At 41.5% G+C, this 72,089-nt stretch overlaps 1 protein-coding gene across 1 annotated transcript; it reads right to left on the reverse strand.

Annotated features, from left to right (window-relative positions):
• Positions 1-2,976: 2,976 nt before the first annotated feature.
• On the reverse strand, positions 2,977-43,334 carry LOC120888391 (spermatogenesis-associated protein 31A6-like). The gene is made up of 9 exons (XM_078015895.1): positions 43,221-43,334; positions 42,184-42,229; positions 41,062-41,122; positions 37,183-40,793; positions 8,808-8,856; positions 5,774-5,970; positions 5,603-5,654; positions 3,883-4,049; positions 2,977-3,116 (listed from the first exon to the last, which is right to left on the reverse strand). The coding sequence occupies exons 1-9, from the start codon at positions 43,332-43,334 to the stop codon at positions 2,977-2,979; spliced, it is 4,437 nt and encodes a 1,478-aa protein (XP_077872021.1).
• Positions 43,335-72,089: the final 28,755 nt, after the last annotated feature.

A 72,089-nucleotide genomic window follows, 5' to 3' on the forward strand; every position in this document is an offset into this window, starting at 1 on the left:
AGGATTTTGAAGAAGGAATGGATCACTTGAGTTTCTCTGCTTGGATTTTGGTGGCTCTGTAAACAATAAAGGGAGAAAAAAAGGGGGAGGGCAGGGAAGGATGTGGGCCTATTGATGAGGAGGGTATTGCAGAGCGTCCATGTGGTCTGTCTCTCCAACTTGTGTTTCTGACATTATAATCTGTTTCCAGATGTAGGAAACTGAGCCATTCCCTCTATCTCCCCAGATGACTGTGATGTGTTCCAGGCCTGCACCTGTGGAACACGATTCTGAGGGATGAGGGCAGAAGGCAAAGTCTCATCACAGAGAAGTCTGTCAGTTCCCTTGCTAAAGCCAGTGGTTATGGTCCCTCATTGTAGTTGCAGCTGGATGGTTGAGGGATTTGGGGTAATTTTGTGTTTTCTGTGCTGCACTATATAATTCATAATAGCAGAATAATATTTCTCTTTTAATTCACAATTTAATCCACTTTAACTATAGTGCTTAGTGTGTAGCAATTCCTCAACATGTGGTATATTTGTATGTGTGGGGGGGGGGCAGGGAGGAGGTGGAAGGGAGAGAATGCTCACTTCTTTTAGTGGAAACTTCTTTCCTTTTGTTTTCTACTTTCTCACTTTACATTTGTAACTCCATGATTCCACTCCATCTTTTCTGGACACCTTGTGTTTATGTGGATGCCTAGGATAATGTGTGGTTGCTCAGCTTCTGGGAAGTAGATGTGAGTCCAGATGCTTCTTTGCTGGTTCATATCATTCCTATTGTCCATTTGCTATAGGTGTTTATCATGTTTCTAAACTAGTCAACAATCCAGAATTCAGTTCTTGTCTCCAATGAGATAAAGTGACATTTATACATTTGAGAAGATAATAACTAATACTGGACAAATAAGATGATTTCTCTAACTGGATGTTGGCTGCATTTTATTCATGTTTAAAATTTGTGATTCTCTAAATTATGGGTCAAAGTTGAGACTAGTGAAAACCTGTACAGGAAGGAATTTTTCAAGTCTGCACTTGGAATCTGCAGTTCTTCTGTTCAGAGGCAATGACATTACAAAGGAACAGAAGATCCTGAGGATTTTCCCAAGCAGAGAATGTCATTTGGGAGGCCATGTTGACAGTGTCTCAGGGGTCTGGTTGGTGTCCTCCTTGTGCTTCCAGTTGGCTAAGGGGTTTCACATGAAAGAAGAATGATGCGGGGTTTTCTGTAGAAAATTCCTGTGAAAGGTCTCTGTTCAGTCTCTTTGGGAGTTCTGAGTCCCAGAGGGAATTTAAATTGTGAATTAAAAGAGAAATAATTCTGTAGAGATCTCTGTATGGCAATCCTCCATGAGGTCAACGTGTATGTGTGAGATGTCTCTGTACTATCTCTTGGTCCTAGCTAAGGAAATTTATAGGACATCTCTGTGGAGATGTTTCCCCAAGGTCTAGAACTCTGGGAGGTCTCTGTGAGAGATCACTGCATGAGGACCATGTGGCAGTGAAAGTTTGTTGTGGGAGACTCTGTGTTAGGTCTCTGAGGTCTCTCTTGGTACAAATCTCTGCCAGAGGTTCCTCTGGGAGGTCTGTGTGAGGGGTTCTGTGAGATCTCTGTGTGAGGACCCTGAAGTTCATGCTATTATCTGAGGGAGGTCCTTGTGTTTCTGTGACTGCTATGTTGGAGGTTCTGTGGTGGTCTCTGTGGCCATCTTTAAGTTGGGTCTGTGAAGGTCTATGTGTATATAGGATTCTGTGACATGTCTGTGTGGGGGCTCTGGGATGTCTCCTGATTGTTGGAATTACTGCCCCTCATAGATGACAAAGCTGGCAGAAGCAGAGAGCAACAGGACTTCCTCTCTCAGGCTTCTGGCTGTCCATCAGTATCACTGTCTGTGGCATTATCCCCTCAGGATCCCTGGAATCCACATCCAGCTCCTCTGCACTGAGAACCTGTCTCTGTGCTTTGAGAGAGCCTAGCAGAGCCAGATTCAAGGACTTGACTCTGTTCTAGCTCATTCTGTGCCTAAGTCTTTTCTTGATTCTAGGCCCACTCTGGGGTCTTCTCTGATCATAAAAGGCACAGGACCTGGCTCAGGGTTGGCTTGTAGGGCCTGTTCTCACACTGAGAGGGACTACCTGGCTTTACATGTGGGGTACTTTCAGGCATTAGAGCAGGACTATGCCTGTGTCATATGTCTTGGTGGCACTTTGTGGTATAGACCTCTCCACCAGGGAACAAAAATGGCAGAGGGCCTGGAGCAGTGCTGCTTCCCCAGATGGGCCACAGCATCAAACACTCAGTAGATATGGCTTTTTCTCTCCTCCTGTGGGGCTTGCCTGCTTTCCCATTTGGACAGGTCCTGGGAAGAAGCAGCTTATATTGGAAGACAAGTGCAGTCAGGGAAGTCTGCTGGTTGCCCCCTACCCAGCTTACCCCTCCCTTTTGGACAAGTCACTGCCCTCACATGGTAAGTTCTAACTGAACCACCTCCTCTTCTCTAGTCTGGGGACAGTAAGTTCTCGAAGCCCAGGGAATCTTGCTTTGTGACCCCAGGCTACTTCTTTGACCTTTTTAGGTCTCTGCCTTTCCACTGCAGAAGTGGTGGTAGGGCCATGTGTATGTGTAAAGTCACCAAACTGGAAATCACAGCTACAGTTCCCTAGTCCTAGCTACTCCAATTGCTAACTCATCCCTTCTATAATTAAAGAGGCAAAGCCATGAGGCCCTATTCAATATAATGTCAGAAAATGAATCTGCCCTATAAGAGGGTTTGCTTCCTCTCTAGGCTGTGTCATTGCTCAAGAGGCTTCTCTAGGTTTTTAGTCTGGGTGTGGCCAGGGTGAGTCCATAATGTCTCCTCCCTCAGGTTGGTGGTTGGTAATATCTTCCCATCCACCACACCATCTTGATATCCCCATGTTACTCTGCCTCTTTCTTTGTCTCCATTTTAATTCTCCATATCCCATTTTCTGCCCGCTCTGCCCCACTGTCAGATGGTTAGTGGATGCGTATTTGTGTCAGCTGTAAGGAATTTTGAGGGATGGCGAGCTGCAAGTGGCAGCCCTTAGTAGCCAACTCACAGTTCCCATCCAGACACTCACACACCAATCTACAATCTTCATTCTGGACACGACACTCTGGAAAGTGAGGAAGGCAGAAGCAGAAGCAGGTGACATGGCCATGGCATGCACCCTGAGCTAAAAGGAGCTGGCAAGGCTCATCTCCATGTTAGGCTCCATAAGGCAGGGATTCTCAGAGCAAGTGTCCTCTGATTCCCACCAAGGTATCCACCAGCCAGAACTCTCCAGCCACCTCTGAACTCAGGGTCTGGATACTACCCCTCTCTCCCCAACTTTCCTGAACGTAGGAAGCTACTAAGTTCCAGGTAACCCTGTACCCCAATCCCTACAGCCTCACAAAGTTTAGGATGGAGGAAAGGCTCTTTTATTTAGACTTTAGGGCGGGGTCCTTGTGGGATTGCCCCATATTGAGGAGTCCCAAAGGCATTGTATTATTTCTGTAACGATCAAGTCATGAATTCTTAAGACATAACAGGGGGATCTGACCTAAGGGTGGGTACTCAATGCCACTGTCACCTCCCTGCGTGTCCAGTCTCTTCTACAAACCAGAATAATGAAGAACAGACATGACCACCTTCCCTATGACCCAGAAAAACACTGATTTAAAAAAATGTTGTTAAGCAATTGTCACCTCATTAGGAAGAAGCCTTTATCAAACAAATGTTGGGCTCACATGAGGACAGTTGTTCTCAGTATGGTTTTTATTATGGGAAAAACTTCTTCCCAGCAGTACAAGAGTGAAAAGCATGCTGATGTTGATGAGACAACAAACATTTCTTTAGAGCATAGTGCACTGGACAGTGGACATTGTGGTCCAACATACCTGCCACCCTGGTCCTCTGCTGGCAGGGGCTGGGAAGAGATGTAACCTCCTTGAGCAGCAAGGCCTTCTTGTTGTCCTTGTTTCTGATCCACCTGTTCAGAGGATGGCTGTGTCCCTTGGACTGGCCTGGTGACCAGGAATGATAGCACCCATCACTCTCTTTTGTTCTGGGGAGGAGGAACCCCTAGAATAACGGGATTGTCTACTCATAGGGGCCTGGAGTACCTCTTTAATTATGTTTTTCTTTGAGGCAGAATGTCTATGATGAAACTTCATTATGATCCATCCAGTGGTGGTCATGAGTGTCTGGGCTTCTGACACCCCATTGTCTGTAAGCAGTTGGCTTGTGAGTAACCCTTAGATTTGGGTATTAGTTGATGGGGTCATGATTTGCATAAGGAGTTTGCCTGCCCTTTGGCTTTACTGTAGAAAATATTCTGTAGAAAGTTTCTTATTCTGTCCCCAAATTTTCTCTTTAAAAGAGCCTGGGAGGACTTGTCCCCCACAGTGTCTTCTTCCTTCATGACAGAGGGACAGAGGAACCCATTTCCTCTGCACAGGATTGCTTCCCTCCTGAGCCACACACTGTCCTCCCTCTTGGCAGTTGCTCTAATTATATTTCTCCTACTCTTCTATGAATCCTAGAGTTCAGGGATCTTGCATTTTTGCTGTCTTCACTGGTCAAGAGTCCATACAGTCCCTGAGAAGTTGATGAAATGCTACTGGTCATGCTTATGGAGCTGGACAATCTCTCCTGGGAAGCTAGGATGTCTGCAGCCAGAAGCACCTCAGGGGCACAGTTCTGATGAAACATGTCAGTGGCACAGTCTTGCAGGATGATGTCAGTAGCCTGTTCTTGAGGCTGGTTCTCTGGCTCAGTGTGTGCTTTGAGGCATGAGTATTCTTGGCGCTGTAAATTAGAACTTCTAAGAAGGGGAAGGTCTTTTACTGGCCCTCTGAGATTCTAAATTTCCCAGATGAATATCAACATTTAGGAAATTTGACATCTTTCTGATTCTCATGTTGATTCTCCAGTCAGAAGACGACTCCTCCTCATCCTCTAGCTCTCTGATTTCTTCAGCTTTTAAAAATTTAAAAATACCTGAAGTGATAACATGCTGTGGCATGAGACTTGTGAGCTCAAACCTCCACTCCCCAGAGACTCATGTATCCATTTCTAGGCTTGGACTTGGTTCCAGCTATCTCTTGCAGATCCCAAGACAGTATCATTGTGCCAGGTTCTGCCCACAAGAATGTAAGTGTGGGGCTGAGAGGGAAGGCTGCCCTTGTGTACAGTTGGAGAATCTGAAATCCCACAGTTGTCACCAGATGTAGTTCTGCTCAGGGACTCAAAAGAGGGTCCAGAAAGAGGACTTTTCTGGGTGGGAACTGGAGTTTTTGCTCTCTCCTTCAACCCTGGACCTCTCTGAATGGATTTTCCCAGGACCCTGGCATTATGGGTAATGGAGTCAACCTTGGAGTTACAGGTGGCTGTAGAGGGAAGGGAAGGCTGTGGAGATGATGAAGCCACAGAGTTTCTCATCTTCAAGATATTTATGTGCTTAAGGACCTTGAGGGGTGGGCCCTACCTGTGCCTTACTCTTAGACTTTTAACACATGCCTTCGGCATCTGCACAGTGCCAACATCAAGGAGGGAGATCTCCTCGGAGGTGTTCCTGAAGGCTCCCCCACCTTTTAAGTTTGGTTCATCCCAAGTTACCTTCTGAATCTTTGAACTTTCAGGTGGGACACCGACATGGTGTGTGCCAAGCCTGGAATTACAAACATTCACGGGAATCATGCCCTCTTGGATTATCACTGACCTCTCTGAACCAGTCTCGTACAGCAGAGCTGTTCTTGTCTGGAATCACTGAGTTTCAGGAAGACTCACAATTGTCCTTTGCCTGACCTGTCCTTGGAATGTTGTCCCAGGATTCTGTCAGATTCAGAAATGGGTAGATATTGGGTGGTAGTCCATACTGATGTAGCATGAACCTCTTCTGAAGGTGTTGCTCTAGTTTCTCCTGAAGCTCAAGGCTGAGGAAATCCCCTGGGGGCATGTTGATGGGCTTGTGGTCACAGGAGGCCCTATTCTCAGAAGTGAGATGGCTAAAGATGTTCAGAAACTTTTGGACCAAACAAGGTAAAGCCTTTCTACTTTCTATTTGTTTCCTCAAATGTTGACATTCAAGGTGTTGAAGAGAAGAAGGGGAAAGCAACTGGGTCTCCTTTTGGCTGTGGGGCATGGAAATCCACAGGCAGCATTAAGAGGAAGATGACATGGTAGGCTTGGGAGAGATGATGTGAGATGTTTCTGATGGAGGATATGAGCCAAAGATGGGGACTGCCACCAGGGTAAGGATGGAATCACAGGCTGGAGTTGGACAAGAGGGTGGAGCATCTGAGAGGAAGAGTGTAGCCTGCACCTGCCCTGGAATGTAATTAGGTACTTCATTGAATGCAATCAAGGAAAATTCTGCTGAGGGCCCAGACATTCTGACAGTAGCCAGATTCGCTGTGCAGAATAGGGAGGCCCCAAAAGAGCTGGCTGCATTTCTGCTGTAAACATCTCCCAGGACCTTGGTGTAAAAGAGATGCTGAGAAACAGAAAGCTTCTCTGGTTTGCCTTTTGTGTTCCAGAAGTGTTGTGGGATGGTAATGTCCTTCTCCCTACCCAGTGACTTAACTTTGCTTCCCTGAGAATACAGGGAGTAGACTGTTTCATCTTTTATCTTCACATTACAAATTTTCCTTTCTGCTCTCTTGCTGATCAGTATCTCCAATAGTTTCTGGACATCAGGGTTAATGAAAGAGTCCCTTCAACCTCTACTTGTGAGAGTGGGTGGTTCCCCAGTATGAGTCCTCTGGTGATTGAAAGCATGATCTCTCTTGGATTTACTGTGTGGGGAGTGGGAGAGGCCCCAGACTCTGGCAGCCATCTGCCACCAGGAGAGAGATGTGGGAACAGGTGGGGAGAATATGGCCTGAGAATCCTGGGACAGGAGATAACAATGGGACAGGAGTTGAAAATGGGCCAGGAGAAGGCAGTGTGCCAGGAGATGACAATGAGCCAGGAGATGGCCTTGGCACAGGAGAAGGCACTCAATAGTGGGTGGAGAAGAGCTGTGTGGGTTCATGCCTAGTGAGAGTGTCATTGAGTCACACTGACGAGGAGTCAGGCTGAGGCCTGCAGAGATGGAAGGTGGTCTCTAGGATCAGGAGCATGAGATGGGAGAAAGAAAAGTTCATAAGGCTGAGATGAATGTCATTCTAGAGAAATCACAGACTCTGGTGATTGAGAGGCACTCAGGATTTAGTGTGACTCAACAGTTACACTGAACTGAGGAAGTCATTAGGTTTGGTAACAAATTAAAGGCCAGGAGCAATGGTGCTTGCTCAAAGAAGTCAAGGAAGCCAAAAGGAAGAAGGCAGTGGCCAAAGCATCCTCCATAGGCAGTGTATGTGATTGGTGCACTCTAGCTGACTCTGGTTTACACATCTCATCTGGGTCATCTCCTTTTAAGAGCTGGTGAAAGCTGTTGTCATCATGGCAATTCCCTAGGTGGCTCCAGAAATAGGAGGCTCAGGCTGCAGCCAGGATCAGATGGGGCCATGAGGTAGGGCTAGTGGGGAGGGGGTGGGCACCTGTGGCCCATGGCTCCTCGCTACCTACACCCTGAATTTCTAAAGCCCTTGATCTCCAAAACCCCAGAGCTTTAGTCAGATCCTACTCCAACTGAGGGCTTCTGCACTCCCCCATGAGAGCTTTGTGTTGTCAGATCTTATCACAGGCAGTGGGAAGGACACAGGAAGAAATAGAAAGTTACTCACATTTTTAGAAGTGAAAGCAGATCCTCATTGTCTTCCACTTTCTACCAGCAATCACTATAACCTGAAAATGGAGACTGGGTTATTTTGGACAAGGGAAGGGTGAGTGGTATGTCCATGTGGGGCAGACTGGGTGAGTAGATTCTGGAGGGCCAACACCAGTGTTTGAGCCATATGACAGATGACAGGTATAGCAAAGCACATGCAGGGGTAGCACTTTGTCATTTATTTATACTTCCACTAGCCCCCATTGTACTCCCTATGGGGAGAAATATTGGACCATATCAAAGAGGAATCAGTCTTAGGGGCACGAGAACTTGTTCACACTTTTGACTAGAAGACCTACTTCCATATCCAGATGAAGTATGTGTGTTGAAGGGTAGACAAATGGCAGTCAGTGTAGATAATATATCTGTCTGATCAGGAAGATGGGGCTGGTTCAAAAGGAAAGGAAATCAAATGGTCTTTCTCCCTTCTCCTCTCATGTGCCCTCCCACTACTTCTACAACTTGTTGCTAAGGTAGCCTGCTCTAGAATTGTTCCTCCCTGCAGGGAGTTGTAGGAGTTAATTAATGCCTCCTGGGCTGATACCTTCCTGCCTGAATCACTTGGCCCACCTTTGGGTCATGTATGCAGAATGGGAGAGGAGAGGCAAGAAAAAGGGAGAAGGAGGACATGAGAAAGAGGAATTTTAAAATACAAAAGGGACTAGACATCCCCACTTATTTGGATACATGTGTCAGGGATCCTTTTTCTGCAGAGAAATCTAAATAAAACTTGCTTTCTATGCTTGCCTCAGAATTTCTTGGGTGTTCAGACTTAACCCCTAGGGGAACAGAACTTGGCCCTGATTGATTCTCATCATTGGCAGGATCACAGACAACATGGCTCCAATAGTGCCCACACCAACCTAAAGGACATCACCCACCCCGACCCACCACAGCTTCATTCTGGGCACCTGAGAAGTATCTCTAGTATGGTTTCTTTCCCAGGATCCTCCTTCTTAGGTTTCTGCAAGTTACATCTGGGACATGGCTCTGGTCTCTTGGGGACACAGGACAGCAAGTCACCTCTGGAATGGAAGGGCAGAGCCTTACCTTTCAGAATGCCACTCTTCTTCCTCTGTCCCTTTTTCACCTTCAGATGCTGACCAACAAGAAAAGGGAGGTGTCTAGAGCCTAGTTTCTCTGCTTTCTTAGGCCAGCTACAAACATTCTATGTTTCTGAACAGCATCACTTTCTATAGCTAGTGGAGAACCTTTTATTCAGAGAACATTTTTAAAGTGGCAAAACTTCATTTTTTCCCTTTGGAAAGCACAAAAGGGGATTTTCTGTATAAACTAAACCATGGATGTTCTTAGTTACTGATCCTTGGCTCAGGAACAGACTCATTTCCACAAGCTCTTCTCAGCTGTCAGGCAGGGTTGTGCTTCCCGAGGCCAGAGGTTTCTCCAGCAGGTGATGGAGGCCCTCAAGGCTCAGCCCTGACCAGAGCCCAACACAGAGGAAATGCTTGTTCTAGAGACACCTTCCAGGAGAAGGACTGATAGAGTAGTGCTTAAGGCCTGTCCTTCTCCAGAGGTTCCCAGATCTCTCAGGAGCCCAGACCTCAGCCACTGAGTCACAATGTGTGCTTCACTCTAGGATCTGCAGCTCACCACATGGATGGTCTGAGATCTTCAGATAGAAGTCCTAGTGCACACTCTCTCTCTGCCATGCCCCACCTATCTCAGAGTGATTCTCTGTTCTGTCCTGAGATTTTTTTTAATGGTCTCTACTTATTTTGGAAAAATGAAAAGAAGAGAAGACAAAAGAGAATCTGTTTTTTGTTTGGTCTGGCCTTAGGGTTTCTTACCTTCCTGAAATTTACCTTCCTCCTTGGTGGTGAGAAGGATGGATTGCCCTGGAGGCAGGGCAATAAGAGGAGAAAGAGCCCCAGTCCACACACAAAGGCAAAGATCATAACTATTACCTAGGAGGTGAAGCTGGGGTTCAGCCATGAGGCACTAACACTATTCAGAGGAAAGAGGATTTTCCATCATCTGAATTGCACTGTTCTGTTTGGACAAATGAATCTCAAGAGTTCACTTCAGCAATGAGGAGTAATACCCAGGCCTGTGTCACACAGGGCTGTGCCCTCTCATCACAAAGGGATACTGAGAGCCGGGGAGGTGCAAGAATAAGAGGCACACCACACCCCTGCCCTACTCTCCAGCCCAGCATGTCCTCCACCCTCCTGGGCCTTTTAGATCCTTTCTTCCAACTCCACCTGCTCATCCTGCCAGAGGAAACCTTCATCAATTTCCTGTTGTTTCTGCCTGGTACCGAGACATGACCTGTTTCCTTGTAGATCTGTTTAGCTCCATTGATATCACACCTTTGGAAAATTGGATCATTTCTCTGTTATTTCACAGGGATTGTTACTCTCAGATTATCTCCTGTCTGCAGTTACATCTTTCTCACATAATATTTTCTTGCATTGCACCAACTCAGACATAGAACTGAAATCTCTTCTTTACATATTTATTTTTGTGAATTTTGAATAAAACTTTTTCATAATTTTTTCTAGTTATTATCTTCAGTTAGAGGGTCTTGAACATCAACAAAAAATAACTAAATTAAATATACCATTATTAAGAATTCAGAAGAACAGGTACAGAAAATGAAAAAAAAACTTCAAAGAAATTTTTGGATGTTTCTAGTATATTTGCTTCTAAAATCAATGAATGTTCAATGGCAAAAGATATTTTGGGGAATTTCTGTACAAACACAAATATGGACAAACACACACAAACAGATGCAAACCCAAGTATTCATGTGTGATATGAATACCAAATATCCATCTGTGATTTGTGTAGAAATGGATTTTTTTTTACTTTACAAAGAGGAAATATTGAATCCAGAGGTATGTGTTTTACAACAAATTTGGTAAGTTTCTAGCCCTTATTTTTTTTCCATTTTTTTTATTGATTGTTCAAAACATTACAGAGCTCATGATATATCATCTTTCATACATTTGACTCAATTGGGTTTTGAACTCCCCAAATACATAATGCAGACTCACTTCTGTTACATACTCACATTTTTACACAATGGCATATTAGTGACTGTTGTATTCTGCTACCTTTCCTATCCCCTACTGTCCCCCCTCCCCTCCCCTCCCCTCCCATCTTCCCTCTCTACCTCCTCTGCTGTTGTTCAATTCTCTCCCCTTTTTCCCCCTCCCCCTTGCCCCTCATAACCTCTTATAATTTTGTGTATCACTGAAGGTCTCCTACCATTTCCATATGCTTTCCCTTCTCTCTCCCTTTCTCTCCCCCCATTCGTCTTAGTTTACTGTTAGTCTTTTCCTCATGCTCTTCCTTCCTATTCTATTCTTAGTGGCTCTCTTTATATCAAAGAAGACATTTGACATATGTTTTTTAGGGCTTGGCTAGCTTCACTTAGCATAATCTGCTCTAATGCCATCCATTTCCCTGCAAATTCTATGATTTTGTCACTTCTTAGTGCTGCATAATACTCCATTGTGTATAGCTGCCACAATTTTTTTATCCACTCATCTATTGAAGGGCATCTAGGTTGGTTCCACAGTCTAGCTATTGTGAATTGTGCTGCTATAATCATTGATGTGGCCGTATCCATATAGTGCGCTCTTTTAAGGTCCTCAGGGCATAAAATCTCTAGCCCTTATTTTACAAGGAGTTTTTCTTCTTCCTTCTCTCCTTTCTCTCTCAGTGTCTCCTTTCACATGTGCCGGTAGCTGTGCTGAAGGGGATGTCCAGGTCATGCAGCACTACTTGCTGAAAGGATCTCTGCTCCATGCTGCTGTGTCCCCTCTGGTCCTTTACTGTACACAGGTTGGCTATACACAATAAAACACAATGTGAACTGTAGTCCCTATGTTAATCAGCTTTTTGTCTCTGTGAATTAAATACCTGACAAGAATAACTTACAGGAAGAAAAGCTTATTTTGGATTTTGCCATCTCCATCACTGGGTCCAGGGTGAGATAGAACATAAAGACATGGCAGAGGAAAGCTGCTCAGCTATTGGCAGGCAAAAAGCATAGAAAGCCAGGTGTGATGGTGCATGCCTGAAATCCCAGCATCTCCAGAGGCTGAGGCAGGGGGGATTGCAAGTTCAAATCCAGCCTCAGGAACTTAGGGACCTAAGCAACTTAGTGAGACCTGTGTCAAAATAAAACACAAAAGGGCTGCACATGTAGCTTGGTGGTTAAGTGTTCTGGATTTATTTTCTAGTATAAATAAATAAATGAAAATAAAAGGAGAGAGAGAGAGAGAGAAGGGGGGGAAGGGGAGAGAGGAGGGGAGGGACACCTGGGCCTGACACAGTTTCTTAATGTTACATTATGCCCTCAAAAGGCACACCTCCTGTGACCTAGTTTCTTCAGCCACTCCCACCTGTCTGCAGTTAGCTCTCAGTGGTCCATTCAAATTAATTCATCTAAAGGAACAGTCTACCTAAAAGATTGCAGATCTCATAATCCAACCTTTTCACCTCTGAATATGTTTACATTACCAAACACATGTGCTTTTGTGGGGGACATTCCCAGATCTAAACTGATAATGACCATTTTTTTCTGAGCTTTAGAAAATGACTTCCTCACCCTTTGATTTTCTGCAATTTGAGTATGTGTTTTTTTGTGGTGTTTAGTTTTGTTGTGCATTTTCCATTCTTCTTGAGGGAAGAGGTTATTAGCCCAATGATTAGATCTCAATCTTTTAGTGAGTCTGGGCTCTTGAAAGGAGCTGCATCAGTTTCCTCATTTTCCTCGCTCTCGGGGACAAGATGTCTGCAGGCAGTTGTAGTTGAATGTTTTCCTCTCTCATATGGAAGAGCAGTGGGAGCTGGTGTTGAGTGTGTTCCTTCTTCCAGATAGAGGGCTAGAGCAGGCTTGAGTGTGGTATTCTCTTATCTTGGGTCATTTAGGGTCTGATGAAATTTCAGTAGGCTATTCTTTTGTAAAATAATTTTTCCTAAGGTTGAAACTTCTCAAGAAGAACAGAATGCTTTGGTTGCCCTGTGAGAATCTGGCTGAGATTCTGGAGGTAAAACTCACCAAAGTATGAAGAGCCCTGAGTAACTGAATCAGCCTTATCCACACTGAGCTCAATATTGTTCAGGTATTCCTAGTCTAGTAATGCTTTCCAAAGAAGCTTCTGCTCATGGGTTTCCACATCAAGAACTTATGAATCTCTGTATGTGCCTCTCTGTTTAACCAGTTTTGGATAAGAGTTGGTCCTCAGATTCAGTTTCTTTGAAAAATCTGACTTGTTGATTTTTCAGTTTGTTTACTTTTTTTTGTTATGAGGGTAGAGTTGGTACTGGGGCACTCAACCACTGAGCCACATCCCCAGCCTTATTTTTGTGTTTTATTTAGAGTCAGGGTCTGATTCTAAATAAAACACAAAAATAAGGCTGGAGTTGTGCTTAGCCCTTCACCATTGCTGAGGCTGGCTTTGACCTCATGATCCTCCTGTATCAGCCTCCTGAGCAGCTGGGATTACAGGTATTCAGCACTAAGCCTGGCCAGATGGTGATTTCTAAGTTCCTCACATGATGAACTGGAAAGACAACCCCCCTAGTGTTATTTGTGCATTGTTTATTCCATTTTCCAATATGATCTTGATACTCTTAGGTGTATCTGGCACATATGAGGGGATTGCATTAGACTGCTACACTGATGATCCCCAGTGAACCACACCTCCCAGTAAATACTCACACTCTTGTGTGATTCCTTGTCCCAATAACTTCAAGCTTGGCCATATTATTTGCTTTGGCAAATAGGTCTTTATTGAATTAATGTAAGAGAGGCTAGAAAAGAGCTTACATGTTGGGCTTGTCTCTTAAGACTGCTGTTGTCTGTGGAAGCTCATTCTGACACAATGGAGAATAAATGGTTCTTAGGTCTCTACTGTTTATGCACCCTTCCAAGACCCAGATATGTGGATAAAGCTATTTTAGACTGTAGGTTCAGCCAACTCATCAATTGATTAAAGATTCATGAATGGTTCAGGCAAAATTAGCTCAAGAAACTGCAACCAAACCAGAGAGCCACAAGTCCTAAAATGATGGTGCTTGAAGTAACTGTGTTTGTTATGAAACAATAGTTAATTGATGCCTTCAACATTGAAAATTTGAATAGGATTTAAAATGAAGTCATTTTTAATATTAATATCATTAATGTCATATTAATATTAATGTCATTTTAATATTAATGTAAATCCTTATGATAAGATAAAATAGGTTGCTTTATTTGCATTGTCTTATTTCTAAATATTAGACTCAATGTGAATTAGGTAGATTGTTTTTATTATAAATGAACACTTCTGCTTCAGTGAGTAGACATCTTCCTGCTCTTTTTACCCTGTTCTGGAATTACTAGGGATCTCCACATTAAGTAAGGGATGGATGCAGAGCTCTGCTGCCTCCTTTGGGGCAGCATGGGGAGCCCGCTACAGAAGGAGGAGAAGCCCCATCCCAACCATGTTGGGTATGCCCCAGGTCTGGCTGCTATCATAGACAAGAGCCATTTATATCAGTAGTGAGGAAATGGTGATAAGAAGGAATAAGAGCTTATTGTATATGGTATCCTAGGTGATGAATAATCATTTGCTCTTTATATAGGTACATATATGTGAATTTGCATTACTGTGTAATCTACTGATAACATTTCATTTTGAAAGTCAAAACAGATGCTTCTCAATGGCCCACAGTGTTCATCTTCAGATGTCAGTGTCCTGTGATATTTCTTCCCCTGTGCACTATAGTTAGTTGTCCTAGGTTTTGAGCTAGAGATAGTTGTATTCAGGGTGCTTTGTTTTTATCTCCTCTGTCTCTATTTTGCATTATGGCTTTGTCTCTGTTTCTGCTTATGTGTCTTCCTGCTCCTCAGGTCTATTGTTTTCACTGATAAAGCTATGAAAATTATGATTTCTCATTGGGAGTTCTCACTAGTGAGTTCTGGTATATAACTCTTTCACCAATATATATTTTCTGTGGCTCCTGCTTTGGTAAGTGTGCCACTCATTTTATTCCAGCTTGGCTCCAGTTATTCCTTCTCCTTCTCCAAACCTGTCTACCAGCTATTGAATATTTTCAAATATTCAATATTTGAAACAGTGCAAATTCCATTGGAAATAGTATTTTAAGAGGCCTTCTAAAAATGTGGTGTATATACACAATGGAATATTACTCAGCCATAAAGAAGAATGAAATTATGACATTTGCCAGTAAAAGGAGACTATCATTCTAAATGAAATATGCCAATCCCCCAAAAAAATCAAAGTCCAAATGTTCTCTCTGATATATGGATGCTAACACGTAGTAAGGAGAGGAGATAGAAGAATAGAAATTCTTTGGATTATACAAAGGGGAATGAAGGGGCACGAGAGGGGATAGAAATAGGAAAGACAGTTGAATGAATCAGACATTACTTTCCTATGTTCATATATGAATACACAACCAGTATGACTCCACATCTCGTACAACCACAAGAATGGAAAGGTATGCTCTCTGTATGTCTGTCAAAAAACATTCTTCTCTCATGTATAACTAAAAAGAACAATATTATTTTAAAAAGCCTTCTGAGAACCCTGAAAAGCAATCTCCCCTTGTTCTTTTTCCATAACCTCATGCAAATCCTTTGTCATTCAGGATCATCTGCCTGGTTGAGTTGTCTTGGCATATGTCTGAGTTTTCTCCTAAATGTTGAATTTTGAGGGATTATTAAAAAGTATGTTATAAATTTACATATCAGTATAAACAAATGTATATCGATGTTTGAGGATTGAACCATTTATGGTTGACCATTGAGCTACATCCTTTGACCTTTTTAGTCCTTTTTGTTTTTTGAGACAGTGTCCTGCTAAATTGCTGAGGGTCTTGCTACATTGCTGAGGCTGACCTTGAACTTGTGATCCTCTTGCCTCAGACTCCCTAGTCATTGGGATTACAATTGTGCACCACCATCATTGCACTTGGCTAAATTCATATATTGTAGTAATTGAGCTCAGCTCTGTATACCCCAGAGCCATTTCTCACATGTAGCAGCTGCCTTGTTTGCCTGAATGCAATCATCTTAAATACTATAAATTAATATTAAATATTTTTCTCTTGAGCTGTTTTAAAGAATATCATGATTGGGGTTTTATTGGAAAATGTAACATAAAGTAAAACTTATCCTTTTAACCATTTGGAGGGCACAATGAAATGGTATTAAATACTTTCACAATGTTGTGCACCATGGCTATTTTCCATTTCCAGTGCTTTCCAATTTTCCAAACAGAATTCCCATGCAGTTAAACAAGAATGCCTCATTCCCTCTCTTCTCCAACTGCTGGTAACCTCTACTTCACTGTCTGTCTCTATGGAATTGCCTGTTCAAAGGACCTGATATGTGAAATCATACTTTTTTTTCTGGTTTAACACTAGGAATAATGTTTTCCAAATTCATCTACATTATTGCATTTTTCAAAGCTTTATTCCTTTTTAAGACCGAATGATACAACTTGGCATGAACATGCAACATGTTGCTTATTCATTGGTTTATGTAGGGAATTTTGGGTTTTTTGGATTTTTTATTAATTGCTCAAGACAATACAATGATCTTGAAATATCATACATTTGATTCAAATGGGGTATGAATTCTTAATTTTCCACATGTACAGGTTGCAGTCTTCTTTGATATAAGGGGGATGACTCAAAATAGAGTAGGGAGGAAGAGTATGAGAAGAAGATTACCACTAAACAGGGAAGAGAGGTTGGAGGGAGTGGGAGGGAGAAGGGGAATTACACGGAATTTGGGGTTATTTGCACCACTCGGCTAATGTGAATAAAGGTACCATAAACATTGGTGTGCAGGTGTTGGTTTTAGTCTGTCCTTCCAATTCTCTTGGAACCTACAAGTGGATTTGCTTAATCATGTAATAATTCCACCTTAATATTTTGAGGAACTATTATACGGTTTTGTGTAGTTGTTGATTAATTTAAATTCCCACCAGAAAAAAAAATTTCTTTTTATTTTTATTTTATTTTTGTCCAAATTTAAGAATATTTAGCTGGCCAGCCACCAACTGCTCTCCACAGAACTGACTGTCTCTGCAAAGAGCAGCCCCGAGCCTGAGCATTTTAGGATATTTAAAGGCAGAAACCACATCTGGGTTGTCATAGCTGGAACCCACCAGAAAATTTTTATGGTTTTGTTTTCTCTATCTTCCCTCTCAACATTTATTTCCATTTAGCTTAAAATAGCCATTAAAACAAATGCATGTAAAGTGATACCACCAATCGGTGATTTGCTTTTCCTTCATGACAGTGATGTTTTCATGTGATTATTGACTATTTGTACATCTTCTTTGGGAAAATGCCTATTGTTTGTCCATTTTCAAATTGTGTTGCTTGCTAGTTGTTGAATTATAAGAACTCAGAATTTTTCATCAAATTTGGATTGCAAATATCTTCTTTCACTCTGTGGATTGCCTTTTTTATTTACTTAATTTTATTTTTAACTGATTTATTAAGTACAATTGACTTGCCATAAACTGCACATACTGAACATATTTAAGTTATTAAATCTATTTTTTGTTGTTGTTTTTGCCTTTTTAAATCTCTTAACCACTTCAAAATACAGTTCTACCATGTTAAGTATATTCAAAGTGTTCTGAATGGATCTTCAAAACTTTTTCATCTTGCAAAATTAAAACCTATAATTATTAAATACACTCTCTTGGCTCTAAGCATGGTGTTCTGGACTTATCTAATGCTGTTTTCAACAACCCTTTGAAACTGGACTTGCAAGGCCAGTTCACACTCAATTATTGGGAAAGGCAGTGGTACAGCCTCTGGGATATCTGTACATCTGTCATGTCTTGAAGCTTGGAACCTTGATCTATTCTCATTCTCTACTCATGTTAACTTGTTTCATTATATCAATGATATCCTGCTAACTAAAAGGATCATCCTCTGTTATAGGATGTAGTACAGCAACTTGTACATGCTAGGAGATGGGCTGTCAACCTCAACAAAATCAAAGGCCCTGTGAAGTTCATGGGGTGATCTGGTGAGGTAAGACCCATTTGATTCCAGTCATGGTGAGAAATAAAGTGAAAACCATTTTCATCACCCATGCATTAAAGAAGATATAGGGGTCTTTTTAGGGGCCTGGATTAATAGCATGCTTACTCCTCATCCAAATCAATGTCCATGCCTACTGCATGGGCTAATGAAGAAGGGAGCCAAATGGAACTTGAGTGTTCCCCAGCAGAGAGTATTTGAAAAGGCAAATTTGATAGCCCAGGTGCAATCTCTGGGTCTCTCAACCAGAGCTGCCAATGTGGTTTGATGTCACCTGTACAGCAGATGGGATGAACTTAGCTTTTTGGAAAGAACAACAATGGAAAATGTACTTCTAGGATTTTGTCCATAGGTGGGAAGGGAGCTGAAACTAGTATATGCAACCCTTGACAACAACATTTGTTAGGAGTGCAAAATGACCTACCACAGGTGGAGCCACTGTCTAAAAACTTACTAGACATAATGTGAAATGGCCTACCTATAAAGGTGGGTGGTTGACCTATTTCACCAGCATCAATCTTCTTTAGCACAGGCTCCTAAATAAATGGCATGTATATTACAGCGATAAAGAGTTCTCACCAACAGCTTGTTGAGTGGTGCCTTTACCACAAGTGACTGACCCAGTGTCACTGATCTTACAAGTGTGTGAGGGGGAATCCTGACATGCTTGAAAATTGTTGGTATACAGATGGGTCTATCATGGAAAAAGTCAAGAATTTGTACTGATTTTGCACTACAACTTGTTATTCATACTTTCTGGCTTTAGGCCCAATAAAATATGAGCATCCAGAAGACAGAATTATACATTACAGCTTGGTGGTACCTGTGAGTTGGTTACTGGATATTTGTACTGACTGGACGGTTTACCATGGCCTCACATTGTAGATGGCACAATTGCCATCATTACTGGGAAAGCCTTTCTTGGAAACCAACATGTGGCAACAAATGTGATTTGAAACTGGAAGAATTGATTTTGTATGATGTACTCACATTTGTCCCTGAAAATGTGGAGCTGGATGCTTTAACTATGGTGCAGTCTCTGGCCAGGACCCAGGCAGTGGACCTGATGTGGAGGGTGCAGAGAAAGTAATTTAGAAAGTGCAAAATGGAATGGAACAATGCTTAAGTGACAGGATTATCCCTAAAATATAATGACTTGCTCTTGGTCGCATATCTGTGAGAGATGTGCTCCTGGCTCCAGTCCTTTTTTTTAGCCACATTCAAGAAAAAATACACTGAACAGTCCAACTAGTGTGGGACTGGCAGATTGATCATATCAGCCTTTTGCCAAACAATAAAGGACACAAATATGCCTAACTCTGTGTAGCTTTCCCTAACAAGAGAGCTATTCAAACCACCACTTTCAAAGGTCTTGAAAAACTAACATAATATATGGGTATCGACGCTGGATTGTCAGTGTCAGGACATCCAGTTCACAGACACACTTTTCAGCATTGTTCCCAAGGACATGATACATCAGGAAACTTCCATCTGCCATATAACTCTAAGGCAAGCAAGTTTGGTGGAGAGAGAGCAAGTCTTATTCAAGCATTAGATATTGGCCCTATTAGGCAAACCCATCTTAGCCAGTTGGACTGGAATCTTTAGAGAAATGTATGTGTAATATACCAAAATACACTCTACTGCCATGTAGATATAAAAAGAACAAAAAAAAGAAAAAAAATGTTAATAAATTTAAATGCCCATAAGTCTTGGATACTTTCTCATGAGCACCTGGGAGCTCTGGCCCCTGCCCCAAAGATCATGCATGTTCAACCTGTGCATCCAGATGGTATACTGCCAGAATTGATGTGAAGACAAAGAGCTCTGGGGTTTTGCACCCAGTAAGATTAAGTCCAGGGTGGGGACAATTCCATGGGGGCTCAAATGGCTTTTCTCCCACAGATGTGTTGGCTATTTCTTGCCATAGTGTGAAGAATCTCCAGCCCTCCTAAGTGGATTTCTATTGGCCTAATTGGGCTATGGACCTATGATCATGCCCTAATGGGTTAAAGAAAATATTTAGGGAGCTGAACTTAACCTCCTAGTCTCACATGTCCCTCACTATCCACTTTTAGAGTCACTCATGGACTCTGTACTATTGGTCAATGTTTGGGATGCTCTACAGCATCTTGCCATGTGTTGTTGCCATGTCCTAAAACATAAATGATACCACCAGTACTTTCTTGTTGGAAGGTGCAGATTAACCTTGACAAGCCCCTAATCAAAATTTATTTTTCCATCCATAACTGCACTGTTTTTCTATTTTCTGTGGAACATTTGCTGTTATAAAGACAACATATTGTGTGTATAGTCACAAACCTCAAGTTATAAATTAAAACACAAAGTAATGTCTTTTATATTTCTGACCCCTGATTAGGAGCAAGTTAAGTCATTGATTTGTTTCCTGAGTCTCCTGGTGGGAAAAAATGATTTTTATGATCATATGCATAATTGTTATCTGCCTCTTGTTTGTGCATGGGCCCCTACTGGTGCCCTGGATTCTGCTTACAAACTGGATGGGTTGCCTTTTGGCATGCTGTCTACACAATGCTAAAACCCCTCAGAGGCTTAGGGCACATCATGGAAGAAGGGGAATGTGGGATTGTAAGAGCTAATTATAAGGGGTGGAATGTATGCATTCGGCTTGATGTGACTGCAGCCATCTTAAGTGTAACCACCATGATTAACCCAGAGTAACCCCAGTTTGTTACTCCTGCATTGTTTCCCAGCAAATTAGTGTATGGAGCCTTATGAATGGAACTCAGCACTAGGAATGTGATCAACTCTTTGATACTAATCTAATATGAACCAGCTACATTGCAGCTAGGATGAAGTCAGTTTTGACCAAACCCATATATAATATACACCTTTTGTCCTGACCAAAATTTTGGGAATGCAATTGCTCTTGCTGCCACCCAGAACCACACATGTATGTCAGTAAATCCCCCCAATAAACTGAACTCTGGAATCCTAGATCTGCCTGTATCTTCTTTTTGTCTCATAGCATCTTGATTGTAAGGGTTCTGACTGTGAGAATATACAGGACAGTGTTTCTCTGGTGAGCAAATTCCCAGAGAATAACAGGCATCTTGTTTCCCACAGCATTGTGTAGTTTGTCCCAAGATAACCAATGCATGCTTGGCCAGAGCACATATCTAAACTTAAACAAAAACAGCTTACATTGTAACCTACTGTAACATACTTAGTGATATAATAAACAATAATGTTTGAGTGGTGCCATTGACTAATGGAAACTAATAGTGTAAATAAAGCCAACAGCTTGGACAAGCAGCTCTTTTGCCTCTGCACCTTGCTTCTGTCTTTTTTTTTTTTTAATTTTTTACACTTGATGATGGATCCCATATATTGGGGCTGGGTTGTTCTGTGCTACAGGTTCAGAAGAGGGCTGGAGGTGCTCCATGTTGGACTCACATACAGCTGTTGTCATATAAATTCACACAGATTTTTCATTCAGTGAAGCACATTTCTTAAAACTCATATATAAATAAATACATTTTTCTTATGTCCAGAATATCTGTGAAAGATAAGCAAAGCTCATCCTCCTCAGGTGTATTTGCTTTGTTTTGTTCTCTATTTTGACATCATTTAACTTTAAATGTGATATAAACTTCCTCTCATAATGCGAATTAGTTCAGGCCCCAATTATAGGTAATTAGGCCCTGAGTAGACTTTCTACCCATTACCCTTCTATAGTCAAATCAAGGTTTTCTCTCTGATTCTCTTTGTCTAAGACTCCTGCCCCTTGCTGAGAGTCTTGTTTGTTGCCCTCTTACTCACCAGATAAAATTATGATGATTTGACTTAACTATATTTTCATATTCAGTTGTGTGACAGTGCACCCTTATAACCATCCTGTTTTTCTTTTCTAGTATGGTATTGGGTAAATTCCATGAGATATTCAGCACCATATTATAAAATACACAAGCTTTATGTTGGACTATTTTGCCCAACTATAGACTACTGTAATTTTTTTGAGCACAATTAAGGTGGGTGCGGCAAGTTTGTGATGTATGATGGTATATTAAATGCATTTTAAACTTATGGTGTATTTTGGTGTAAACCTACCATAAGTTGAGGAGCACCTGTGTATAATCCCAGTATTTAAAAAGAAATCATTTGTAAGGAAATTATAGAACCAGAGACCACTCCTTCTGCTGTCATATTTCAACTCACAGGAACCGCTAGAGTGTGCCTCTCAGCTCATTATCACCTCTGCCTGTTTCATATTATTGGCAGTTACTTTTCACTTAAATTTATGTGCTTTTTTTTATTAGTTGCTCAAGACAATACAATGATCCTGACATATCATACATTTGATTCAAGTAGGGTATGAATTCTCATTTTTCCACGTGTACAGATTGCAGGATCACAGGATCACATTGGTTATACAGCCATGTATATAAATGGATGGCATTAGAGCAGATTATGCTAAGTGAAGTTAGCCAATCCCTAAAAAACAAATGCTGAATGTCTTCTCTGATATAAGGGAGGTGACTCAAAGCAGAGTAGGGAGGAAGAGCATGAGAAGAAGATTACCACTAAACAGGGAAGAAAGGTGGGAGGGAATGGGAGGGAGAAAGAGAATTGCATAGAAGATGGAAGGAGACCCTCATCATTACACAAAATTTATATGCTTTTTTATGTCTTAATTTGGTAATAATAATTAATCCAAAATACTAAAGGATTTTCTATTTACCCAAGCCACTGAAATTTAAAAATGGACCAATATTCAGAAGTGGTGCAGATTTGATGCTACTATAGTTCTAACTGTGGTGGAGATATGAACCAGCATCATCACCTCAGAGATGACAAGCCTTGCTGCTGGACACATGGCCCAGACAAACCCCTACATTTGGTTATAACAAATAAATGGAGCCAGATGTGGTGGTGCAGGCATGTAATCCAAGTGGCTCCAGAGGCTGAGGCAAGAGGATCTTAAGTTCAAAGCCAGCCTCAGTAACTTAGTGAGGCCCTGTTTCAAAATAAAATTTTTAAAAAAGGCTGCAGATTGTGCATCAGTGGTTAACCTCTGGGTTGAATCCCCAGAACAAACAAACAAACAAAGGCAGGGGTGCGGTTGGTGGAGATTACACCTAGTTCATTCAAATTTCACTCAAGTAGAAAGTTAAAACTGTAAGTGCTGGAGTATCATACTCAAGTTAAAATAAATGAAGCACAAGTAAACACCATAAGCACAAATCATGTCAACACATTTTTTTAAAAAGATTTCTTTGTAGTTACAAAGTGATAGCATGCCTTTATTTATTTGGTGCTAAAATTTGAACCCAGTGCATCACATATACTAGGAAAATGCTCTCCCACTGAGCTACAGCCCCAACCCTTCAACACTCTTTTAAGCTATGAGAAGCAGTTTTCAGTGGCATTGTATGGCATGGTGACCTTTAGCTGAGATTTATTTTGATAAAAACATAATTAAATCAGTGACAATATTGAACAGATATGATTGTAGAGGGTCCTGAAGCACCAACAAAGATAGGGGTAGTATTTCCTAACCTAGACATGTTGGGATGTGGGTAGGTTTCATCTTTTTATTATTTCTCACATCTTTCCCATAAGTTAACATGGTATTTTCTGTTTTAAATGCAAAATAAAAATGAAGTGCAAAAAAATGCACAGGAAATAAAAGTGGACATGACAAGAATGAATAAATAAAAGCCTTCAGTGAGTCCTGTGTCATACAAAGCATAAAAAGAGAACAGAGAAAAAAACATGAATCCTATCACTGTGTTGTGCTCTGGAGTCATGTCTTCATTCCCAGCACCTTTAGGATTCAAATGTGACATTTGATTTTGAGAAGCTTTGCTGATACCTCCCTACTGTACTGAAGGTGTTGGACTGAGGCAGTTTTCCTTTCTCCCATTCTGCCCCTTGCTACAGCACCTGGTCTCCACCCAGGGTACATCCCAGGTCCTTGGACTTGGGTGATGGTGACTAGACAAAAAAATGGATTATACCAGACCTCATGGTGGATATGAACAGTTTTTAGTCCAAATCAGAGTAAATTCAAATGTGCAGGAACTGAGGCCATGGATTCTTGAGGGTAACAAGCCCTGACCTTTTCTCATGACAGAAAGAAAGTTGCTAATCCCAGCAGCTTGGAAAGCTGAGGCAGGAGGATTACAAGTTCAAAGCCAGCCTCAGCAATTTAGCAAGGCCCTAAGCAACTTAGTGAGGCCCTGTCTCTAAATAAAGTATAGAAAAATGGCTGGAGATGTAGTTCAGTGTTAAATGCCCCTAGGTTCAATCCCCAATATCAAAATAAATACATAAATTTAAATGATATGACTATGTTATGAGTCCTTTTTGAACATCTCAGGCTTCATGGATAGCATCACCTGAAATACTGAAAACAGAGTCCACTGAGAATCTCTAGATCACTGTTTGGAAAGGAAAATAGATCAAGATCCCCATGAGTTGATTTATGACATAAGGCTGCTGAGGTAAGACAAGGAAAGTATATTGTTGGCCTTGCCTGATGATGCCAGGTATGGGGCGATGTGCTAATTTGCTCATGAAATAAAACCACATCTGGTAGAACAGCTGTAACTGAAGTCACCATCTTCTTAAGCTTATGGTAATTTACTGTCATTCTCTAAGATACATCTTTTTTTTTTGCACAAGCCACACAGGAATGTTGAATGGGATACAGTGGGAATCATACCCCCTATATCCTTCAAGTCCTTGATGGTGGTACTATTGTTTTCCAATCCCTCCAGGAATGCAGTATTGTATTCAATTTAATATTTTTCTGGGTAGAGACAGTTCTAGTGTCTTCCACTTCACCTTTTCCACCATAATAGTCCCCCACTCCAAGGGTCAGGGAACCAATGTGGGGAATCCACAGCTGCTAAATATGTTTATTTCAATGATGCATTAAAGAATAGGTGAATTAACAGCAGGTGGGATCAGGGACCTTTGAGCCAATTGTGAGATGCATTTGAGCTAAAATTCCATTGATCACCTGAGCTCAGTTAGCCAGCCCCTATCCTACCTTTTGGGTCATAGCAGTGTTTTGGGTTTACTAGAATCAGTGTCAGTTCAGAGGCATGTCCCATAATCTCCCTAACAACTGGTTATTTCTAGTATCTTCAGTGCACAGTCATCCTAGTAAGAAGTGGTAGGTCTCTTGGAATAAGTCTGGGAGAAAGATTAATCATTTACATGTTGGCAATGTAGAGGGTCTTTCCACAAGGGCACCCAACCTTCCCTACATTCAAGGCCTTCTTTTCTGCAAACTGGCTCCAGTCTGGGAATTGACTAAGGGAAGACATTCAACTCTTTTTGTGATTCAAGTTTGACTTCTGTTCACTTGATCTAGAACTCTTATGCTATGTAGATTCAGTAAGAATTTAGTAGACTTCCCATCTATTTAATTCCTAGAAACTCAGTAATCAAGTAACCAGTGCTATAGGTCTCTCTAAATTGATCCTTTGGTCTCACTATCCTCATGGTAATCATAATCACCTGAGTGCTGCTATTTTGCCCCTACCATCCCAGGATCAACTTTTTCCTACTATATGCTTTAAGTTTTCTAATTTAGTGGCAGCAGTTCCCATTTAATTTCTGACCTACAGTAAAATTGACCAGTGATATTTTTAAGGGTCTTGGGAATTTGTACAGATTTATTTCTCAAAATCACTGTGAAAGATGTATTCTATGTACTTTGTTTTAGAGTAGGTGAGCAGATACTAAGGACAAGGTCATTCTAAGTTATATCTTCCTTAATCTTTGGATTATTTCTTCTATGTCATTCCAAGAGGAATAATTGAATTTAGGTCACTTTTTGGTCCACATTTCAGTCAGCAAACCAAATAATGAGATCCTGTGCTAGTACTGAGCTGAAATATTAAAAGCAGAATCCCTACTTAGTGGGCCTCAATCAGTACATTTGGTCTCATCCAACTTTGTGTTTCTTCCACTGTTGTCTCATAAGTCTACTGCCACATATATTCCCTCATTTTTATGTCTATATAAAATGAAAAAAAAATCATGTAGCCTTTATGGAGTGTACCTCCTCAAGGATCCACTTTGAACCATAATTTTAAGGTCTATTGGGAGTAGAATATGGTTGTAGACCTTGAAGCAAAAAGGGCAATGAGGGTGGGTCCTGAGGAGCATAAGTAGTTTTTTGCCTAGAGGCTGCCTCAGGGCAGGTGACTGGAGTCCCTTCAGGCAAAGGTGGGTTAACTCAGATGGGGGAGGAGCAGCTGCTCCTAATGGCAAAGAGAACTGGGAATTTAGAGGTTCCACCTCTCAAATGTCATCAAGATCTTGCCAACAGTGCCATTTCAATTTATGGACCACCCCCACCCCCACCCCTGGCCCTAATCAATGCCCTCACAGCAGACACTCTGCAATGTTGGGAATTTAATGTGCATCATAATGCAGCCACTCACAGGATGTGATTCTGGGTTTACTTTTTGGCAATATCAGCTCTGTGATTACAGGGAATGAGGGTTTCTTCCAGGGCAGATGTAGAATCTTTGTGGTCATTTGCGTGAGAATAGAGCTGGGAATTCAAATCCCTGAGTTTATCCTTTCTTTAGTCTATTTGACCATAACAATTAGGGGCACTAGCCAACAGTAAAGTTGTTATTAGTTTGAGGAAAATGCTCCAAAGTTTCAAACACATGGCCACCCAGAACCTTCTGTCTTATGATTAGGAATGTGCAGTGGAGATACTTTGCATACCTCTGTTGCTGCATCATGCCGTGAACTATCAGTGTTTTCTTCAGGTGCTCTGTGCTTGTGTTACTGCTGCTAGCTTGGAAAATGACTGATGGGGTCTTGATTTTTTGCAAGAAATATGCCATCTCTTTTCCTTTATTGAGGATAATGCATTGTAGAAAGTTCCTTATCCTGTTCCTGAAGTCCCTTTCTGAAGGAGCCAATTCTTTCTCTGGAAGGAGCCTGGGAGCGCTTGTCCCATACTGCGTCTCCTACCTCCCTGATCTGGGCAGGGGGCCATCCCCCAGCATGGCAGAGCTTCTCTCCTTCAAACCTTCCTTCCTCATGCCTGAACTGGGCCACACACAGCCCTCTCTCTTATAGGACCAAACTTTTTCTTCTTGCTCTTCCATGGGTCTAGGAGCTTGTGGATCTTGCAGGTTCTGGCTGTTCTCTTTGCTGGTTGAGACCCTATAGCCCCTGATCCATGGACAAACTGCTACTGGATATGCTTAGGAAGCTGAAGAGAGTCCTGGGAAGACAGGATGTCTGTGACCAGGAGCATCTCAGTCCTGAAGGAATACTTCAGGGACACAGTCTTGAAGGATAACACCAATGGCCAGATCTTGAGGCTGGTTCTCTGGCAGAGCCCTTGCTCTCAGTCAGGAGTCTCCTGGGCCTTGGGAAGTAGAAATTCTGGAGGAAGAATTTTGAACCATGGTAAAGCAGAGACTATAGTTCCTGACAGGGTTATACTTCCATGCCCTCTGGTTTGTAGGGTTATGTAATTAGTTCTGAAAGATAAGTTGGATGTGGAATTGATAGGTCATTTCTGAGCCCGAATTGTCAGGACAAAACCAACAAATATGCTTTTCCTTCTGCATTGTGACCCAGAGTTCCCAATAGGTCATCAAAGTGAGACAAATATGTGAGCTTAAAGATTAACTTGACTTGACATGAGCAAATGAAACCTGGAACCAAGGCCCAGCCTGACTGCTTAGACCAGAAACAAGATTCACAGTCAGACTTCAGTGAGCTAAGCCACCAGCAAGAAGTGACATGCAACACATTCAACAGGGCATAATGACTGGGAACATGGTCTTACCAAAAAGACTTTAATGAGGAAATCCAACAGAACTCACGGGCAGATGCCTACGCATCTTCAGAGTTAAGATCAGACAAACTGCCTTAGCAGTCAAAGACCAACCTGAAGAGCTGACACATAACAGGATATCTCCACCCATCACAAAATTCCATTCAAATACCGTCCTGCAAAGAATCAGGTATAGCACTAAGAAATCTGGGCACTCCTGAAAGAAGTTCACTCATCTGAAAGATACTACTGGGTCAAATAAAGAACAAATTCTGGGGGTCATTCTGTAATTTGGCATAGTTGGTAGACAAAAATCATGCTTAATACTGCCCCTCTAAAGTTTGCTGGCAATATTGAAAACTGGACTGATTTATTTTGTTTGTCTCTTTTGTCAATTTGAGCTGTGTACAGGTACTTAGAGACTCTGAAGCTGGAAAAGGAATGTAAGAAAATCACAAAAGAGAGCCCATATGGCAATTTCATGGCAGACTCTGTCCAAGCTGTGTTATGTTGGAGGATTTCTTCCCATGTGCTACCATTGTACATTCCAGACAAGCTTTGATTAAATAAAGGTACGTGTCTACCAAGACGGCGCTCTGTGCATTAACACATGCACATATTTTATGTGGATTATATTAGCTTTGGCCTGTGCACAGCCCTCAATATCCATAGTACATTTGCAGGGCCACTTGGTCAAAAAGTTTTAAAAATGAGACAAAAAGTGGTGACTTTAAAATAGAACATCCCTTTGCCCTTATATGCTAAAAACTTTTAGAACAAATAAATAGAATTATGTATTTTGCATTTAGAGACAAAAATGTCCCTGTAATTCATGCACCTTTACACAAATCTCATTTGCAAACCCCTTTATTGTGATTTGAATAAATCTATTTTCTGAAACAGGTCAACTTCATCAGGATCCTCCTTGTAAATAGAAAAAAATGTTTTATAAAAAATATCAGGAAAATTTTACTTTTATAAGATTTTTGCCTCAAAATTTTGATTTATAGTTCTGATTTATATTAAGACTTGACATATCTTTAGATATTATAATTTATTATTTTAATATTTTTAAAAGTATTTGAATTAAAAAACAGTAAATTTTGTATTATATATTACTTAGAAAATTGCAGAGTTCAAATAAAGTCTCATTTTGAAAAAAAGCCATTTAGTATCTTTAAAAAATTTTTTTTTACTTGTTAATAGGCCTTTATTTTATTTGTTTGTGGTGCTGAGAATTGAACCCGATACCTTGCACATACCAGGCAAGTGATCTACCACTGTGCCACAGCCCAGCCCCCACTTAGTATGTTAAGGACAAATCTAAACATTTTCCCCCAATATAGTAACTGTATGGAATTGAGAAATAAGTAGCTTAATGCTAAAAATAGTTTCTAAAATGCTCATCCATGAATTCATTAGGAAAAAAATAATTTTCCTGGTCCACCAACAGATGGATGCAGTCTATGTTCTGAGGAAACAAATTCAATGGCTCAGCATGGGAAAGGCTGACAATTACAAGAAAACAGAACAATCCAATCAGTTCCTTTTGTTTCTGTTGACTTTATGTTGTATAAATAAATGATCTATATTCTAAATGTTAATTTTGATTGTGTTGCAATCAAAGCAGTTGAAAATGTTCACTCTCTCTGATAGAGTCTTGCAAGCAGGTTGACACTTCTAGATTTACAGCCCAGGATTTTAGCAACTGAGTTATGAAAAGAGCAGTCCCGGTCTGGAAATGAGTTTGCAAGCATTTGTGGGGAGCAGAAAAGAAAAAAAAACGTAATATGATTTCTCTAGTCAATTTCAACCAACCTCTGCCAAGAACATGGTTCTCTTCATCAAGCCTGCACCTACAGTTGAGGTTGGAAGGCAGCAGCCTCTGTAAATGCTATGAGCCAGCTTGATCCAAGGTTCCTAGAGCAACAATAACTGCAGAACAAGGGACTCCTTGCACAAGCAAAATGTGGAATGCAAGCCTCACGTTGTTTCTTTTGGATGCAGTTTTCTGGGTGTTTATTTTTGCTTTTCAACTTTCGCTTGGATAACTATGGAACACAAAATTTCTTAAGGAGATTTTTGGAGAAGAAAAATGAAGTTGAATACTATAGCATGTTCTTATCTTGAATGCAGAAATTTCAGCAATATGCTTTGGTATGGAAAATATTGACTATTTGAAATTAAGAAATATCAATTGAAAAACCAGTCAAATCCAATTTTTAGGTATTTAAATTTATATCTAATGGCATCGATTTTCTCAAGCAGTTATAGATTTTACTGTTTAAAATCCATAAGTTTTGAAAAGTTTTATTTCAGATATCTTAACATGCTAACTTTTCAGCAATTTGCCTCTTTGTACAAAAAAAGTTAAGGTATATTCTAATATCAGGGCCAATTTTTTAATCTGTATATTGAAAACACAACTTCAGCAACCTCAGACTTTAAATGGTGTCACAGAGCTGGGGCCTTTCAGGAAACTGAAGCAACATGAACCTCACCCCCACCCCACCCCCCACCCCCCCCACCCCACCCCACCCCCGCCAATTCAAACCCTGATTCTTGCAAAAGATTTCTGAGTAACAGGAATGAGTTTGTTAGAAGGAATGGGAAAGGGACACTCTCAAAGGATTGAGGAACAGTGTGCCTCTCTTGCACTCCAGTTTTATCGGGACCTCAGAGAAGTTTCCAGAGAGTCTTGTTTAGATCGACCTCTTGACTTGATTGATATGAAGATGACATCAGACTTTCAAGTCTCCACTGCCATGACAACAGTATTTCATTTGGCCCATGCCTAAATGGTTCTCATTTAATTTTTTTTTTTTTTTTTTTTGGTAGTGGGGATAGAACTCAGGGACACTAAGCCAAATCCCCAGCCCTATTTTGTATTTTATTTAGAGATAGGGTCTCACTGAGCTGCTAAGAACCTCACTGTCTTGCCATTGCTGAGGCTGGTTTTGAACTCATAATTCTCCTGTCTCAGCCTCTTGAGTTGCTGGGATTACAGGCACACTAAGCTCTCATTTGATTCTTTTTTCTTTAAAGAGAGAGAGAGAGGTAGAGAGAGAGAGAGAGAGAATTTTAATTTTTTTTTATTTATTTTTTAGTTATTGGCAGGCACAACATCTTTGTTTGTATGTGGTGCTGAGGATCCAACCCGGGCCACACGCATGCCAGGCGAACGCGCTACCACTTGAGCCACATCTCCAGCCCCCTCATTTGATTCTTAACAATAAATACTTACAGATTTTATGGTTAGGAGGATACCATCCTTGTCTCCCCGAGTTTGGGGATTTGGTGTATGAAAAGCGTCACAAAAAGTCTCCCCTTTCAGGGTAACTTGGGCTTCTCTTATTGACATTTTTCCCAGGCTTGCATTTCTTCTGCAGATAATAAGTAGTTTGCTGAGGAATGTACATATCCTGTCCACTTAGGCCAGGCAGGGCTGCAGGTAAATTTCTTCTTGGAAAATAAAGTATATAGTTATCATTACCCATTTTATAGAATTATTTCCCTCCTTGTGTTCCCATCATTCATATCTGTCTGTCTTTAACAATGGGAACTCTAGAATAAAAGGAGAAGAGATTTCAAAAATAGACTCTAGGAGTGTTTAATTCTTTCTTTAATAATAATACTAAGCCATTACTATCTCCACAATAACCAGTTCTTCTAGTAAATACACTGAAAAATGTAGTGGCAAGATCACAGGCCATGGTGCTCAGCTCCTTGGGCACTGCTTCACTCATTTTGGTCCTTGGACATACATAAACCTGCCCAGAATTCTCTATAAAGTCCTCTCAATACCTTTCAAAGAGCCCTTTATTTGGTTTGTTGTAAATATTTTTCTAAGAAATATTTTATTGCTTTTCATAAATCAATTGAAAAAAATAAATATGTATGTAAATAAAATATGTGACTAAAACCAAACATATAAAACAAAATATAAAATGTGGAAACATCTTTAATTGATTAATAAATATGTTCTCTGTATTGAACCAGAAAATTACTTTAAAAACAATGAAACACATTGAATTTTAAATTATTCTGGGTTTTGGGAGGTTAGAAAAGGGTGGATTGTATGACACTGGAATTTAATGTGTTTTAACTAATGTAATTATTTAAGTGTATTAGCTAAATATTGGACTGTTATTGGTGTAATAGAAAAAGTAATTTACTCAGTGACACCCAAGTAGCATAAATGGATTAATATACCTCAAAAAAAATCATAATAATCAGCCCTAGCTTCCTGCACATGGTAGAAGATGGTGATCCTTATGTTTAACAGTAACCTTGTCCTGGCCTTCTCACACATGAACTCCTGGTGTAAGGGGTCCTTTTGAAAGGAAAAACCCCCAAGTGTTTTTTTCTTCCTCATTTCCTGTTCTTCCTCCTAATTTTCTCATGCTAAGAACAGAAGTATATCAATTACTCCCAGAGCCCCATTGGCAGCCCTCAGAAAGTTTGAAAAGCCTGAATGGTAAGGCATCTCTTAAATAGCACTGGGCTGGAAAAAGATGTGCAGTAAATCCCTATATAGTATTTCCACTGGCTTCATAGAAAATATGTAAATAGCCTAAAGTGCATGGGAAATAGCAAGATATCATAAAATAAACTAAATAGTGCATTTTGATTATTTCTTGCCATTGTTTTTAATATGATTAGCTTAAGTATATATTCATATAATTTAATGTTAAAATAATGATTGTATTTTAACACTGGCTTGCAAAAGTCAAGAAAAGTTAATGGTTGGCTTGTTCTGGCTGCTGAAAATGGATACCAGCATGTGACTACTCAATGAAAAAATATTTTAAAAATTTCCTTTAAAATCAGGAGGAAGACCCAGTGGTTCTGGAGGCTGAGGCAGAAGGATCACAATTCAAACCCAGCCTCAGCAATTTCTCAAAGTCTTGAGCAACTTAATGAGAACTTGTTTCAAAATGAAAAAATAAAAATGTTTCAAAATGAAAATCTAAAAGAACAAAAAGGCTTAGTGAGCCCATGTCTCAAATGGAAAAAGGCTGATAAAGGCTGTGGCTGTGCCTCAGTGGTTCAGCATCCCTGGATTCAAATCCAACCACCCCCACATATATCCTTGTTGTAATAGGAACCATTTAAAATTAGAAGCCCCAAGTACCATTAAATACTATTTTTCCTACTTATTATTCATTTTCTGGTAAAACTAATTTCTCTGTCCCAGATTCCTAGAAGCCATCATCTTATGAAGAGAATGGAAGCTAAGATTGCTGTCCCTCAAAGTCCTGCTGTCCACAAAGGTAGAAATAAAACCATGACACTTCCCTGGCCTGCAGTCTGGGCATATGCGTATTTCCTGGCTCCTTTTTCCTATAAATTGTTACATTTCTGTAGGGCAGCAAAGGTAGATCAGCTCTTTTCTCAGATTTGGCCAAACTATTTTCAACTATTTTTTTCCTTTTTGTGTAATTTCTTCCTAATTGTGATTGAGTAAGCAACTGAATTCAGCTCACCTGGACCCTGGGTATCCTCTGGCCTGGGTAACACTCTCAGTACCCAAGAGCAAATTTCACTGTAGTAGCACTTTTTATTTCCTATAAGAACCTGTTCTATGCATTTACAGCTTGGATGCTTGGTATGGCTTTTGGCCTGACTTGACTTTCCACATACCTTCTGTATTGAGCTTGACCACGTGTGGCTTTTGATATAAAAATGAGAGATGAGTAACTCTTTCTTTCACTTAAACACTGTGAGGTGATTGTATAGATACTAATTGCCCTTATTTTTTAACAAATGATGCTGTATTTTATTTATGAATTAGAATAAGGAGGATTTTGAGGAAGGTGTGGCTCACTTGGCTTTCTCTGCTGGGATTTTGGGGGCTCTGTGAAAAAGAAAAGAAGGAAGTGGAAGGTAAGGGAAGGATGCTAGGGTATTGATGAGGAGGGTATTGCAGGGCATCCAGGTGGTCTCTCTCTCCCACTTGTGTTTCTAATCTGTTTCCAGATGTGGGAGACTGAGCCATTCCCTCTGTCTCCCCAGATGACTGTGATGTGCTTCAGGCCTGCACCTGTGGAGCACTCTTCTGGGGGATGAGGGCAGAGGGCAAAGGTTCAGTACAGAGAGGGTCTGACAGTTCCTTTGCTGAAGCCAGTGGTTACAGGCCCTTGTTGTAGTTGTAGCTGGATGGCTGCAGAGCTATTCCTATTTTTGTGTTTTTTGCACTGAACTATATAATTCATAGCAGCAGAAAATTATTTCTCTTTTAATTCACAATTTATTGCACTTTAACCACAGTGCTTAGTGTGTAGAAATTCCTCAATTATGCTATATTTGTGTGTGTGTGTGTGTGTGCGTGCGCACGCGCGTGCGTGTGTGTCTGTGAGAGAGAGAGAAGGGAAAGAGAGAGAGAGAGAGGGAGAGAGAGACTGCACACTTTCTGTTAATGGAAACTTCTTTCTTTTTCTTTTCTACTTTCTCACATTATGTTTTGTAACTCCATAAATTTCTCTTGATCTTTTTTGCACATTTTGTGTTTGTGTTGATCACTAGGATATGTGGATGCTCAGCCTCTGGGAAGTGAATGTGAGTCCAGATTCTTCTTTTCTGGTTCATTTCATTCTTAGAGTCTATTGCCACAGGTCTTTATAATTTTTCCAAAATAAGCCAACTGTCTTAAATTCATTTCTTGTATCCAATAAAATAAAGAAGTGACATTTCTACATTTAAGAAAATAAGTAAAACTGGACAAGTAAGGAAATTTCTGTCACTGGAAGTTGGTGGCATTTTATTCATGTTTAAAATTTGTTATTCTCTAAACTGTGGGTCAGAGCTGAGGCTAGTACAAACCCATAGAGGAAGGAATTTTGCAGGTCTATACTTGGAATCTGCAGTTCTTCTGTTCAGAGGCAATGGCATTAAAAAGGAACAGAAGTTCCTGAAGATTGTTCCAAGCAGAGAACACTATTTGGGAGGCCACATTGACAGTGGCTCAGTGTACTGGGATTCTAGGGGCAGGACAAGGCTGGTGGTGTCCCTCTTATGCTCCCAGTAGTTTTACAGAAATGAGGAATGGATGTGGGAATTCTGTGGGAAGTCTGTGAAAAGTCTCTGTTTCCAGTTCCTGTGGGAATTCTGAGGTGTCTGTGTGACGTCTCTGTGTGGGCCTCTCAAAATCTCTGTAAAATTTGTATGAGGTCTCTGTGTAAGGACCCTCCATTAGGTCAATGTGTTTGTGTAAGATGTCTCTGTACTATCTCTGGGTGGTCTCTGTGATAAATTCTTGCTGAGGAAATCTGTAGGATATCTCTGTGGTGATTGTTCCCCAAGCTCTGGAACTCTGTGGGAGGTCTCTGTGAGAAATCAATGCATGAGGACCATGTGGCATTGAAAGGTTGTTATGGGAGACTATGTTAGGTCTCTGAGGCCTCTCTTGGTACAAATATCTGTCATAGGTTCCTCTGGGAAGTCTGTCAGGGGTTCTGTGAGATCACTGCATGAGGACCATGTGGCAGAGAAGGGTTGTTGTGTGAGGACCATGAAGTTGGTGTTATTTCTGAGGGAGGGCCTTGTGTTTCCATAACTGCTATGTTGGAGGTTCTCTGATGGTCTCTATGGCAATCTTTTTGTTGGATCTCTGAAGGGCCATCTGTGGGGCTCTGGATCTGGTATGATCAAGGCACAGGACCTGAATCAGGGGTGGCCTGTAGGTCTGTGCTCACCCTGAGAGGGACTGCCTGGCTTTACGTGTGGAGTACTTTCAGGCATTAGAGCAAGACCATGCCTGTGTCATCTGCCTTGATGGCACTTCATGGTATAGGACTCTGCATCAGGGAAAAACAGGGAAGAGTGCCCTGGAGTGGGGCTGCTGCCTTCCCCAGGTGGGTCATAGCATCAAACATTCTGCAGACACAGCTTCTCCTCTTCCTCCTGTGAGGCCTGCCTGCTTTCCCATGTGAACAGATCCTGGGAAGAATAAGCCTGTGCTGGAAGCACAGTGGGGGCAGAAAAGACTCCTGCTTGCCCCCTGCCCAGCTTGCTCCCACATTTTGGACAAGTCACTGCCCTTCTATGACAAGTTCTAACTGAACCATCTCTTTTCCTCTAGTCTGTGGACAAGTAAGTTCTGGAAGCCCAGAGAATTTGCTTTGTGACCCCAGGCTCCCCTTTGGACTTTTTACTGCAGAATAAGAGTTAGAGCCATGTGTGTACATAATGGTCACCAAACTGGGAGTCACAGCTAGAGTTCCCTAGTCCTGACTACTCAAATTGTCAACTCATTCCTTATATAATTAAAGAGGCAAAGCCTCTTAGGAAGAAGCCATTCTCAAACAAAGGTCTCACATGGGGACAGTTTTTCTGAATATGATCAATATTATATGAAATATTTCTTCCCAGCAGGACAGGAGTCAGAAGCATGTTGATGTTGATGAGACAACAATATAATGTCAGAAAATGAATCTGCCCTACCAAAGGGTTTGCTTCCTCTATTGCCTGTGTCATTGCTAAAGAGGCATCTCCAGATCTGTGGTCTGGGAGCCAGATCATGGTACACAGTGGTGAGGCCATGGTGAATCCATGATTTCTGGTACTGGGATAGCAGGAGCTTCCCATCCATCACCATCTGTGGTATCCCCATGTTACTCTGCCTCTTTCTTTGGCTCCATTTCAATTCTCCACATCCCACTATACCCCCTATGCCTCACTGTCACATAGTTATTGAATATACATTTGTGCCATCTAGGAGTTGGGGGACAGAGGTGGTGAGCTGCGTGTGACATAGCCCTCAACAGCCAACTTGATGTTCCCACCAAACAATTTCCATTCTGGTCACTGCCCTAGAGAGTGAGGAAGGTAGGAGCAGAATCAAGTGACATGGCCATGGCATGCAGCCTGAGCTAGAAGGAACTGGCAAGGCCGATCTCCATGTTAGCCTCCAAAGGCGAGGGGTTCCAAGGGCAGGTGTCCTCTGTTCCCCAAGACATCCATCAGGCAGGACTCTCTAAGCATCTCTGAATTCAGATCCAGGAAACTGTATCTTTCCCCAAATTTTCTGGGCGCATTTGTAGCATGGGAAGCTATTAAGTCTCATGGTAACACTGCACACCAATCTCTACAGCCTCACAAATTTCAGAATAAAGGGAAAGGCTGACTCAAAACATTAGGGTGGGGTTCTCATGAAGTTGCCCGTCTTGACCAGTCCCAAAATGTGTTCTGTTATCTTTGTATTGATCATGTCATGAATTAAGGTATAATGAGGGGATCTGGCATGAGATTTGGATACTCATTGCCACTGTCACCTCCCTGCATGTCCAGTCTTTTCTAGAATCTACTGACCTGCTTTCCTATGACCCAGCACAACACAGACAGAAGCCTCTCTGATTAAAAAGCAGTATTATTAAGTCATTGTCACCACATTAGGAAGAAGCCATTCTCAAACAAAGGTCTCACATGGGGACAGTTTTTCTGAATATGATCAATATTATATGAAATATTTCTTCCCAGCAGGATAGGAGTCAGAAGCATGTTGATGTTGATGAGACAACAAACGTCTCTGAAGAGCACAGTGCACTGGACAGTGGACATTGTGTTCCAACATACCTGCCACCCTGGTCCTCTGTGTGTAGAGGCTGGGCAGAGGTACAGACTCTTTGAGCAGCAAGGCCTGCTTTTTGTCCTTGTTTCTGATCCATCTGTTCAGAGGATGGCTGTGGTCGCTAGGGCTGGCCTGGTGACCAGGAGATGTAGCTCCTATCACTCTCCTTTGCTCCAGAATAATGGGACTCCTAGAATAATGGGATTGTCTACCCATAGAGGCCTGGTATTCCTCTTTAACTTTGTTTGTCTTTAAGGCAGAATGTTCATAATGAAACCTCATTTTCTGCTCTATGATCCACCCAAAAGTTGAAATGAGTGCCTGGGTTTCTGATGCCCTGTTGTCTGTAGGCAGTCGGCCAGTGACTGACCCTTGGCTTTGGTCAGAAGTTGAGGGGGTCATAATTTTGGGTAGGGAGTTTGCCTGCCCTTTGGTATTACTGCAAAAAATATTCTGCAGAAAGTTCTTTATTCTGTCCCTGAAGTTCCTCTTTGAAGGAGCCTGGGAGGACTTGTCACTCACAGTGTCTCCTATCTCCCTGACTGGGGTAGAAGGACCCATTTCTCCTGCACATAAGGGCCTCCCTCCTGCAAGCCTTTTTTCCTGTGCTTTTGACCTGAGTTTCACTCTGTCCTTATTCTTGGAAGTTGCTCTAAACTTATTTCTCCTGCTCTTCCAAGGATCCTGGAGCTCAGTAATCTTGGGCTCCTGCAGTTCCTCACTGCTCTCTTCACTGGTTAAGAGTCCATACAGATCCTGAGAAATTGATGCACTTCTACTGGTCATGCTTAAAGAGCTAGACCATCTCTCCTCTGAAGTTAGGATATTTGCAGCCCAGAGCGCCTCGGGGCCACAGTCCTCATGAAACATGTCAGTGGCACAGTCTTGCAGGATGATGTCAGTAGTCAGTTCTTGAGGCTGCTTCTCTGGTTTAGTCTGTGCCTTTAGGCATGAGTATCCTTGGCCCTGGGAAATAGAACTTATGAAAGAGGATGGTGTTTTACTGATCCACTGAGATTTTAAATTCTTCAGATGAATATCAACATTTAGCAAGTTTGATGTCTTTCTGATTTTCTTGGTGATTCCCCAGTCAGAAGACTCCTCTTCATCATCCTCTATCTTTCTGACTTCACCTTTTAAAAATTGGGGCCCTACCTGAAGTGATGACACGCTGTGGCATGAGACTTGTGAGCTCACACTACTCTCCAGGGACTCATGTCTGCCCGTTTCTAGGCCTAGACTTGGTTTTAGGCTGTTTCTTCCAGATCTCAGGACAGCATCGTTGTGCCAGGTTCTGCCCACGAGAATATAAGTGTGGGGCTGAGAGGGCAAGCTGCCCTTGTGTACAGTTGAAGGAGCATCTGAGAGCCCATAGTTGTCACTGGATGTAGTTCTGCTCAGGGACTCAAAAGATGGGCCAGAGAAAGGACTCTTCTGGGTGGGAACTGAAGTTTGTGCTATCTCCTTCAATCCTGTACCTTTCTGAATGGGTTTTCCCAGGACCCTGGCATTATGGGCAATGGAGTCAACCCTGGAGTCACAGGGAACTGAAGAGGAAAGGGAAGGCTGTGGAAGTAGTGAAGCCTCAGAGTTTCTCATCTTCAAAATATTTATGTGCTTAAGGACCTTGAGGGGTAGGTCCCACCTGTGCTTCGCTCTTAGACTTGTAACATGTGCCTCTAATGCCTGCTGAGTGCCAGCATCAAGGAGGGAGATCTCCTGGGAGGTGTTCCTGAAGGCTTCCCCACCTTTTAAGGATGTTTCATCCCCAGTTTTTTTGTGGGTTTTTGAATTTCCAGGTGGGCCAGAGACATGATATATGCCAAGCTTGGAATGCCAAACACCCACAGGAATCATGTCCTCCTGAATTATCTCTGGTCTTTTTGAACTAGTCTTCTGTATAGCAGGATTTCTGTTGTTTAGAAACACAGGGTTCCAGGAAGACTCACAATTTTCTTTTGCCTGACCTCTCCTTGAGATGTTGTCCCAGGACTCCTTCAGATTTAGAAATGGGTTCCTGTTGGGTGGTAGTCCATACTGGTGTAGCATGAACCTCTTTTGAAGATGTTGTTCCAGTTTCTCCTTAATCTCAAGGCTGAGGAAATTCCCTGGGGGCTTGTTGATGGACTTGTGGTCACAGGAGGCCCTGTTCTCAGAGATGAGATTGCTAAAGATGTTCTGAGACTTTTGGACCAAATAAGGTAAAGCCTCTCTACTTTGTACTTGTTTTCTTAAAATGTGGTGTTCTAGGTGTTGAAGAGAAGAGGAAAGCAACTGGGTCCCCTCTTGGATTGTGGGGCATGGAAATTCAGAGGCAGTATTCAATTGAAAATGGCATGGCATGCTTGGGAGAGACAATGTGAGATGTTCCTGAGGGTGGATCTGACCCAGTGATGAAGACTGCAACGAGGATAAGGATGGAATCACAGGCTGGAGTTGAACAAGAGGGTGGCGCAACTGAGAGGAAAAGAGTGGTCCAGGTGTAGTCTGCACCTGCACTGGAATGTAATTAGGCACTTCATTGAATGCAATCGAGGAAAAGTCTGCTGAGGGCCCAGATATTCTGACAGTAGCCACCAGGGACTCGCTGTGCAGAATGGGGAGGCCCCAAAAGAACTGGCTGCATTTCTTCTGTAAATGATCCCTCAGGACCCTAGTGTAAAAGAGCTGCTGAGAATCAGAAAGCTTCTCTGACTTGCCTTTTGTGTTCCAGATGGTAGTATTCTGCTCGCTGCCCAGTGACTTTACTTTGCTTCTCTGAGAATTCAGGGAGTAGACTGTTTCATTTTTTGTCTTCAAATTACAAATTTTCCTTTCTGCTCTCTTGCTGATCAGTATCTCCAATAGTTTCTGGGCATTGGAGTTAATGAAAGAGAACCCTTCAGTCTCTACCTGAGAGTGTGGGTGGTTTCCCAAGAGTGAGTCCCCTGGTGGGTGAGAAGCATGATCTCTCTTGGATTCACTGTGTGGGGAGTGGGAGAGGTCACAGACTCTGGCAGCCATCTGCCACCAGGAGAGGGATGAGATGGGACAGGTGGAGAGAATATGGCCTGAAATTGCTGGGGGAGGAGATGGCAGTGGGACAGGAGATGGCAATGGGACAGGAGATGATGATGGGCCAGGAGAAGGCGATGAGACAGGAGATAGCAGTGGGACAGGAGAAGGCAACCAATATTTTTTGGGTGGAGAGGAGCTCTGTGGGTTGGTTCCCAGTGAAAGTGTCATTGAGTCACACTGAGAAGAATTCAGGCTGGGGCTTGGCAGAGATGCACAATGGGCCATGTGATCAGGAGAATGAGATTGGGGAGAGGAAATTCTGTGTGACTGAGGTGAACGTTGTTCTAGAGGAATCATAGACCCTCGTGATTTAGAGGCACTCAGGGATGAGTGATACTCAAGAGTATCTGAGGAAGTCATTAGGTCTGGTGAGGAAGTAGAGGCCAGAAGCAGAGGGCGCTTGCTCAAAGAAATCAGGGAAGCCAAAGGGAAGAAGGCAGTGGCCAAAGTATCCTCCACAGGCAGTGTATATGATTGATGGACTCCAGCTGACTTATCTGGGTCAGCTCCTTTTATGAGCTGATGAAAGCTGCTGTCATCCTGGAGCTTCTGTAGGTGGCTGCAAGAGATAGAGGCACAGGCTTCAGCCAGGAGCAGATGGGCACAGGAGGTAGGGCAGGTGGTGCAGGGGTAAACACCTGTGATCCATGGCTCCTCATTGCCCCACTCACTAATATTACAAAGCCCTTGCTGTCCCATAACTCCAGAGCTTTAGACACATACTGCCCCACCTGAGGCTCCTTCCTCCCCCATGAGAGCTTTGTGCTGCTGGATGATGTCATAGGCAGCAGTAGGAAGGACTCAGGATGAAGTGGAAAGTTACTCACTTTTGTAGAAGTGAAAGCTGATCTTCAGGCTCTTCCTCTTTCTTCCAGCAATCACTATAATCTGAAAAAAAGACCTGGTTATTGTGGAGAAGTGAGGATGAGTGGAATATCCACATGGGGCCGATAAAGAGGGTAGACTCTGGTTGCAAAGCACCACTGTTCAAGTCTACATGACAAGTGACATGGATAGCAAAGAACATAGAGGAGCAGCATTTTGTCATTTACTTCCATCTCCACTAGCCTCCGTTGTACTAATAACCACAGTATTGGGAGAAAGATTGGACAATTTCAAAGAGGAAAGTTTCTTAGGGAATTGAAAGCTTGTCTACACTTTGACCAGGAAGACCCACCTCCTTATCCAGATGAAGCAGGGGAACAAAAGGAAGTCATTGTCAATAATAAATGACTATTCCAATCAGGAAGATGGGGACTAGTAAAAAGTACTGGAAATCTAATGATCTTTCCCCCTCATCCTCCCATGTTTCCTTCCCCCTTATCCTCCAACCTGTTGCTAGGTTAAATACCCCAGGAATTGTTCCTCCCTGCAGGGAGTTGTAGGAGTTGTTAATTGATGCCTCCTGTGCTGTTCCCCTCCTGCCTGGATTATTTCATCATTGGGCCCATCTTTGGGTCATGTATGCAGGATGGGAGAGGAGAGGCAAGATAAGGGAAAAAGGAAGTTATGAGAACGTGTACAAAAGGGACAAGACACCCCCACTTTTTTGAATACCCAGCCCTGGGGCCCCTTTTCGTGGAGAAGTGTGTCTCTATTCTATCCTTTAAGTAAAACTTGCTTTCTATGTTTGCCTCTGCATTTCTTGAGTGTTCAGTCTTCACCCCTGGGGAAACAGAACTTGGCCCTGATTGATTCTCCTCACTGGCAGGATCATAGATAGCATGGCTCCAATAGTGCCCATACCTCCCTACTAGACATCACCCACTCCTTGCCCACCACAGCTTCATTCTGAGCGCAGGACCTGAGAAGTGTGTCTGTTATGATGATTTCCTTTCCAGGATCCTCCCTCTCAAATCTTTGCAACTGATTTCCTCTGGGACATGGCTCTGGTCTCTTTGGGACAGGTGACCACAAGTCCCCTCTGGAGTGGAAGGGCCGGGCCTTACCTTTCAGAATGTTGCTCTTCTTCCTTTTCTTTTTCATCTTCAGGTGCTAACCAACAAGAAAAAAAAAAGAGGCTGTGGCCCAGTTCTCCTTCCGCACTCCTAGATCAGCTGCAGACATTCCATTTTTTTTTCTGAACAGCATTACGTTCTACAGTTAGCTAGTTCTCTTTGTTCAGAGAACATTTTAAAAATGGAAAAATACTTCATTTTTCTTCTTTGGGATTTTCTACATGAACTACACAATGCATGTCCTGGTGTAATCACTGATCAGGCTCAGGAACAGGCTTATTTATAGAGGCTCTTCTCAGCTGCGACACAGGGTTATGCTACCTGAGGCCAGAGGTTTCTCCAGTGGGTGATGGAGTCCTCAGGGCTCAGCACAGCCCTCACCTCAGCTCAACACAGAGGAAAGGCTGGGCTCTGAACTTTAACCTTCCACCATTGCAAATGAGTTCTGAGAGGAGGCACAGTAAATAGCTATCTGGGAATCAATGAATCTCACAGGAAAAAGAACAGCAATGGGAAGGATATGAACTCCTATCTCTACCAGTAACAAAGGGTTTCAAACTTTTTACACCTGCCCTCCTGAATTAAAATTTTAACCTGCACAACTAATTCCATGACTTTCTGAAGGGCCATTCACAGTTTCCAATGATTAATTCACCCTCATTGTAAACTATAGAACTCAGACTCCTTCTGTAACCCATGGGTCATTTTTGTACCTAGAAAATGAGCCCTTCCAGTGCCTGATGGATTGACTGTGCTTCAGCATACAGGACAGCTTTCTGATTCATTTGAGGTCTGCTTCCATCCTGGTTATTTGTATTTTCATTATGGGGCTGAAATCATATTGGTTATTTTTGCTTATATCTAGGAAGAGTCTTTCCCTGACCTGAACCATCTATCCCAGAATGATGGTCTGTTCTGTCCTGAGTTTTATCTTTTTTGAAGTGCATCTATTTATTTTGGAAAAATGGAAAGAAGAGTAGACAAAACAGAATCTAGTTTTTGTTGAGTCTGGTCTGAGGGTTTCTTACCTTCTTGAGTTTTTTCTTTTTCCTTGGTGGTGGGAAGAATGGATCACTCTGGAGGAAGGGCAATAAGAGAAGAAAGAGCCCCAGTCCACACACAAAGGCAAAGATCATATCCATTTCCCAGGTGGTGAATCTGGAGTTCAGCCATGAGGCACTAATGCTATTCAGAGGAAAGAAAGGATTCTCCATCATGTGAATCACACTGTCCTGTTTGGACAAATGAGCCCTGAGAGTTTGCTTCAGCAATAAGGAGTAGTGTCCTGGCCTGTGTCATAGGGCTGTGCCTTCTCATCACAAAGGGATCCTGACAGAAGGGGAGTAGCAAGAAGAGGCAGCACCACACCTCTGCCCCACCCTCTGGCCAAGCATTTCCTCCACCCTCCTGTGCCTTCTGAATCTTTCCTTTCAACTTCATCTACTCACCCTGTCAGAGGAGCCTTTTGTCCATTCCATATTCTTTCCCCCCAGAACCCAGACATGACCCACTTCCTTGTAGATCTCTGCTTGAGCTCCATTAATTTCATAGCTTTTGGAAATTCGTTTTATCTCTAATTTTTATTTCTCAGGGATTATTATTTTCAGGATCACCTCTCTTTGAAATTACAACTTTTCCATATAATATCCATATAATATATTCTTGCCTTGTATCAACTCAACATAGAATTAAAATCGTTTCTATGTTTATTTAGTTATATAAATTTTAAATAAAAATTTTCAAATTTATTTTATTATCTTCATCTAGAGGATTTATTTTGCTGGCAGCAAATTTTTTTCATGCTCTCTTTATCTGAGAGTATCTTTATTTTTCTTCATTATTAAAGGATATATTTTCTGGTTATGGAATCTCAAGGTAATCCTCCCTGGCTTCCTTTGATTATGCCACCCCACTACCTCCTTCCATTGTTTCTGATTGGGAATCAACTGATAAACTTACTGTGGTCCAGAAGTTTTTCTCTGCTGCTTCTAAGAGAGATCTAAAGAGAGATTTTTGCCTTTTCACAGTCTAACTATGATGTGCTTAGGAATGAATCTATTTGTTTTTATTTTACAAAGGCAAAGCATTAAATCTAGAGGATATACACACACACATACACACACACAAACATATATGTGTGGTGTGTGTGTGTGTACGTGTGTGTGTGTGTGTGTGTGTGTGTATATATATATATATATATATATTTGATAAGTTTCCAGCCCTTATTTTACAAGTGTTTCTTCCCCCTTCTCTCTCCTTTCTCTCTGGTCTCTCCTTCCATATGTGTCAGTAGCCGTGGTGATGGGGACATCCAGGTCATGCAGCACCACTTGTTGGAAGGATCTCTGCTCCATGCTGCTGTGTTGCCTTTGTTCCTTGAATATACATCAATTGGCTGGACTGATGCGGATCTGTTTCTGGTTTCTCCGATCTGTTCACTCACCTATTTGTCTATTCTTTCTCCAGTATCCCACTGTCCTGATAACCATTGCTCCACAGTAGGTCTTGAAGTCAAGTACTGTCCACCCTCCAGCTTTGTTTATCCCCAGTATTGTTTTAACTCTTCCGAGATTTTTGTCTCTCCTTATAAACTTTAATTTTTTTTTATCTTCACAAATGAACTTGTTGGAAGTTTGTTTGGATCACATTTAATATAGAGAGCAAATTGGGAAGAAGTGACATCTTAATAATGTTCAGTTTTTCTATCCACGTTGTCAAATACCTTCCCATTCATTTAGATTTTCCTTGATTTATTCTATCACAGTGTCAAAGTTTTCCTCATATTGGTCATATAAATATTTTGTTAGTTTTCTTTCTGAATATTTAATTTGGAGGATAATAAAAATAATAATTAAAAAATTTATCTTCTACTTAAATTTTAAATAAAAATTTTCAAATTTATTTTATTATCTTCATTTAGAGGATGTGATGAAGATTCAGATTTTTCTACATTAATCTTCTCTCTTGCAACTTTGTGTAATTACTTATTCATCCAATGTGTTTTCTTATTGATTGTGTTTAAATTTCTACCTAGACAATCCTGGTACCTGCAAAGATAGTTTAATTTCTCCCTTCCAAATCTATATAATTTTCCAACTTCAGTCTTTTAAAATGAGATTACATTAATTAATTAATTTATGAGGGTTGACACAGAGATAAATCCCAGTTGGTTTTTACTATGTAATTCTTTATATCAATTGTTGAGGAATATTTGTCTATATTTTAATCCTTTTGCATCTCTTTTTGAAAGATATTGGTCTGTAGTATTTTTATACTATTTCTGTCTCATTTTGTCATTTGAGTAATACAGATCCAATAGAATGAGTTAAAATATTGTTCATGTGCTTCTACCTTCTGAAACAGATTATAGAGAATTTATTCCTTAATTTTTTTATTAGGATTAACCAGAAAACTATCTGGGCCTGAGGATTTCTATTTTAGAAGGTTATTTATTTTGGTACTGGGAATTGAACTCAGGGGCACTCAGCCACTGACCCACATCCCCAGCCCTATTTTGTATTTAATTTAGAGACAGGGTCTCACTGAGTTTCTTAGTGCCTCACTTTTGCTGATATTGGCTTTGAACCTATGATCCTCCTGTTTCAGCCTCCCAAGCTGCTGGGATTACATGCATACACCATTGTGCCTGGCTTTGTAAGGTTTTTAATGTATCAATTCAATTTCTTCAATAGTCATAATTCTGTTCAGATTGTCTATTCTTTTGTGTGAATTTTGGCAGATTTGTCTTTCAAGAAACTAGTCCACTTTGTGTTTTTCATTAAATTTGTGGGCAAAGGGTTGTTCAGACTGTTCCTTTATTATCTGGTTGATGTCCATAGGATTCAGTATTAATGATGCTTCCTTAATTTTTTGTTATTCTTGAGTTGTACTTATTTAGTTTGTTAGCCTGTCTAGAGATCTATTTATTATATTGTTTTTTTCTTTTCATTTTATTTGCTTTTTGTATTAAATTTAAAATTATTGACATTCTAAGTAAGTTATAGAAATTATGAAAATCTTAGGCTCCAGCTAGTAAAACCTTACATACAAAAGTTACTTCTAATCTATTACAAGATTTACTTCCCAAATGGCTAATCACAGCTAGAATGATAGAGTATTTGGGAAATGTGGCAATATGGTTTATGTAAGTATCCCACATTATAAATCTACTGGAGATGCAAAGTAATTGGATTTTGTGGAATTCAAATCAAAAGAACAAGCAGCAAAAATTATTGTCGTGCCTCCAGATCCTAAGGGGAGAAAAAAATCAAAAGATGTAACAAGATCACAAGTAGGAGAATTTTTTGCAGTCATTTCAGTTTCTCAACATCCTAACCAAAGCAGCACCAAGAAAACCTGGTATACTTGCCAAAACAGTGAAAATCAAGACTATTCCAACCAAAGTGCTGTTGTTTGTTTAATATTGAAATAAGTTAAACTAAACTAACATTAATGATAACCTGTTTAGAAGAAAACAAAAAGAAGAAAGGTTGAATGAAAAAGAAAGACAAGGGCTGGGGTTGTGGCTCAGTGGTAGAACACTTGCCTAGCATGTGTGAGGCACTGGGTTCAATTCTCAGCATCACAAAGAAATAAATGAGTGAAATAAAGGTCCATAAACATCTAAAAAGAAAAAGAAGGAAGACAATGTCCAAATCAAAGAGTTAAATACAGATACAAGCAACATAATCATGTGTAAAATGAAAGATCAAGGATTCATGTCCAAGGACTCTGAAGTTGAAACATCGGAACTCCAAATACAACCAGCAACAAAGAGGAAAAAAAAACAGGAAAGAGAAGTGTCCAGCTTACCTGGAGTCATAACAGGAACAAGGAAGAGAAGTAGTTCTGAAGATGGAGACTACCTAGTTCCCAGAACAAAACTAAAGAAAATGGCTCAGAAAGACCAGATTAAAGAAGAAGCTACTGAAGTTTCCAAAGTAAACAGAGGTAGAACATTAAGGTTATGGTTTGATATGCTGTTAGTGTTTCAACCCCCTTAAAATGTCTAAAAACAAGAAGGAAGCATGACATGACCCTCATCCTCTTGTGGGTATCTTGCACATATAAAGAGACTGTGATGGGCTATACAATGATGACATCCCAATGAATTACACTCTCCAGTAAATACACCTTTAGGTGGTTTCCTAACAATGATTTCCAATTTGGCCCCATGATTTGATTTGGTCAATGGTCCATCATAGCTTGTAATATAAGAGAGGCTACAAAAGAGTTTACACATTGGGCTTGCTCTCTCAGAATACACCTATCATCCACTAAAGCTCAGACTAGCCTAGTGGAGGATGAGTGAGCATAGGAAGCACAGGCATCAACCTTCCAGTACAGGCATCAACCTTCCAACCTTTTGAGAACCCTGATATGTGGGGGAAACCATTTTAAACATTCTTGGTTAAGTCAATTCATCAGCTAAATGTAGCTCCCTGAATGGCAATACTAGCTGAATAAACCACAATCAAACCAGAGAATCTCAAGCATTAAAATAGTAGTGTTTGAAGTCACTATGTTTTGAGATGGATTCTTGTGAAGCAATAGTTAACTGAACCACAATGGTGGTTTCTGTGTAGGTTTGCCTTCAGCACTGATAATTTGAATAGGATTTAAAATGAAGTCAGTTTTGATATCTAAATCCTTTATAGTAGCTTGTATAAGCTCATGTTAGATTTTGCTCTACTTAAATGCCCCAGCTAAGATAAAATATGTTGGATTATTTTTATTGTCTTTTATTTCTAAATATTGGGTATAGTTGTAAATTTGAAAGACCATTACTTTATCTTAAATTAACATTTCTGTGTTAGTGAATTGTTCTTTTTAGAAAATCTTCCAACTCTTTTACCCTGATCTAGAATTGTTAGGGATCTCAGTATTGAGACTGAGGGAAGGATGCAGAGCTCTTCTGCCTTCTCTGAGGCATAAAGACAAGCCCTCTAAAGGAATAAAATCCACACACCCCCAGTGATGATAATTATGCCATGAATCTGGCTGCTCTTGTACCAAAGCTGCTTTCAAGTTTCACTTAGTGAGCTAAATGGTGATTAAAAAAATAGAAACTCCTGTATAAGAAATACTATGCACTACATAATTGCTTACTGTATATAAGTATAGGATGTAACTAAGTGAGCTTACCTTAGTCCATATTTGATAGTACTCTCACAACATTTATATGGTGACTTAAGAAAATCACTTCTAAGGACTCCGAAAAGCAATCTCTCCTTCTTCATGTTCCACGAACTCCTGAAAAATCCTTTGAGTCCCTCATAATCATTGGCCTGCTTGAGTTTTCTCTATATGTGCCTGAGTTTTTTCCTAGATAATGTGTTGGGAGTTATACAGCAGTTTTAAAAATTAATGTTGTTTGTAAATTTAACTAATCTGTGTACACACCATAGCAATTTTTCGTATCTAGCAGCTGCCCAGTGTATGGTTGTTAAGTGAACACAAGAAGGATTGGGTCAACTCTGCTACAATTTATTTTCACTGAGACTAAAGGCAAAGCAAATTAAATGAGTACAAAGTCCAAGAAAATGAATCTGTCTTGCTGAAACACAGTGCTCACTGTGAGGAAACAAATACTTTAGATTTACTTTGAGTGAAACATCTTACAGCAAATATATAATAGAGAAAGGGGGTTGGAGGGAGAGAAATCCACAAATTAGAAACACATAACTTGCCCAAACCTGCATAGCATCAGGGTCTATTTCTAAGTGGGCTTCTGTAATAAGGAAGAAGACCTGTAACATAAATATTTCTAATAGTAATATTTTAAAAATTATTTTTAGTTGTTGATAAACCTTTATTTATATACTGCACTAAGAATTGAACCCAGTGTCCCACACATGTTAGGCAAGCACTGTACCACTGAGCTACAACTCCAGCCCCATCTATGGTAATATTGTGATTTGGATATGAGGTGTCACCTGAAAACCTCATGTGTTAATTCAGGACTGGCCAGAAGTGAAATAATTAGATTATGAGAGCAGGAACATAATCAATGAGTTGATCCATTTGATGGAATAATAATTTGATTGAATTATTGGGGTAACTATAGACAGGTCAAATGTGGCCAAAGGAAGTAGGTCACTGGTCACTGGGGGCATCCTTAGAGTTATATTTGGTCCATGGCTGTTTGTTCTTTGTTTTCTATCCACTACCCCTTTCTCTCTCTCTCTCCTTCATGGCTGCCATGAGCTGAGAAGTTTTTATCTGTTATGCTCTTCACATTGAGTCCACAGCAATAGAGTCAGCTGACCAAGAATTGAACCCCTGTAACTATGATCCCCCCGAACAAAAAACTTTTCCTCCTGAAGTTGTTCTTGTCAGGTATTTGGATCACAGTGATAAAAAATTGACTAACCCAAGCAATATGAGTCATTGCAATGAGAAAATGACAGCACAGCTATTCACTGGTACATTATAAAGCAACTGAAATTGCATCAAGATGCCCTCAGTTCCTTAGGTCATGGCACATCTCATCAGGTGAGACCCAAGTGCCTTGATGTTAGAGGACCTTCCCAAGGTCATATGATCAGTGAGTTGCATAACAAGGTCTGGCACCCATATTTTTAACTTGTGATTATCCACAAGTTATTATTTTCTCTGTCTTGGCTAAAGATAGACATCTGGAATCTAAAATAGGCCTAATATAGCTTATTAACATGTATACTTCATCTCTAAGGAATCTGTAAGAGTAAGGGGACTGCAAAAAGGAAGATCATGAGTAACTATGACAAAATCTGTGACTGAACAAACACAGTGGTATCCTTAAAATAAAGTCTGTCCAACTTTAGGAAACTTCTCTTTCTGCACTTATAGACTTCAAAGTCTATGTACCACACAGGTTATAGATAGTCATTGGGTCTGAGAATAGTACATGTGTTGGTTCTGACTTCACACATATCCTCTTCTTTAATGTGCTCTGGGTGTTCATCGCATGTCAGAGTTTCTTCAGTTAATCTCTGATCAGGCTGGTTATAAACCAACTTGTCCAATTATTTTACATCCTTGGCTAGATTATAGAACTTTTAGATGTACAGAAGACATAAATTTTCTTCAGGTGAAACGGAGTGAGAGGTAATTATTACCCTTCATCAAAAAGCATGTCAAGCCCTCTTGCTCATGCAGCTGCTCTGCCTTGTGTTAATCTCTTCGCTATGGGTCTTGGAGGCAAGCATGTGGAGGCTCAGGTTTCTGCAGAGAACTGTGGGATTACCATTAAGTACACACTTAGGTTGAAATAGTTCGTGACACTCAAAACTGGTGCCCTTTCAACCTATTCAGAAGGGTCTTCTTTGAAATTTCTTCTTTCAGATTTTTTGTTATGAAATACCATTAGGTCTTGGGGCAGCTTGTGCTTACTTAGAATAGGAAAATTCATCATTAAAAAAAAACTGGGTGTGAGGAAGAAAAGAAAGGTCAGAGAAAAATGACAATCACCATGTTTATAAAGGAAAGTAGTTAAGAAGAATACTTAATAACCTTAAATGAAATTGAATTGATGATGTTTTGATACTAAAAACATATCATAATGGGAGTTTTGTTGAAAAATACACATAAAATAAAATGCTATTTTAATGATTTTAAGTATACAATTCTGTCACATTAATTGATTTCACAGTGCTGAACAATACTCAGTATTAACCATTCCTAATTTTTTTTCATTTTTTAAGCAAAGATTCTATACCATTAAAAAATTCATCCATACCTTCCTCTCCTTGAACTTCTGCCAATTTCTGTTGTAGTTTATGTATTTATGAAATTTTCTATTCTACATATCTCCTTTAAGTAGAATTGTTTAATACTTGTCTTTCTATGCATGGTTAGCACTTAACATTATGTTTTCAAGTTCATTAATGTTCTCTGTACATCCAAACTTCATTCCTTTTCACAGCTGAATGATACATTACATGCATATAAAACATATTGCTTATTCATCCACCTATCTAGGGACATTTGGGTTATTTTCATCTTCTGCCTAACATGAATAATGCTATTATGAACACTGGTGTGTGAGAGTCACTGAGCTCAGTGTTCTTGAGTATATGCCTAGAAGTAGATTTTCTGGATAACATGATAATTTTATGCTTAATATTTTGCAGGGTGGTTACACAATTTCCATTTTCAACAGAAAGCAACAGGATCCCATTTTTCCATATTATCATGATTTTTAAAAAATATTTATTTTTAAACTTTAGGTGGACACAATATCTTTATTTTACATTTATGTGGTGCTGAGGCTTGAACTCAGTGCCTCGTGCATGCTAGGCGAGCACTCTACCACTGAGCCACAACTCAAGTCCTACCATGATTTTTAATTTTCCATATAGTTTACAATAGCCATGTACCCTGAGTTTTTGATTTGTTTTTCCCTAATTACTATTAATGTTTTCTCTTGTGTTTATTGGCAGCTGAACATCTTCTCTGGAAAAAAATTTTGTTCAATTTATTTTTCAGACTAAGTTGCTTCTTTGATATTTAATTGTAGCCATCATTTATCAAATATAAATTGCAAATATTTTCTTCCATTCTGTATATTATCTTCATTATTTATTTAATTCTATTTTAACAGATTTATTAAAGTACAATTGCAATAAACTGTGCATACTGTACCTATTTAAAATACATAATTTTATTTATTTTGTGTGGCCCAATGGGGCAGTGTACTGAGCCTTTACATTGTGGATGGAATGAAGGTAAATGGAACAGAGTTTTATACTAGTAAATCCTCTTTGGGGAGCCATGAGTGGGCAACAAATTTGGAAAGAGCTACATGAAAGGTATATAGTTGACTGTATATCATGAACCTACTCATATTCAGATATTTATCCTTGGAAATATGGAGACAAATGCTTTGATTAAGGTGTGCATCCTGGCCCCAATACAGGCAGTAGGTATGGTACTGTGGTACATAGAAAGTTTATATCAAAGTGCTAAAGTAGGATGGAACACAGCTGAAGAGGTGGCTATGACCCACTGGCAGGTATACTCCTACCTCCAAACCATCTTTTCACCCAAGTACAGACAGGAACAGAAACAGTGAGCTTTGCAACCAGTGTACAACTGGTATATTGATTATACTGACACTTTGACAAACAGTAAATGACATAAATATGCCTTAGGAGCTGATGAATTTTTTCAAGATTTCTTTAGTAAGAGAGTTAATCAAACCATCACTAGCAAAGGTCTTGAGAAGTTGATGTAATATATGGATATCCATACTGGCTTGACAGTGACTAGGATACCCATTTGTAGACCATGCTTTTCACGAGCATCCCTAAGTGTTAGGTAGAAGTCCAATAATGTAGCAGGGGTACAGAGTTTCTTTGAATTGCCTTTAATAAATAATTAAGTAATTTGTACAAAACAACCTGAGAATAAACAGGCAGAAATAAACGGAACCAGTTAAGAAAGATATCAGGAAGAAAAATCAATGGAACTAACTCCTGACAGGGTCTACTGGGATCATTGTAAGGCCGGGGTTAATGGTCATAGACTTCTCCATGTATTTCAGAAGGGAAATTTCATTAGTAGAGCAGGTGCACTAAGATAAATTTTGCCAGATTATTGACCCCAGCACCCCCATTAACATAGGATTGATTTGTAGATGAAGCCCCCCACACACACCCCATGGGATTGTTGCCTGTGACAGTTCTGGAAATTACCAATTAGGGTCAAAAAATTCCCCCACCCAAAATGAAGGAGAAGTTAAATATCTGATTGGTAAAGAGTGCAGAAAGTGGATCCCAGTTCTCATGGTAAACATAAGTTTGCCATTAAGTTCCTTGTGTCATTCTCTGCTCAGGGATGACCTACTCTGTATGACACTTACTTTCATTTATAATCAAATTCTCTTGCTTGGCTTTTCATGTCTGACTCTAAATTATCTTTTGCCAGCACAAAAGAAAAGGTTTGGAGTTTTGGCCCCTCATTCACCTATGACACTAAGCACATGATGTGTCATGGCACTTTCATCTTTCATGTAACCCTCAGGGAGCAAGAAGGGTTTGTGGAGAGAGAAAAGGGCTAATTAAAGTAATAGATATGGACCATACTAGGCAAACCCACCTTGGCCATCTGGATTAGAGCCTTTGGAGACGTGTAAATAAATTTAAGAACTCAAAAGGCTGGTATGCCGTCCCCTTATGAACACCTGGGTGCTCTGGCCCCTGTCACAAGCTGTGCATGTCTAAGCTTTGCATCCCAATGCTATGCTGCCAGAGTGGATACCCAGGCAGAGCTGGTGTTTTACACACTGCATTCATTAAATCCAGGATAGAGCACAATTCAATTGGAGCTCAAGGGACTTGTTTACCTGGGGATGGGTTAGCAATTTCTTGCAAGAATGTCAAAAGCCACCAGCCTTTCTAACTTGATCCCTGTTGGTTCTGTTGTGTTTTGGACTTGTGGTCACAGTTTATTCCCTGAGTGGACTTAAAAAATTTTAAAAAACCTTGGGGCACTACAGTTGATCTCCTGGTCTGGCATGCCATTCAATTTCAAATTTAGTAATCACTCACAGACCCTGCCTGTTGGCCAACATTAGCTCCAGTTGCTGCTGCTATGATGTGTAACTGAGATGATACCACTAGAGCCATCTTTTTATTTTATTTATTCATTTTTTAAAAATTTTTGGTACTGGGAATTAAACTCAGGGTCACTCAACCATTGAGCCACATCCCCAGCCCTATTGTGAATTTTATTTAGAGACAGTGTTTCATTGAGTTGCTTAGCACCTCGCCTGTTGCTGAGGCTGGCTTTGAACTTGTGGTCCTCCTACCTCAGCCTCCTGAGCTGTTAGGATCACAGGTGTGCACCACTGTGCCAAGCCCATCAGTGCCATCTTGCTGGATGGCAGATTTACCTTTGCGAGTCCTTATTCAACATTTACTTTTTCATCTATATTTGCAGTCTTTCGCTGTTCTTGCTTTCTTCTTTGGAACCTGTGCTGTTATCAAAACAAAGAGTTTTTGCTCCCCTGATGTCAAGCACCTCACATCCCACATGAAAACCCAAATTAAGGCCTTGTCTGATTCTGTTCCCTCTGTAAGAGAGATGATAAGTCATTTATTTGGCTCCTGGGACTCCTAGGGGACAAAAACCAGGTTGTTACTATTTCAATATTTCTTCTGTTTCATTTTGTGCATGTGCTTCTACTGCTGCTATCAACTTTGCTTACAAGCTGGTCAGATGGCCTTGTAGCATGCTATTTACATAATGCTAAAACCTCTCAAAGGCTCAGGTGACATCACGAAAGAGAGGCACATGAGATTGTAAGAGCTAGTCATGAAAGGTGAAACATTTACACTTAGCTTGACATGACTGCAGTCATCTTGAGTCCTAACTGCCATGATTCCCCAGGATAGCCCTTGTTAGTTACTCCTATAGAGGTTCCCAGCATAGTATAAGTAGACAAAACCATTAGAATGATACATAGAGCACTTGTCTAGCATGCAAGAGACTTCCATTGTTGAATACCCAATACCAAAAACAACAATAAAACTTCATCATTGTTAGGCAAATGATGAGCTTGCTTTAATCAAACCATGAGAATGACTAATTCATTGTTTGAGGTTTTGTTTATTGTTTAACCTTTTTTTTTGGTTACCAAAGATTGAACTGGAGGAACTCAATCCCAAACCACATCCCCAGCCCTATTTTGTATTTTATTTAGAGACAGTGTCTCACGGAGTTGCTTAGCGCCTCACTTTTGCTGAGGCTGGCTTTGAACTCCTGATCCTACTGCTTCAGCTTCCAGAGCTGCTGGGATTACAGGGCTGTGCTCCCTGCCCCCTTTTGTTGTTTATCTTCTCTGAAATCTCAGAGCTATCTGTTTAGTTAGAATAACCCCATTAGACTAGGATGTGGTATTTTTATTTTCTCTTTCCTATTTGTTTTTCTTTTTTTCTTTTTCCTGTGGTTCTGAGGAGGATTGAATCTAGGACCTCATGCATACTAGGCAAGAACTCTACCTCTGAGCTACAACCCCAGCCCTCCTGATATTTTTTAATTTTATTGTTTGATACCATAGAGCATATTGTAAGCTACCATAAATCCTCTGAAGTTAAATTTTCTAAATAGATAAGAAGAAAAACACTTGGATCCATTTGTGTTTTACTAAAAATCAGTTCCAAAAGAATGATTATGTGCTTTGTAGTCCAAAATTCGATTAAAAGAAGCTGTGGCTGTAGGTCAGTGGCATAGCACTTGCCTAGCATATGTGAGGCATTGGGTTTGATCCAGTACCACATTAAATAAATAAATAAAAACATTGTGGGCCGGGACTGTGGCTTAGCAGTAGAGTGCTCTTCTAGCAGGTGCGAGGTCCTGGGTTTGATCTTCAGCACCACATAAAAATAAATAAAAAATAAATAAATAAAGGTATTAAAAAATAATTACAGTATATCATTAAAAAAAGATATTGTGTTCATCTATGACTAAAAATATTTTTTAAATAATAAGAAAACAAAATAGAGGCATGTTGTTTATAACTCAAAAAAACTTTAAAAATATGAAAGAAAAATGTATGAACGTTTAGCTCTAAATCCTCAGTGAATGGCATAAAGGAGATCTCCATAAGTGTTTATTGAGAATGAGGATAGATGTTATAAAGCTTTGAGAGGGAAACTACAAAACTGTATGTACTTGATAAATACATTATTGCTGAACTCCCATTGTATGCCTACCATCAGGATTAGAAAGGCATAAGAAAAATGAAAATAAATGAAGCATGAAGCATTGGCCTGATAGAGTTTAGGTGGACTTATTTCTTTTTTATCTATTTTAATAGTATCACAGTGCATGAACACTGGAGTGAGGGGCTGGGCACGATGGCACTGGGCTAAGCAAAAGGATCTAAAGTTTGAGGCCAGTCTCAGAAACTTAGTGAGACCCTGTCTCAAAATATAAAAACAAAAAGGACTGGGATACAGCTCAGCGTGAAGCACTACTTGGTTCAATTCCTAGTAGCAAAATATCAAATAAATAAGAAAACTGGAGTGAGGAGATGTAGCAGAGTTCTCTGTGATACAATCATACACTCTGTGATTAGTTTGGTAGCTGTGGTTTCTGTTATCTGTTGCTACAAAGCGTACCATTTCAAAACTTAAACACCATGATTAACTATTTCTAAGGATTCTGTGGATTAGAAGTTTGTCTAGCATCTAATTGTTCTCATCCCCAAAGTATCAGCCAGGCTTCTATAGTTTGGATCTTAGGTGTCCTCCAAAGTGGCTTGGTCCCCATGGGACTGGGGGGAACTTTTAAGAGGTAGGAGGTAGTCTTTCAGTAACTGGGGCATGCCCTTAAAGAGAATAGCCCTTCTTCTTCCTCTTTTTTCTACCTGGCTTTCAGATGAGTAGTTTTTATAAGGTCCTTGCTTAGCATCTGGATGGCCATCTCAAGTGATAGCCACCATTTTAAGAAAAGTTTCATTTTCCCAACTAAGGGCATTTCTAAGAAAGGCTCACCACTCCCTCCTATCAACCCCACCCTTCACCGCCTGCATGAGGACCCTCCTAGCTCTAGTCCCTGAGCCTGCCCCATGAAAGTCCCTAACCCCAAGCCAGTTTTGCCTCTCTCCGTCCACGGAGAGATGTGCTTTTTTTTGTCAGCTCTGACAAATAAACTCTCATGTATCTCTCTGCCTCATCTCCATCTTTCATTTCTTGCTCATCCATCTTCCGGTTCTTCGCTTTCCTTTCAGTTTTGTTCCACCTCATACTTCTCCCTCTCCACAGGCCAACCAATCACGGAGTGAAATTGCTGAAACTGTGATCCAAAATAAAACTTTTCTCTTTACAGGTGGATTATCTCAAGTATTTGTCATTGTGATGGAAAGCTAACACACTGGACATCTCATGAAGTTGTGGTAGATGGCAGCTAGGCTGCATTGGAAAGTCTAAAAAGTCTTCATTTGCACGTCACATGCTCAGCACCCAATGTGGTTTATGTCACTACCTGTGCTACCTCACCACCCAGTATTTAATCTTGAACTTCTTTACTACATGGCAGCTGGCTCCCCCAGAGAGCATACAAGTAGTAATTACACCACCTCCTAAATAAAGTCCAGCCTCAGAAACCACACAGTGTTGCTTCTGTTCATTTGGTGTTTTGGGGTTTGGTTTTTTTTTTTTTTTTTTTTTTTTTTGCTTACTTATCTATTTATTTTTGTGCCAGGGATTGAGCCCAGTGGTGCTTAACCAGTAAGCCACATTCCCAGCCCCTTTTTATATTTTATGAGGAGATAGGGTTTCGCTGAATTGCTTTAGGACCTTGCTAAATTGCTGAGGCTGGCTTTGAACTGGCAATCCTCCTGCCCTGGCCTCCCAAGTCATTGGAATTATAGGCATGTGCCACTGCACCCAGACATGCAATATCACTTCTGCCATCTCAGGGGAAGGGAAGGAGACCCCACTTTTTGATAACAAGATAAATGATGTATTACAAAAATCATGCAAGTTGGTTATCCTTGGAAACAGTTGGGTGCTTTAACAATGTTTCATTCACACAGTTGCAAAGAAACCTATTTCAGGGCACCTACTTCTGGGTAAAATAAACTCCAAGAACAATATTACGTAATATGCTGAATGGTTTTTGTTGTATTGTTGTTGTTGTTTTGTTTTCAACATCTCAGTTAAAAAAGAACCAAAACCCAGCAGCAGAGTCTTGAGCAGGTGTGAAGGAAACCTGGACACATCCAGAGGCAATGAAGCAGGCTAAGGTGGACCCCTTCACCTCATCTGCCCCCTGCAGGCTTCCAAATCTTGACCACCATCCCTAGTGGGGCCCCACTGATCCATTTTCGCCACATGCCCTCCTTTCTACCATATCATCTTAAGATTTTTGGTTTATTCACTTGGAACTTTATGAAAATATTTTAGTGTGGGGGCCTCCCCTGAGCTATGATAGCATCTTCACTCTGCCTTGAGCCAAGAAGGTTTTGATCTGGCCTTGCTTTGTGGCTCCTCCCACTCTGTGTGATCACTGCCTTGGCTAGGAAGTCTGCTTTCTCAAAACTCTGGACTTGGGTGTAACCCAACCCAAAGGCTTGGACTACCCACTCACTTCCTTATTTGGTGAAGAACATTCTACGGAAAAGCTTTTGTGTGTCCCTCCATATAAAAACAAACCACATGTGGGTTCACGCTTTTTCTCTCCTTCCAGTGTGGAAGCAGGACTCCTAAGGTCACAGAGCCGTCTCACCGCGGCATTTCAAAATTATTTCTGTGTCTTGGCTATATTTCTCAGCCAGCACATTTCACACAAGGGAAATCCAAAACTCATAGCCTACACTGGACATGGGAGAGAAGCATAGGAATCGAGAAGAATAAGAATCAAGGTTTTAGTGTAGCAATTTTTATGGGGGTAAAATGTACATAATATAAAGTGTGCCATTTTGACCATTAAGTACATTTTCATATTATGCAACATCATCAACATGCAACTCATTTCATCCTCATCTTTCAAACTGAAACTCTGTACTCACTGAGCACTAATTCTTCATTCCTCCTTCTCCCAAGCCCAGGCATGCAGTGATTATATGAGATACCTTGAGTAGTCAGAAAGACTAATTTCTCCTCTATGAATCGGTCTATTCTAGGTACCCCACATAAGAGGAATCGTACAAATATTTGTCATTATGTGGTTGGCTTATTTCACTTAGCAGAATATTCTCAAGCTTCATCCATATTATAGCATGCATCAGAATTTCCTTCCTTTTTTTGCCTTGTATGTATACCCCATATTTCATTTATCCATTTGTCCATTTTTTGGCAACTGTGAATGATGCTATGAACATAGATATACAAATATAAAATATCTGTAGGGACCTGGGGCATAGTTCAGTGGTAGAAAGTTTGCTTAACATGTGCAAAGCTTTGTATTCAATCCACAGTACCCCCAAAAAATGATTTTAAATGATAATTAATTCAAGCAATAATTTTTTTCTTTTTCCTTCTTTTTTTTTATTTTTACAGTCTGGAAAGTTTTAATTGTATTCATTTTTCATTTTAATTGTACATAATAGTGTAATTGGTTATTACATTTTTGTATAAGCACACATATTACAATAAAATTTGGTCAATTTTGTTCCCCAGGACTTTCCCTTTTTTTTTTTTTTTTTTTAAAGAGAGAGAGAGGGGGCTGGGGATGTGGCTCAAGCGGTAGCGCGCTCGCCTGACATGCGTGCGGCCTGGGTTCGATCCTCAGCACCACATACCAACAACGATGTTGTGTCCGCCGAGAACTAAACAATAAAACATTAAAAATTCTCTCTCTCTCTCTCTCTCCTCTCTCACTCTCTCTTTAAAAAAAAAAAAGAGAGATTTTTTAAAAAAATATTTATTCTTTAGTTTTAGGCGGACACAACATCTTTGTTGGTATGTGGTGCTGAGGATCCAACCTAGGCCGCAGGTATGCCAGGCAAGTGCGCTACCGCTTGAGCCACATCCCCAGCCCCAGGATCTTCCCTTTTTCTCCCCTCTTCCCTTCCATTTTCCCCACCCTCTATTCTATAGCTCTCCCTTCTATTTTCATGAGATCTCCCTCCCCCTTTTTTTCTCTCTAGTTTCCATATATGAAAGAGAACGTATGACCCTTGACTTTCTTAGTTTTAGCTTATTTCATTTAACATAATGCTCTCCAGTTCCATCAACTCTGCAAATGATATAATTACTTTTTTTCTTTCTGGCTCAATATAATCCATTGTGTATATATACCACATTTTCTTTATCTACTCATCTGTTGATGGACACCAAGGCTGGTTCCATAATCTGGCTAGTGTGAATTGTGCTGCTAGGAATACGCATGTATCACTATAGTAGGCCTTAATTCTTTAGGATAAATACCAAGGAGTGGTATAGCTGGGTGTCATGAGCCATCCATGGGTGGCATGTGGATCACCACACATGGAACCTTTGTGGACAGAAACATCTGGTGTCTGGGAATGACCAGTGGACATTTCCCTGGTCAGTTGCCCAGGGACGATGTGAATCTCTTTCCCACTCTGCCATGGCCCACCCAGCACCTGAGTTGCATGTGTCCTGCCAAAATGCCAATCAACCTGCTGACTGCAAGACATCTGCCCTTGAACCTTATCCCTGACTTTGATGTACCCATTTAAATAAACCACTGGAGCCATTTTTTCTTTCATCTAGTTCCAGAACCCATGTGATCTATCCAGGGGCTTCACATTCTGCAATGCAAAATTAATTCTGAGTATTTTGCTTTGTTATTTACTAATTATTTGAGATTCTAAGTCTTAGGGTGGCTTGGATTATCTGGGGCAGGAAGAAGGACCCCTTAATGAGATGCTGGCTGTCATCCCCCCCTCCCATAGCTGGGTCATGTGGTGGTTCTATTCCTAGTCTTTTGAGGAATCTCCATACTGATTCCATAGCACATACAGTATTAGGAAGAATTTATTATATGCTAGCTGCTGTTCCACGTGATGGGGCTTCAACAATGAACTGTAGACATAGTCAGCCCACCCAAACGGGGTGACAGAGAAGTCTGCACTTCACCCTGGTAAGATAACTATCAGAACAGGCAGATTAGAGTGCCCTGTGAGCACATGGGCTAGGTACCCACCAATCTCCAACAAAAGGCTTTCTGGCTGTGTAACCTGGAACCAGAGATGTGGAAAATGAATCTGGTAGGAGAGTTTGGGGAGCAGACAAGAGTGGGTGACAGCCTGGATAGAGTCCCAGAGACGTCTGGTTTGGAGAGTAGAAAAGAAGTTGGGAGGCAGTGAGGCTGGAGAGATAAGCAGGAACCAGAATGCACCATGGAGGCCCTTGCGAGCCTGTTATAGATTTGGATTTACACTGAAAATAATAGGGGGGCTGGAGTTGTGGTCCAATGGTGGAGCACTTACTTAGCATGTGTGAGGCACTGGGGTCAATCCTCAGCACCACATAAAACTACATAAATAAAACAAAGGTATGGTGTTCATCAACAACTAAAAATATATTTTTTAAAAAAAGAAAATAAAATAATAGGAAGTCTTGGAAATATTTCAAGTAGGGAAGTGATGTGATCTAGTCCCCATTCCACATGACCAGTCAGTCTGCAGAGTAGCAACAGATTGGACTGGATGGAGGCAGAAGACCAGGCAGGAAGATCCTGTTAATATCTAAGACATAAAGGTAGGCCTTGGGGATACAGAGGCTCAGTGGTAGAGCATTTTCCTAGCAGTCATGAGGCCTGGGATCTGATTCTCATGGGGGTGGGGGAGGGGGATAATACAGAAACTATAAAGGTAGAGGCCTAAATTAATTGTATAATGAGGAACATAGACAAGGCCCATCTAGTGATGAGAAGTAGGAAATGAGGGATAATTTGACATCAAGGGAAAAAAACCATAGGCAGTTATTAAACAGTTAATTTAAGCATAAATCAAGGTATAGCAAAATATTAATACAAAGTGAGGATGAGGTATTAACGTTTAGTCCTTCACCTAGGATCTTTGTCTTGCTCTGTTCAGATTTCTTTTTCCTTCATCAGCCTGATTCTCTGCAGCCTGCTTGACCTCTTCCTTGACCTACATCAAAAGAGCTACCATTTCCAGAGTATAATCAATGTCCTTCAGTCCTCAATATAGTACGTGATGGACTGAATTGTAAACCCCAAGTTCATTTGTTGAAGCCCCAACCTCAAATATGACTATTGAAGATGGGGCCTACAGGGAAGTGAGAACGGGTAAATGAGGTCATATGTATAGGTGCAGTCTTCATCTTACAGACCATGAGGGGAAGAGACAGCAGAGACCTCTTTCTCCATTGAGGGCACAGTAAGAAAGCAGCCATCTGCAAGCCAGGAATTAAGGCCTCACCAGAAACTAACCTCGATGGCACGTGGATGTCAGATTCTGGACCTTGGGAAAATAAATTTCTATTGTTTCAGCTTCCCATCTGGGTATTTTGTTACTGTAGCTGGAGCAAATTAATATGCAGCCTTAAGAGATAGGCTTTGTCATCCCCATTCACAGATGAAGAAACTGAGGTGCAGAGAGCTTGACTTATGATCACACAGGTAGAAAGCAGCACGTGGGGAGACTTCTTTAGATCAAGCCTTTTGTTTCAGCATTGAATTTTCTGGGCTTACCTGGAAGTACCATGTCTTTACCAATTCTTTCTTTGTGGGGGATAGGACTCAGGGCCTCGGGCACACTAGGCAGATGCTCTACCATTAAGCTACACCCACAGCCTGACTATCAAGTCTTTCTAAACCTCTGACTTTGATCTTCCTTCCAGACTATTGAGCAGACCCACAAAATGGTAGAACTTCAGGGCCTACTCTGAAAAATCACTCCAGAAAAGGCATGTAGACTCAGGGATAGAGAGATCCCTCTAGCTTCCAGCAATAGTGAGAGGGATCGTTAAGTCAACGCTAAACCATTCAACAAGAGAAGAGCTACTTAGTGGCTATGTAGCATTTTACATGAGTCCCCTTCCCCTCACACAAACAGTCTGCACCACAGTCTGTCACCGCAGCATTGCTAGCCTTTTCTGCTTTAGTAGTTTCTAGTCACTTTTGTATATGTGACCTGAGCTTTGAATAGACCTCTTTTAAGTATAGTTAGACATAAGACCTACAAAAGCAATTTCTGAAGTTTTAGTTTGAACCAGATGAAATTGCTGCATTGTTTTATTTTGCTGGGGAGGGCAGATGTTTAGTTTCTTGGTTTTGTTTGTTTGTTTGTTTGTTTGTTTATTTGTTTTTGCAGTGGTAGGAATCGAACTTATAGGCATTTTACCACTGAGCTACATCCCCAGCCCTTTTTTTTTTCAATTTGTTTTTAATTTTAAGACAGGGTTTTGCTAAGCAACTCAGGCTGCCCTCAAACTTGCAATCCTTTTGCCTCAATCTCCCAAATCACTGAAATTACAAATTGTTGTTTTTATAGTCAAAAATGATCAACATCAGCAATTTCTTGTGGATCAACCTCATGGATGCCATTGACCTCAGTCCTCCCCACCTCCCTCTCATTCAGTAACTTCTGGACCTTCAGGACCATCAGGTTTCCTTCTGATCACCCAGGTCCCCAACTTCATACTCCCTCCCACTGGCAGTGTACCTTCTCTGGACAGAGACAGAAGCCTTGGCAAGAAATCAACAAAGGAAGGAGACAAAATGACCAGAGAGGTAGAATCAGAACTCAGAACACAATACCCCCCCAAATATGGCATGTTGGCAGGCTGAATGTTTAAAGCTGAAAGACATTGAGAGAATCATAGAAGGAAGGTCATTCACCCAGCTTCCTTGCCTACAGCATGATCATAAAGAATTCTGTGACCTAACTTGCCTGAAAATAGGTCATGGGATCCTCATTCCAGAGAAATCCTGCCCTATACCCAGAGGCCAATAAGACTCTTAACTAATGGGCTTTCCAAGTTCCCCCCACTTCATTACCTTTAGGTCACCCCCGTTCTTTGTATGATCACACTTCTGTAAGACTGTCCATTCTTCATCTTACCTAAGCATAAAAAAAAAAAAAAGTTTTTCCCTGATCCTTTGGGTCTTCATTTCTGAATAACTTCTTGCACATAAAACTCAAATACATGTGTTGTGCTTTTCTCTTGTTAATCTATCTTGTTACAGGGGTGTCAGCCATTACTGTGGACTGGGTGGAGGAAGATGTTACATTTTCTCCCCCACATGAGCCTCAGAAAGCAGGAAAGTGGAGAACTCAAGAGGATCTGACTAGGCAGACCCCTCCCCCTGAGGATAACATGGCCTCAGAATTTCCAGCCCCACCATGCTAGCCCAGACCTGGTATAAGACCTTTGCCTAGCCTGGGTGCTTATTCAGCAATAAAATGAAGTGAAAGCAGTCATATTACAGCCAACCCCAGCTATGTGGCTGGCAGATTCTATTTAGCAGTTGTGAGCAGGATTTTATAAGAAAGACCTTGCAGTTCAACACAGGAGCAAGGGAAGTTCAAGGTCAATAAAAGGCCTCCCATTCCCTGTTACAGATATGACCCGAAACACACTCAGGCTGAGGATCATGTGGCTGATCCCAACAATGGCTGGACTGGACCCACAAATTTAAACAAACTGAGGTTTAAGGACAAAGAAGGGACAGGGCTCAGTGGCACACACCTGTAATCCCAGCAGATTAGGAGGCTTAGACAAGAGGATTTCAATTTCAAAGCCAGCCTCAGCAAAAGCAAAGTGCTAAGCAACTCAGTGAGACCCATTGTCTAAATAAAATACAAAATAGGGCTGGGATATGGCTTAGTGGTTGAGTACCCCTGAGTTCAATCTCTGGTGCCCCCTTTCCCCCCCTCCCAAAAAAAAAAAAAAGAAAAACAAGGAGGGAGCGTGACTCCAGTCAGGTTTTCCCGGGTATTGGAGCAGACAGCAGGTGCAGGGAGAGAGGGGAACACAGTAGGTGCAGAGCTTTCAACATAGACACTGTCAGCATTTGAGGTGGGACTTTTGCTGAATGGATTGATAAATACCATTCTTGGCCTAGGAAAACTAAATGCCAGTAGCATCCCCAGATATTGGGACAGTCCACGAGCAGGGCTTAGGAAGTAAATGTAATTTATGGTGCTAATGACCCCCGAGTGTAAAAGGGGGTTCCCATAGAGTCCTCCCCTGAGTCATCTTTAGCCAGACTCTATCTTGGTAGCACTGGTAGATCTGAAGCTGACAACTAGGGAAGGAGTCTACTAAACTTAAGGAAGTTTGAAAAGGGGAATGCAAGGAATTGCAGAGGGCAGGGGTCACCAGTCCAGTTCCACTAAGGTGGGGCAGTCCAGGAGTGAAACTGGGGATGAGTAGGCATAAGTGAGCACATGCTCAAACCCAGTCATTGAGGTAGAGGCATCAGCATGCTGTTCACAAAGAGAAAAGAAGATGTCCATTTGCATCCCCAGCAACCCCTAGCAAGGACCTGCAAAAACTTAAGCAAGTGCTTTGCCAGGGGAAAGGCTTCACCTCAGGACTGTCAGGAAACAGGATATTCACATCAAAGCATCAGTCAAGCAGGCTGGGATTGGAGAAGAGATGTTCCAGACCTCTGGGCATGAGAATTCAGGTGTTCCAAGGGCAGTTCACCACTTCAGGTGCAGGCGTTTGGTTGGAATGGGTGTTTAGAAGATGCCTCTTCACTCCTGTACTCCAGAAGTCAGCACAGACTAAATGAGAGGAAGCTGCCATAAAAGGAAACCAGCCAGAAAGCAGGGAGGCAGATATTAAGGGAAGTGACACTTGTTTACAGTGTTAGCATGGAGACACACCCCATGGGGTGGGGAAATCACCCTGGGAACCCACAATTTGTCCCACCCATGGGAGGCGGTTAACCCTCATTAATACAACCTGCAAAAGACATGAGGAAATGGGGTTTTGGTGGCAACAGTCCTTATCAGCACTTTATTTTCTTCTTTATGGCATCCCCAGAGCCTAGGGGAGCTGAACAATTAAGTAAACAAATAAGTGCCTAACCACCAACTTTGGCCAAGAAAGATGTTTAAAATGATCATAGTGCTCTCCCTTTAATAAAATAAAATCATGCCCTACGTTGCCCCGGGAATGGACCAGATTGTCAAAATGATGACAGGAATATGTCTCTGACAGATGGAGGGCCCAAAGGATAAACCAAGTGATCTCTGAAACAGTGACCAAGAGGAAATCATGAGCCAAATATCTACAAAGCCATCGGAACAGGGATGGATGAGTGCTCTGAAGCCTGGAAGTCCCAAGGTTGGATCACCAAGGAGAATTCCTGCGGGGCAGGAGCTGTGAAGAGCTAACTGGTATCCCAGACTTAAGACCACATCACTGCTCTTCTAGGAAGAAGGCCCACCCAGACACAGAAATGCTTGGGCCCATCATCCACATGGTGGACTTGAGGGTTATAAGGAATCAGGACACTGAAGGCATGTCCCCACGCTGCCCTGGGGATACAATCAGGATCCAACCCCAAAGAATGAGGCAGCAGCAGCGCCAGGACACATTCTGGATGCACCAGCCAATGAGGCCCAGTGACTTTCATCTGAGCCCTGGTAACATGAGGGCCTCCCGGGTGTATATTAGGTGTGAGCAACAGTATGCCTGCACCAGCTGCTGTGCATGGAAACAGCACACGGTAACCCAGAGAGAAACTTATTCATGTCACAGTGGGGGTCCTTGCCAACCACTGTCTTGGCAGGTGGAAAACTGCAGCTATTGCTTCCATCAAGGAACTCAAGCCCCCCTCCTTGAAGTGCAGGTTGGCCCCTCTCAGGACACAATCTGGACTTCCTCCCCCATACCACCTGCAGGAGGCAGCAGGAGAGGACTACTTCCAGAGGAGCAAACCCACAGCACCAGCCCCACCTAAGCCAGGAGACACACATTCCACCTAAAGCAAGAGGAGCCGAAGACAAGAGCCACGAGGAGGTAAAAGGGCAGTTCAGTGCACAAAGGGCTGGAAGTGGCTGTTGCTCCATGCGGCTCTTTTTCCATCATTCTGCAGCAGCGACTGTGGAATCTGTGAAGCCGGGGCTCTGTGTCCCTTCTGAGGCAACGGTGGACTCTGGACAGTCTTTGGCATCCCATAATCTCAAAGTCACCTTCCCTCTGGACGGGTTTGGGGAAATCTTGAAATCCAGCCCCACCCAGGAAAGGATGGTGGGAGGTGTCAAAAGGAACAAAGCTGGGCCCTAAACTGATAAGGACAGATTTTAACCAGCGAATCACCATTGCAACAGGGAAGAGTCCAGCAGGAACCGAACCCACCTTTGACCTGCACAGAGGTGTCTGGAGGCTGTGAAGAGAGAATGAGGGAGAGGGAGGGACTGAGCAGGAGTTCACTAGAGTCCTGCCCCGGGTCATCCTAGGGATGTGGCCTTGAGCTCTTAGAGTCTATGTTAGTGCTCATTCAAGTCCTCATAGACTAAGGCTGAGGCCTAGTGGGGAAGGGGCTCAGGGAGCCTGGCTAGAGGTCAGTCAAGGAGAATCTTTGTGGGAAGAGAAGCATCCAGACTGTCAGGGGGAGGTCGTAGTGTTGTTTTGCAACGAGGGGAGACTATGAACCCTGTGGAAGGGGGAGCTTGGCCCCACACCATGGAACAAACAGGCCTATAGCAGGGAGAGGGAGGGATTGAGCAGGGGTTCATTAGAGTCCTGCTCAGGGTCAGGCACATGGTTGGGCACATGGTTGTTCTGAATAAGGCCACTTCCACAGCCTCTACAGAAGCTGCAGCATTCTGGTCAATGGAATGTGAGCAGACGTGATGTGTATACCTTCTAGTCATAAAGTACTCCCCCCTTATCTTAGAGTTTGTGTTCCAAGAACCCCAGTGAATGCCTGAAATCTCAGATGCCTGACCCTGTCTATATATGCCATATTATATATGACTAGGTATGTATTTTCTAGACATGCATACCTAGTTTATAAATGCAGAAAGAGACACTAGCCCAGGGATGGTAGAATGAAAAGGAGTCTGGCCTGCTGATGTCTCCATGGAGCACAGCCCCCAACAAAGAAACCAAGTCTCCTGTTTTAAGCCCACATTAATTTGGTCTCTTTTGCCTCCAGCCAAATATATGTCCAGCTAATACGTGACCCAAGGCTGGGCAGCCAGGCAAAGTCAGGTAATTCCAGAGAATCCAGAGAACATAGAATGGGTGGCAGAGAAAGTTCAAGGACAATGCACATTTCAATCCAATGGTGAAATTGCTGCAAGGGGAGCAGAATGCAACCCCTCAGCCACCGCCATCAAACATCGCCCTGAGGACCAAGTGTCAGGGAGGGAGAGACATCCTGGTGTCCAGATGCTATGTTACTCCTGGTGATAGTCCTGCTGTGACAGTGTCCTGAGATGAGCAATGACTTCCACAGGTAGCTCAGAAGCCCTAAGAGCATGAAATGGGAGCCCCACTCAGTGGGGGTTGGCTAGGAACACTCAATGAACTGCCTGGGACTGGAAGAAATGATGCCAAGGGGCACTTGGAGGAAACCCTCAGACAACCACAAAGGTAGGCTAGGAAGCCATCACCTGGTTCACGGAGGCTTTTACAGTGAACACCCACACATCCCCGGGGTCTGGAGAGTGGCCCCAGGGTCTAGGGGGGGGGGAGGCTTACACCAGACTGGGAGTGGCTTGGCCACATCAGCGCTGACTGAGCAGCATATTTTCTACACAAAATGGAAGGTTCTGGGTTCCTAGCCTTTATCAGCCTAAACAAAGTACAAAAGCAGCAGACATTTGCTGCTGGGTACCCTCGCGTGAAAGATTTCTCACTCTGGGCAGGCCAAGAATAATGAACTTCAGGTATGCTTCTAGAAGGACCAGATGTACCAGAGAGCCAGGTCTAATCACAGTGATTACAAGCTTGAACTCAAGAGTGGATTCTCACAAGTGGATTCTCTCTTTTTTTTTAATTTATTTATTTTTATTTTTTTAGTTACACATGACAGTACAATGATCTTGACATATCATACATTGAATCAAATGGGGTATAATTTCTTACTTTTCTGAGTGTACAGCTTGCAGAGTCACATTGGTTATACAGTCGTGTATATACATACAGCAATACTAGTGTCTATTTTATTCTGCTGCCCTTCCTATCCCCCCTTCCCCTCCCCTCCCATCACTTCTCTCTACCCAATCTAATGTGACACACTTGAGAAGAGACAAGAAGAAGGAAGAAAGGTAGGGAAGAAAGAAGGGAGGAAGGAAGTTCAACTCAACCTCACATGCAGGAGCTTGTCCCTGGTGCTGCACAACAACAGAAGGCACCATCCACACAGATGGGCCATCTTGATGGCATTTCCTGGAAGCATGCATTGTAGAGGTCCAGATCTCAAGTGCATCCAGGAGGTCATTATCACAGCCCAGAACCCAGAGATAGTCAGCAGAGATGGTCTGACTGATTCAACACTGGTGGGACTGGAAAAGAGACCAAAAGGGGCTATAAGATTAGAAGAAGAAAAAAAGAAGGGTTCAAGGGACCAGAGACTTTTAGGAGGTCCAAGAACAAGGTCATGAAGGTGTGGGGGAGCAGGAAGAACTTGGCTATCTTTCTCCAAACTTATATTTGGACTTAATTTTCATGCACACAAAATCCCTGCTGTGTGGCCTTGGGTAAATTACCTTATCTCCTCAGCCTTGTTTACTTTTCTATAAAATACCCACCTCACCAGGTGGTTGTAAGGATTAAACAAGATAACCTAGTAGCCTTTGCCAGGTTCTGCTTTGGTGGGTGCTCAGCAAATACTACTGGCTTCCTCGCTCCCCTCTCATCTGGCCTCCAGATTTCCTGTGCTTATCTACAAGGCTGTTCAAAACAAACACAGAGCTGCAGCCTCAGGAGTTGGGGGAGAAGAGCAGGTCGGGAAGAGAAAACAAGACATGGTATATGGAAGGCAGAGGAAAGGAGTCAAGTCTGCCCAGGGTTCCCCTCAGGATTTCACTCTGCTCCCCCTGCAGGCCCTATCCCAGACCTTGCTTTCCTGTGATCTTTAAGACTACACAAGCCAGTCTGCTGTGTGGCAGCTCCACCGCCCCACACCCACTTTCTCCTTGGAAACTGACTTCCATCACCACAACCCCACTGCTGCATTCTCAAAGATCCCACGGAACTCTCCACCCATCTAGTGGCCTCTCTGAGTTTAGGGCTCCATGCCAAGCTTGGCTCACAGGGTTCAATAAATCTTTGTGAAATTAGAAGGTCTCTCTTCTCTGGTGGTCATCACCTTTATGAGACTCAGCCTCAGTAACAGTTGGATAGACCATGCTGGTAGTTACACAACCCTGTGGATGAAGAAAAAACAAACAAACAAACAGAGAACTGTAAACTGTATATATGGGTGTATTGTAAAATGTGTGAACTATTTCTCAATAAAGCTGTTTAAAAACAAACTAAAGCTAAGCACAGTGGCACACACCTGTAATCCCAAAGGCTCGGGAAGCTAAGACAGGAGGATCATGAGTTCAAAGCCAGCCTCAGCAAAAGCAAGGCACTAAAGCAACTAGTGAGACCCTGTCTCTAAATAAAATACAAAATAGGGCTGGGGATGTGGCTCAGTGGTTGAGTGCCCCTGAGTTAAATCCCCTCGTGAGGGGCCTCCTCATGTGATATTATCTGAAATATATATCATCTACAAGGTGTTCTTGCCAAATATGTTTAACTTCAAATCGAGGCTTTAGACCTCTCTTCCCAGTTGGAGAAAGTATGGGGGATGAACAAACATAATGCTAAGAAGCACTACAAGGAAACAGTCGGACAAATAAAATGTGGAATATTCAATGTCATTTTTAAAAGGATGAGGCAACTGTTCTAGATTAAAAGAGACATAACAAGAGGCATGTCGCTCAGTGGCAGAGTGCTTGCCTAGCATTCCTGAGGCCCTGGGTTCATCCCCGGGACCAAAAAGAAAAGAAAGACACATCACATACACACACACACACACACACACACACACACACACACACACGCACACACCATATAAATTATGTGACCCTTGAACTAACCTTGGTTTAAGAAAAATCACTGTAAAAACACTTAGGGGCACAATTGAGTTCATCTGAATATCAGCTGACTACTAAAGAGTTATTGCGGTTTTCTTAGGTATGATAAAGGCATTATACTTACACAGTAAGATGTCCTTTCTGTCAGGAGATGCTCGCTTATATGTTTGGGGTCAAGGGCCGTGATGTCCATACTTTCAAGTATTTCAGAAATACATGTATGGCCACATGCACAGATATAGATAAAGCAACTATGACAAAATGTTAATAATCACTGAATTTAGGCTATGGCTACATAGGGGTATTAATTATACTATCAACTTTTCTTCATGTTTGAAATTTTATAATAGAGCAATGAGAAGAATGAGCTCCTTTGTTTCTCCCATTCCATGTTCATTACCACCTCCTAAAAAGTTTGTGGATCATATAACCAGGTTCCCCTGTATCTCTATTACACTTGCCCTCTTCTCTGTATCAGATACTCACATATGTACGACAGGAACCACTCTGCTTGTGGTCTATTTAATGTCTGTTATTTCTACAAATTGGTGAACTCCAAAAGGACAAGCGCTATATCCTTCATCTGAGGTCTCCAGAGTGTAGAATCTGGCAAAGCTTAAGTAAGTCTCAAATAAATGAAAAATTGTATAAGTGAATGAATGGATGCATTTTTTAAAAAGCAGGTGAAGGACTAAACAGATCCTGCATTTGGGCATCCTCTGCTCCAGTCCACCTTACTCTGCACTACCAGATAAGCCTTCTGAGGCAGGTCTGAGAGTGTCCCCTCCCTGCCAGTCATACACCAATGGCTTCTCACAACCAGAAGATTCCAACAGCCTGAATTCCTTGCTGTGACTCCATAGATCCAGTCACATTTGACTACTCTCATTCCTTGAAAAACTCCATACCTTTTCTTTGCCTAACATGTCTTTTTTTCCTTGAGCATAACAGCATTTTGCTGAGTTGGAGATGCAGCTCAGTGGTAAAGTTGCTTGCCTACCATGCACTAGGCTTGGGTTTCGATCCCCAGCCCAGTGCAAGTGGCAGGGAGCAATCTGGAGATCTTAGAGACAATAGCTGATCTGTCACTTCAAAGGTCAGAAACAAGCTGGGCACAGTGGCACATGCCCGTAATTCCAGTGACTTGGGAAACTGAGGCAGGAGGATTACAAGTTAGAGGCCAGCCTGGGCAACTTAGTGAGACCTTGTCATGCACAAGGCCCTAGGTACACAACCAAAAAAAAAAAAACAAAACAAAACAAAACAAAAAAAAAACAGAAAAAAAGAAAAGAAAAAGAAAAAAGGGCCAAAAGGAGTAGTTCAGCAGTAGAACATCTTTGGATTCAATCCCTAGTTTCAGAAAAAAAAAAAAGTTGAGATCCAGTTGGAGTTGGTAACACTACTTAGAATATTCGTTGAA

The sequence above is a fragment of the Ictidomys tridecemlineatus genome, chromosome 6 (assembly GCF_052094955.1).
Source record: "Ictidomys tridecemlineatus isolate mIctTri1 chromosome 6, mIctTri1.hap1, whole genome shotgun sequence".
Taxonomy (NCBI): Eukaryota; Metazoa; Chordata; class Mammalia; order Rodentia; family Sciuridae; genus Ictidomys; species Ictidomys tridecemlineatus.

Bases quoted from the DNA above. Each gene is read 5' to 3' on its own strand.
- LOC120888391 (XM_078015895.1), bottom strand. From the start codon at position 43,334: ATGGATATGATCTTTGCCTTTGTGTGTGGACTGGGGCTCTTTCTTCTC. The intron at 42,230-43,220 runs GTAAGAAACCCT...CTTGTTGGTTAG, and splicing joins AAAAGAAAAAACTCAAGAAG to CACCTGAAGATGAAAAAGAA. The intron at 41,123-42,183 runs GTAAGGCCCGGC...TCTTTTTTTCAG, and splicing joins GAAGAGCAACATTCTGAAAG to ATTATAGTGATTGCTGGAAG.